The sequence below is a fragment of the Quercus suber genome, unplaced genomic scaffold, assembly GCF_002906115.3.
Source record: "Quercus suber isolate HL8 unplaced genomic scaffold, Cork oak 2.0 scaffold_588, whole genome shotgun sequence".
Classification (NCBI taxonomy): Eukaryota; Viridiplantae; Streptophyta; class Magnoliopsida; order Fagales; family Fagaceae; genus Quercus; species Quercus suber.
In genome coordinates, this window is record NW_027070033.1 from 294,339 (window position 1) to 366,427 (window position 72,089).

At 37.1% G+C, this 72,089-nt stretch overlaps 2 protein-coding genes across 7 annotated transcripts; one reads left to right on the forward strand and one right to left on the reverse strand.

Moving 5' to 3' along the window:
- The first annotated feature begins 13,287 nt into the window (after positions 1-13,287).
- Positions 13,288-20,985, forward strand: LOC112003135 (GATA transcription factor 24). Of its 5 annotated transcripts, XM_065764863.1 has the most exons (12): positions 13,288-13,437; positions 13,801-14,146; positions 15,621-15,707; positions 15,792-15,925; positions 16,958-17,068; positions 17,185-17,299; positions 18,284-18,343; positions 18,815-18,880; positions 18,971-19,042; positions 19,770-19,862; positions 20,349-20,432; positions 20,565-20,985. In XM_065764863.1, exons 2-11 carry the CDS (start codon positions 13,811-13,813, stop codon positions 20,427-20,429), a joined length of 1,155 nt encoding a protein of 384 aa, XP_065620935.1. In that variant the 5' UTR covers positions 13,288-13,437; positions 13,801-13,810; the 3' UTR covers positions 20,430-20,432; positions 20,565-20,985. The 5 variants fall into 5 exon arrangements, with proteins under 5 accessions (XP_065620935.1, XP_023891081.1, XP_023891083.1 ...); XM_024035313.2 differs by lacking the exon at positions 13,288-13,437 and having other exon boundaries at positions 13,633-14,146; XM_024035315.2 differs by lacking the exon at positions 13,288-13,437 and having other exon boundaries at positions 13,636-14,146; positions 20,364-20,432.
- Positions 20,986-21,707: 722 nt separating this feature from the next.
- LOC112003144 (protein SABRE) lies at positions 21,708-45,986 on the reverse strand. 2 transcript variants are annotated; one of them, XM_024035326.2, is made up of 24 exons: positions 45,787-45,986; positions 45,445-45,618; positions 42,705-42,816; positions 41,142-41,393; positions 40,529-40,794; positions 40,049-40,268; positions 38,445-38,615; positions 38,268-38,345; positions 37,532-37,783; positions 32,838-34,937; positions 30,548-32,408; positions 30,212-30,315; positions 29,463-29,819; positions 28,937-29,055; positions 28,574-28,823; positions 27,558-27,782; positions 26,164-26,303; positions 25,750-25,822; positions 24,953-25,054; positions 24,651-24,824; positions 23,632-23,961; positions 23,373-23,540; positions 22,639-23,017; positions 21,708-22,339 (listed from the first exon to the last, which is right to left on the reverse strand). In XM_024035326.2, the coding sequence occupies exons 2-24, from the start codon at positions 45,513-45,515 to the stop codon at positions 22,230-22,232; spliced, it is 7,914 nt and encodes a 2,637-aa protein (XP_023891094.2). In that variant the 5' UTR covers positions 45,516-45,618; positions 45,787-45,986; the 3' UTR covers positions 21,708-22,229. The 2 variants fall into 2 exon arrangements, with proteins under 2 accessions (XP_023891094.2, XP_023891092.2); XM_024035324.2 differs by having other exon boundaries at positions 45,778-45,986.
- Positions 45,987-72,089: the final 26,103 nt, after the last annotated feature.

Below are 72,089 nucleotides of genomic sequence, written 5' to 3' on the forward strand. Positions count from 1 at the left end.
GATGAGTTTGTGCATTAATGATCGTGACCTAGAATGGTTCCCGCAGACTCCTTCATGGACTTCTCGCATTACATAGTCAGCCTCCTCAAGGATGAGACACCTTAGATATAGTCGAGAGAAGCTCCTTTTGTATAGAACACCTTTAATCAAACCGAAGCATGCTGTTGTGAGAGACCGTGCCCCAACCCATTTTTTTGGATGTTGGGCCAAACTCACGTGAATGGGTGTAGTCATGTTATTGCCTCTCAAAATGGAGGTTCGACTAGTTATATTTTCCCTTTTAGATTAAAAGTTTTACAATAAAGTCGCCATTTATTTAATTATTGGGATAAATAAGAAAACCAAAATTAGAAAAAAATTCCTCATTTTATTAATTTTCAATTGAATTTACATTGATCATAGGAAAATTATATAGCTTTGGTCCTAGATACAATCTAAGATAAAGTATATAGCTTTATTTCCTAGTTACAATCTAAAAATTGAAAATTATAAGGATAAACATTGGTTTATCAACCATTGATCTAAGTTCGGAGGCTATGTTACAAGGTGAGAAAGTGTTAGGCACCCACCTTACCCGGTGAAACCGATTTTCTAGACTATGGTGATCAACATTCATATCACATTATCCAATATGTTATCAATCAATTTGCATTTTGAATTTAAAGTGTGTGCATGTGATAAATCCTAATTCAATTTATTAAACATTTCATTTGGATTGAAAGATAAATTCTAATGAATGTGTGTGGATGGTGATATCCTAGATTCAAGGATTTGAAAGAATTATTAAACAAATATTTTTTTCATATTTTTGATGTGGATTTAAGATTAAAATTAGTGTCATGCATGAACATGTGATGAACAACCAAGAACATATGAAGAACATATAAGAACAATAAAGAACATTCAAACATATTCAAGGGAATTTAAATGATTACTATCATGCTTTAATCTTAAAGTCTCATCATTACAAGACAAAAAACAATTAGGGAAATGGATTATACCTTCATGAAAGATTCACATAGTGGAGGAGGAGACTCTTGAGGGGGTTCTAAGGGTAGAATAAAAGAAGAGTTAGGAGAGGAAGAGTGAGTCTCACTCAATACCTTGAGTCTCAAGAAGACCAAAATATGACAAAACTACTCAATTTCCTAGAACTCAAGAGAGGAGAAGAGATGGAGTTTTTGTCTTGGAATGAAGGAGATGAGGGGTTTATATAATAGTGGTAAATGAAATATGAATGGAAGGTAAGTTAATGAGGGTTGACAAAGAATCATGAACCTATACGTCATTTTAGCCTTTGGGGAAATCTGGTGCATTAAATGTAGAGATTGGTGGGAGTGAGAAGTAAGCAAAATTTGGTTTTCCCGTAGCTACTGTAACAACTTATAGAGCCAATTTCAAAAAATCATATCTTTCTCAATTCTGATCGGAATTGTCTCATTCTTATACTTAAATTGAAGCCCCGGATGTCTAGTTTCTAGGGAAATTAACCTCATTCATAAATTTAAAATACTCTGAGAGATATCAACGAAATGGTGAGTAGAGGTCATTTGCTAGAAAACAATTTTAGCACAATTAGCATTAATATGTCCCAAATTAGTTTCCAATTAACATTAATAGGCTCTAATCACTCCCATTTCAGACCTAATTAGTTCCAAATTTACCCTAATTAAAAGATAATTGTACAAATTATTCATTGAATGATTAATGTTTAACTATCTAGTTAATTAGGTGTGTGCAACCCTACCATAAAATGTAGTCCTAACCAATCAAATTATGACACATTATTGATCTCAAATTTATTATACTTATAACCAATTGAAATCAATTGTTCATAATCACATATAGTCAGACTCAGTTTGTGATAGTGCATCTCAGCCATTAAAATTTGATTTGATGATAACTTTCAATCTGGTGGTCCGATTAGGGCTTATGACCAGTTAATTTAATCATTACAATATTAAGATCATTTTGATAAAATGAGATTTAGGATCTAATGACCAGAATTAAGATATATATTTTCAAGGGAAAATTACCCTTTTACCCTTTAGGTGAGGTTAAATATAGGTTGCAAAATGAGGTGTCAACAGCCGCTTGAACCTTCAATTTCCTTACAGCTTCCTTGTCATCAGGCAACACGCTGTCCTTCAGGTAAGAAATTATTGGTGTCATCTATTAGTTCCTAGAACCTATCTCCTGCACACTGATGCCATCTATTAATAGTGAGTTTTAAATGAATGATAATACCTAACTGGGGATGAGCATGCGTTCCATTGAGGTAACTTTGGCTAGACGGTCAGCATGCTCGTTCTCCTCCCTTGGTATCTGAACAAACTTCACTTCGAGGTTGTTAACCCAATCCTTCACTTGCTCAAGGTACTTTTTCATCCGTTCGTTCTTGCATTCATAGTTGCCATTAACCTAGCTGGTTACTACTTAGGAATTGCAATAGACAACCATATTTTCAGCTCATGTTGCCTTGGCGAGATCCAGCCCTGCTATTAGAGCTTCGTACTCTACCTCGTTATTAGTCGTAGGAAAATCTAAACGGATCATGCATTCGACCATATCCCCTTCCAAGCTATGGAGTACCACATCGACTTTGCCTATATGCCTATTGGAAGATCTGTCCGCATGGATGCTCTATTGGGGGCTCTCTTCTGCCCCCTAGCCTTCCGCGAGAGTGAATTCTGCGATGAAGTCAACAATAACTTGTCCCTTTATAGCCATACATGGTTGGTATTGTATCTTGAATTTACTCTACTCAATTGCCTATAATGCCATCCGTCCAGTGTCCTTAGGGTTGCTCATTGCTCTTCGAAGGGGCTTGTCTATTAGGATGATCACAGTATGTGCTTGGAAGTATGGCTTGAGCTTCTGGGCCGCAGTTACTAATGCGAAAGTGAGCTTTTCCATTGGGGGGTACCTCTCTCTTACTCCTCAGAACGCTCGGCTTGTGAAATATATTGGTTTCTGCACTCCATTCTCTTTTTTAACCAAGGCTGCGTGACAACGGCGGAGGAGACGGTTAGGTATAGGAACAATGTTTCCCCTGGCTTTGACAGGCTTAGTAATGGCGGGGAAGAAAGATATGTCTTCAGGTCTTTGAAAGCTTGCTGACACTCGGTCGTCCATTCAAATGTCTTCTTCAGTGTACGGAAGAAAGGTAGGCACTTATCCGTTACTCTTGACATGAACCTGTTTAAGGCAGCTACCTTACCATTCAGGCTCTATTATTCTTTTACAGTCTTCAGCGAGCCTAACTCCATTATGACATGTATCTTATCCGGGTTAACCTCAATACCCCTTTAGGATACCATGAACCCAAGAAATTTTCTTGTCGTCACTCCAAGCGCACACTTGCTTGGATTCAATTTCATGTTATAAGATCGAAAATTTTCAAAGGTCTATTGGAGGTCGTTCAAGTGGTCGTCCTCCCTTATGCTCTTTACCAACATGTCATCCATGAAACTTAGCAATTGGTGTCTTGCTGTTGAGTCCACCAAGATGTCAATCCTTGGGAGAGGATAGCTGTCCTTGGGGCAGACCCAGTTTAGGTCCGTAAAGTCCATACACATCCTCTATTTTCCGTTGGCTTTCTTGACCATCACCACGTTGGCTAACTAGTCAAGGTAGTATACTTCTCAGATGAAGTCTGCTTCCTATAATTTGCGAACCTTTTCTACTATAGCCTTGTCACGCTCCTGCATGAACACACATTTTTTCTGGTGTACGAGAGAGAAAGAGGGCGACATATTTAACCTATGGACTATGACGAATGGATCAATTCTAGGCATGTCCTCATGGCTCTAAGTGAACACGTCTCAGTTTTCCCTTAGAAATGTCGTCATTGCTTGCCGGATTAGCGGGCTAGCCAAAGTACTGATTTTGGTAATCCAGTCAGGCTTGGTGTCATCAAGGAGAACTTCTTCCAATCCTTTCATTGGTTCTGCCACCGTCCGCTTCTCTTCCCTAGGTTCTATGTGTTTGTGTGGAGAACCCATCGTGAATTAGTTGGATTAAGTCCTTTTCCAGCCTTGACTCATTAGGTGTTTGCAATAACTCATGGATTACCGGAGATTATCCAATGATGATGCCGAAAATCGTCAATAAGTCACACAATCCTCACGTGCTCAAGACAATACCTGCACAACATAGAACAAGAAGACCTTAGGAGAGTACTGGTGTGGTACCGGCCAAAGACCCTCCGAAGGTTAAGTTAGAAAACTGCTTACAACTCTAGAGTGCTAGAGCTAGGTAAATTGTGCTTACCTTTGCTTTCTGAGGGCTCTTGGTTTTTATAGTAGTGTAAAACCAACCTTTGTTTCTTAGCCAAGAAGATTTTTCCTGTGGGGAAGATCCTCATAAATATACGTATTTTGTGAGATTCTTCCCATATAAAGATTTCATTGACTAGAGTTAATCGTAGGGCGCTAGACATTTCTACTTAGGGTTGCTTGGGGACTTCCTAGGCCATGTAGGCGACACATGGCTTTTGTATCCATCCCCTCTTGCTTGCTAAGGTGGAATCCATCTGTCGATTCTGGTTAATCTTAGGAGAACGGATCCGTTGGCTTTATTTTTGTCCTCTCCATCCAATAATATCTGGCCTTATACTATTTGCATGGTCACTCTTAAGATTTCTAGTAGCTCTTGTTCTTCATGCTCTTCACTGATTATTCTACCATCAAATTATACACCACTGATCTGTTCAACGCATCCTTTAGGTAAAGACTTCTTTGTGCATCTCCATCTTTATTGCATTCAGTATTTTCCAACTTTTTTGTGAAAGTGAATTCTGCAAGGTACATTCACTGGCGATTAGACCACCTTGGCCTGAAAAAAAAAAAATCATTATTATATATAAAATTTTAAAATTTTATGATTTTTTACCTTAAAAAAAATGTGTGGCCACCCTAATTTTCTTTTTAGGTCCAATATAATTAAATTTTGGACAAATTTTAGCAACAAACTTGGTTATAGATTAAGGCTATAACTCCACTCAATGTTTTTTTTTTTGGATATGAATTTTAACAATTCCACAATTAGATTACATTTTTTTTTCTTATATCCTCCATGCTTGCAAAACTTCAAAAGGATTAAAGATAAATAGCTTATGTCATCAATCAAATGTTTAATTTTTGAGTTTTTGTAGTCTAAAATTATACCCAAAAAATAAGTTTATAGATCAAATAGTAAAAAACATCCAATTGTCATGAAAATTTACATGTGTTTTAAGAACATAAAAAAAAAAACATACAATTTAACGGTTAGATTTTCAAAATATATAGTCATGTTAATTTGTGTAGTGAAAGTTATAGTTTTAGGCTACAATAAGTTTATAGTCAAATTTTGGTAATTTTAACAATATATTGGGCCTTTATAAACAAAAAGAAAAATCCCAAAAAAAAAAATTTATTTAACTAAAATTTTGAAAGAAATATAGCTTGTAGCATTGATAATGAGATATAGTTATCTTTTTTATTAAGTATGGTAAAATTTAAGTTTCTTAATCACCACCGGAAAAAAAATTTCGGGAGCCGTCATTGTACATTGAGGGATCTCTCCAAGACAACTCAGGATCATGCTTCTTGGTATTATTCTGTTTACATTCGTTTCATAGTCCCAGTAATTTTAATGTCCTTTGTTTTTGGCATTTTTATTCTTTGATTAGCAATTGCCTCTGGCATCATGCAAACAACAATCTCATTACTTACACTAATGGCGATAACTCAGCTTTAATGGCTGAGCAATGAATTGCGAGTTATCTTTACGGAGGAGGTCATAGCAATTGCCTCTGGCATCATTCAAGTAGGTCTTCTAGTAATTCCCTTTGTCTTGTCCATCCTATCCAATGTACAGATGTAATAGTGCCTTCATCAATACAAAGGGGTTATCTCCTTTTACATCTTTTGGTACTATGAACGGACTTTCTCTAAATGGATTCATCTTATACTGTCATGAAGCCATAATATTGGTAATTTGTATACATAACTCCACCCCGATAGTACAGTTCGGTGAAAATCTATGGCATTTTCTCTTCTTCTCCCCAAATCTTTTTGATGAAACATTTAATTGTCTGTGTGATTGGTTTAGTGTTAGCAGATCATAAATTACTCCAAATATGAGTTGATCATTGTCATTCCCTATGTTCAAAGCATAGTTTTCTTTGAGTTTGAATCAATGTTATTAAATCCGTTCTTTTCCAGCCGGAATGGCCAGAAAATCTCGTACCGGCATACAAACCGAAACCCTTGTTCCACCTCGGATCAAATTTCGGTTTGCTCCGATGTGTTACAAACATTCCGAGACATTTCAGTCAATTTCAGCCGAAATACAAGATTCTACCAGAATGAGTTATGGGTCTGAATAGAAAAGAGAGAGAGAGAGAGAGAGAGAGAGAGAGAGAGAGGTTTTGAGGTATAGGGGTGGTGTGAGAGAGTGCTTGTGTATGAGATGGAGAGAAAATGAAAGGGAAAACGAAAACAAGTTTAATACATACTTATCTTCTTTTGGAACCAAGAAAAAGAGGCAACGAGCTGAATGAATTGTTCTTTTTCAAAGACTTGAGAGACAGGATTTTGAACTGGAAAGAGTTAAGAGAGAGAAGCAAAAGTGTGTAGAATGGGCTGTGGGGTAGGTAGGGTAATAAATGGGGGAGATATTTAAACAAATTTATTACTTTTTTATTTTACCATACGATAGATCAAGAAATTTTATCTATTTGTTTAATTATATTATTGGGTTATGTATTGCATACGTGGCAGATAGCTAATGTTTCACACAAAATCAATAATTAATGCAGTGGATAATTAAGGGAAAAATAAATAAATAAATAAGAAAGAAGGGAGAAGAATAAAAATTTATGGGTTGAAGCAAGTTAGATTTTATTTGGTACGTAAGTTCAAACACATGTTTTTAGTTTTTAAATAATATTAAACGCGATTCTCAAAAAAAAAATAATAATATTAAACGTATTTTTATATACTTTTTTACACACACGTATTTTTAAAAAAGTTAAAAACTGCTATTTTAACACACGTATCAAACAGATCCTTAATATTTAGTTGTTTAACTTTATCATGATATTAAAAAAAAAAAAAACTAAACTCAATTAATTAAGCATTTTTAATATTTATTTCATTAACTTGTATTATTATTTAACTAAAAGAGAAGTAATACATATTTTTTGATGTTGTGGGGTCCGTGGGCCTGATAGCCTCGGTCCATCATATAGCAAGCTCAAGGCCCATGCCGAGGAGCGCAAGCTATTTCTGAGAAGAAGGGGGGAAGCCTATTCTCTTGAATCCACGCCGAGGATACCTTGTCCTCGGCCTGACAAGAGTGATTTCAGGGAGTGGCTAACCCCAAAGTAAGCTGTCACTCTCGCATTTAATGCACTCAACTAACCCTCCTGGCCACATTAATGGAGAGGTAACCCCTTGGCAGGATAACGTTGGTCAGAGTGAGCCACTTGAGTATCGATAAAGCCTCTGATGGGATGGACGACCAGAAAAAAGGCGAATAGACAATCAACAGATAGAAGCAAAAGATAGGAAGATAAAAACTATAAAAGAAGAGCTAGTAAAGCCAAAGAGAGGGGGGGGGGGAAAGAAAGGCCTCCTCGGCCACAGGCCGAGGAGCATTCCCTCATTTGTAAGAAAACACTTAGCCATTTTTAAAAATAAGTTTGGGCATGGTGATCAACGGCCAGCACCTAAGCCTGTCAGCCCACTCTCTATAAATGTATTGTTTGGGTTTGTTGGGCTGAAAACCCAACACTCAATTCAAATTGAGTCCTTACAATTGGCGCCGTCTGTGGGAAGGATTAGAGTGATGGCCGGTGCACCAGGTAAACGTTCCAAGTTCTAAGTATTTGTTTTACAGTAGATTGAATAAGATAAGGTTCTAAGTTCTAAGTGTTTGTTTTACAGTAGATTGAATAAGATAAGGTTCTAAGTTTTAAGTGTTTGTTTTACGGTAGATTGAAAAAGGTAACGTTCCAAGTTCTAAGTATTTGTTTTACAGCAGATTGAATAAGATAAGAGTTCTAAATTTTAAGTATTTATTGTATAAAAAAAAAAACAAAAAAAAAAAAAAAAACCAATTTCATCTATCCTACACAATTCCACTCATTAGCGAGAGCTGCTCTATTTGTCTCAAAAGATCAAATTATGCTGTCTATTTTCTTGGAAAATTAATGCAAACTATAGTTCCTATAAAATGGAACGTTTCTATCCAAATCCTTTTTTATCGTGGTAAGTGGATTAAAAAAAAAAAAAACGATGATGATTAGTTGAAAACTTTGATTTGTATGAATGCGACAACTTCTTCAACATTTCCATTTTCTCTTCAAATAAGTTGAACTAGGCAGTGTGGGAAAAGTGACACTTGTTGGAGTCTCAAACATGGGAAACTCATTAGTTTTTGTTTTCTATTTAACATATTAACTTTTCCTTTCTTTTTTTCTTTTTTTAGAATATTCTATTTCGCATATAAAATAAGCATTACCTATTCATAAAAAAATAAATAAATTAATTAAAAAAATAAAAATAAAAACTAAGTAACCTTTATCTTGTGGCTAGAATTTTATCATGAAACAGTTGAATTTATTTTATTAGGGCATCTAAATTTGATGCACACTTGTGATGTTGGTTCTCAATTTTATTGTTGTTATTAAACTCCTAATTAACCAGATGGATATCCATCATTGTTAATACTACAATTATATTGATTCTCAAACACAAAAAAATACAATTATATTATGTAGTGGCTTTCTAATTTTCAATGTGGATTATACTTAATAGTTTGTTATGCAAGTTGAATCGCAATATTAGCACAAACATCCGCCTATGTTTTTCTCAAAAAAAAATAAATAAATAAATAAAAATAAAAATCTGCCTATGTAGTGCCTACCGCCTAGTGCCTACGACCACTAGAGCTTTAGGCTACTATTTGTTCCTGTTCCTTCTTCCATTTTTCTCTTCCCACTTTGACTATAGTCTCCTGACAATTAAACTTGGAAAATCGAGGCACGAAACACCATAATATCATTATCTTTGACTCTGTTGTCTTCATATAATTACATTCCCTGACTTCATTCATTTTACTATTAATCTAGCACCTTTTGATTAAATAATAATTTCTCAAAAAAAAAATCTACAACCTTTTGATTAAATAATAATTTCTTTCTCTAAGCTAATGATTTTTTTTTTTAATTTTATATAAAATTCTTATCCAAACCTTCACAAAAAGCTGGTAACAGATTTGGTCGGCTGGCGTCCAAATCTGTCCAAACAAATCCGGAAAAACACTTGACCAATCCACCGATCAAAGTTCTGGCTGTCGCTTGAACAACCAAAAATAAATTTGTACAGTGTTAAAGAGCCAAAAATGTTTCATAATTTACTAAAATATTAAATTTTGAGTGGAGTAACATATCATTTTTATATGGTTTTGTTATTATCACTAATCTGTAGTGTTCATTAACATGTTACTTCAATAATCATGAGCGTGTTATAAATAATTTTATGTGGATTGTTGAATATTAGCTCTGATACCATGTTAAATGGAGAATATTATCAAACGCAATGTGTTATACCATGTTGTGTATGCTAGAGTGGATGCGGAAGATGAAGCATAGAATAGGAACACCAAGAATATGAGGGTTACGTGGTTCAGCCTTGACGGCCTACATCCACGGAGGAATCCCTTAAGGGCTACATCTTTATTGTGTAGGAGTGTAGTACAATAACCTGTGTTACAATGAACCCTAACATGAGTATATATAGGCGACTAAACCCTAGACTACTAGTACAAGTAGGAATGGGCTTGGGCCTATTATATTGGGCTAATATATGTTTAATATATATCTCTAACACCCTCCCTCAAACTCAAGGCGGAAGCTCGATGAAGGCTTGAGGTTGGATAAGCATGAGGAGATCACTTGGAGATGCCTTGAAGAATGCCTTTGAAGAAACCAAAATGAAGAATGTGCCAATTGACCAATTTCGGAGTTTCAAATGAAGAAACGGAGTCCAAAATTGGAATCTACGCGAAAAACTGAGCAAGATAGGCCCTTTCGGAAAGTTTGACTTTTGGTCAAAGGTCAACACAAAAAGTCAAAGTCAATTGGTCAAAGTCAACAGATCAGGGTCAAAGTCAACGGCTACATGGACCGGGTCGGTTCCGGGTTTTCCGGGTCGGGTCACGGATAGGGCTGCAGAGACGCTGACTCATCCTGATGACGTGGTGCTGACGCGGACTAGGGCTTACGTGTCATGATGACGTGGATTGATGACGTCATACAGTGACGTCAGATGACATCAGCAAAGACTGCTCGGCGCGTGGAAGGCGCGTGTCAGCATATACCGGCGCGTGGTGGCGAGACAGAAACCATGGCGGCGCGTGTAAGCGCGTGTGACTTCAGATGAGTACCGGAATTTCAGGTTTCGTAGATCGGCGGACGAGGAGGCCGTAGGGGCGGCGCGTGTACCAAGAAGACGATCTGAAATTCAGGAATCTGAGGCGGCGCGTGGGAGAGTTTCGGAGTTGTTGGCGGCGCGTGGCGGCGCGTGTAGCTTCTTTTAATGGCCGAATTCCTGGGTTTTGGTCGCGGGAAGTTGTGGATCACGTCTGTGATGTTGGTTTCATCAGGCGAGGCTTGGATTTGCACAGATCTGAGAAGTTGAGTCACGGCTTTGCTCGAGGTTGTGGATCTTGGACACAGTACTGAGCCACAGTGGCTGCAAGATGCCATAGAGTCTAGATTCAGCAGAGAAGCATATGTGACTTCTGATGGTGATGTACACATTAAAATCTTCTTTGCTTGCTAGAGATTTTGTTTGATGCCAAGAACGAAGTTTGGCTATGATACCATGTTGAATATTAGCTCTGATACCATGTTAAATGGAGAATATTATCAAACACAATGTGTTATACCATGTTGTGTATGCTAGAGTGGATGCGGAAGATGAAGCATAGAATAGGAACACCAAGAACACGAGGGTTACGTGGTTCAGCCTTGACGGCCTACATCCACGGAGGAATCCCTTAAGGGCTACATCTTTATTGTGTAGGAGTGTAGTACAATAACCTGTGTTACAATGAACCCTAGCATGAGTATATATAGGCGACTAAACCCTAGACTACTAGTACAAGCAGGAATGGACTTGGGCCTATTACATTGGGCTAATATATGTTTAATATACATCTCTAACATGGATTAATAACATTAACATTAAATTTTGATTTTTCATAACTTTATGTGAAAAGCTTGATAAATTTTTCTTCATGATGCTTTTGTACTTTTTCAGCAAGGTATACAATAAATTGGGTGTCAAGCATGGTAACATCCTCAATAGCCACCTAGGAACTAGGAAGAGTAATAAATTTATGTTTTAAAAAAACAACATAAAAAATCGAAGTGGCCTCATAATAATCAAGGTCGATAAGGAATAGATCGTCCAGGATCCTTGTCTATTGTTTGTGTATGGGCGAACATAAACAGATGATCTAGTCTCAATCACTAATCAAGGCGTGTAGATTATTAGAAAAAATGACCTAATGCTTGTGTTCAGTCTCAATCACTAATCAAGGCGTGCGAATTATAAGAAAAAATGACCTAATACTTGTGTTTAGCAGAAGGGTGGCCATTGAATATGGGTGTAGTCCTTAGATGACATGGTCAATATCCATAGGGAAAATAGTCTCATGGCCAAGATCTATGTCATCATTAAAGAAACTCCCATTGATTTTGCTCACAATGGCATCCCAAGAATTTCCAATCAACCACTAGGAGATAATTGGCTAGTCTACTCGAATTCTCACTACCAGCTGATGGCATCATAATAGATCAAATAGAATTGGAAGTAAGAGAAAAGACAACCAATTAATGCTCACCTCAGACATCACTAATATAACTACTAAAATGAATGAGTATACAATGTCATCTCAGTGTCTATAAATTTTCACAATCTCAAGCAGAGCAAGGTATGAAAAACCTATCACGTAACATCGTACCCATACTCCTAAAATACAGACACTAACTAGGCATCAAAATGTCTAAAGATAGAATTATGCTAGTACCACATAATTGGGCGCAACTTTGTATTACAACTCACCACATGGCAAGTTGTGATAGGCAAAGATGTATCCTCACATAGCCCACTGACACATTTTTGTCAATTACAACTCGTCATGTGGCAAATTGTAATACAAAGTTGTATCCAATTATGTGTTACTAGCACAACTCTCTAAGATAATGTCATATCGGCATCACTTTAGCTTTCTTGTTTGTTCAATGTATCCATAGTTCAACCAATAGAAAGTCTTCAACATTAGGACATTGTGCAAGCATTGATTCATCATCAAAGATCAACGTAACATTATTATAGTGGTTTTATTTTCTTCCAAGTACTTATAAAAAGTGCATGAAGCTAAGTTTCTATTTGAGAACATTTTATCTAGTTTTTTTTGTTGGCAATACTAGTACTATAGATATAAAATAAAAGTTGTATAAAATAAGTAAGTGACTAATGTGGAACCTACAAATAGTAATATAAATAAGCAATAAGCTAGCTTCTAAGTATATTCCAAACATGCACTAATAATTCAATCAAATAATTATAAGACATTTTTCCATATCAATAATTATTTTTCATAGTTTTAAAAACATATTAGACTTGCTGATTGAACCAGTTTAATCGAGAATTGAGCACTAATATGGTATGATAAAAACAAAACCCCTAAACCCAGTAAAAAAAAAAAACTTGCCAAAACGGGTAAAAATCAAGAACTAAGAGTAGAGTAAAAATGGTTCTTCTAACATATTGACTTTTAAAACTATACTTTTTTTTCTCCATCTCACTTTTTATTTATTTATAGCATGCCACCACTATAAATCATTGGATTACACTATTTATAGCAATCCTTATCCAAAAAAAAAAAAAAAAAAGAATTCCTCCAACCACAGTTGCAAGCACTAAAATTATCTTGGATGAAAACTCCAATCCATGATGTACATCTCATTCCTTAAATGGGCAAACCCTATCTTCTCTTTTTTTTTCCTTTCTTTTGTTCTGTCGGGAACATCAAACACACTCCAAAAATCCCAATCCCAATATCCCACACCCCCACCACCGTCAGATCACACTTCCAGACACCTTCCATTCCCAACTTCCAGTGGGCCCCACATCCACGTGAACCATCATTTGACCCCCATACACACGCGCAACACACAAATAATACCCAACCTATTTATATATAAATAGAAAGTTAAAAAAAAAAATCCTCGACAAGCCGTCACATAAATCACATTCTCTTTCATTTCCAAAAAGGAAAAAAAAAAGAAAAAGAAAAAAAAAAAATTTTATTTACCCAATTAAGCCTCTTCAAGGAAACACAGGGGCACACCCTGCAATTCTTAGCTATTTCAGGGTATTTATTTTTTGATCGTTATTCTTTCGAAGTTTCTTATTATTCTTCGAGCTCAGCTCACGAATTCTCAATTCTTAGGGTTAGGGTTTTTTTTTTTCTTTTTTTCTTTTTTTTTGGTTTTTTTTTTATTTTATTTTATTGAAGTGACGAAAAAAAAAAAGAAATCAGCTCACGAATTCTCAATTCTTAGGGTTAGGGTTTTTTTTTTTCTTTTTTTCTTTTTTTTTGGTTTTTTTTTTATTTTATTTTATTGAAGTGACGAAAAAAAAAAAGAAAACCATGTTTCTTCTTCGATGGAACAGGTTGAGAACTTAGGGTTTGGAATTTTTGGATTTGTATAGTAAAAATAAAGGTTTTGATTAGGTAGATAATTATGGCGGCAGCGAATCCACAGCCTTTGCAGGCGCGTCCGTATGGGGACCACGTGGCGGTGCGGGGACCGATACCGCTTGAGGACGATGACGAAGGTGAGTACGAAGATGGTGGTGGTAGTGGTGGCGGTGGTGGTGATGATGCTATGGATGACTTGGAAGATTCTCACGTGAATTCGGTTAGCGTTGCGGAGTATGGAGTTGGAGTTGGAGTTGGTAGTGGTGGTGGCGGCGGCGGAGGTGTTGGTGGAGGAGTGGTTATGGCGTCTCGGACGAGCGAGCTTACTCTTTCTTTCGAAGGTGAGGTCTACGTGTTCCCTGCTGTCACGCCTGAAAAGGTATATATGTCTATCTCTATCTCGTTCTCTATCTGAGAGTAATCTGATTATGGTTTTGTTTTAGTTTTGTTATGAATTTTGTTTTGCTTTTTAGGTGGAGATGATGTTGAGAACAATTTTTTTGAGTTCATTGAATTCTTTTTTTTTTTTTTTTTGACGTATTTTTTTGATAAGTAAAAAAAAGTACTTCAAATATTTTTTTTTGAAGTATGGGAATATTGGATTTGGTAATTTTATTTAATGTTTTTGGAATTTATTTGGGTTTTTAAGTTAAAGACTTTAGATTAATGGAAAGGGGTCCCGACAACAAAACGACAATGGGGGATTTTGGAAAGTATTAGATACTTCTGGATTGATCATGTGAATAGTAGAGCAATTAATGGACAAGTGAGAAAGAGAGATGATTAAGTTGAGGGAATGAAAGAGGTAGAGAAAGACAAAAAATAACATTAGTAGAAGTAGTTGAAAAGAACATGTCAATTAAGGAAGTAACAAAGGTTATAAACTCTGATATAATAGAATGAAGGACAAGATTACATGCGGCTAACCATAATTAGTTTTCTTGAGGATTTATAGCCGACTTCAAAAATTTGGGACTAAGGGTTTTATCTCATTTTTTCACATTATATGGTTTTTTTTTTTTTTTAGCATGTGTGTGTGTCTGTATATAAAATAAAATTGGAGTACCTGTCAATATGTTATTTGTACTCTAGGAGTACCTAATAGTTACTAGGGAATTTTTCGGATTATTATTAGGTACTCTTAAGAGTACTGTGGCACTCCAAAACAAAAAAAAAAGCTAGCTGCCTATTACAAAAATCTTTCTTATTCACATGACTTTTCTTATATTATTTTTTGTATTAGGTGGCCTGCTTTTATTGTCTTGGAGTATCACATCAAATGTAATCTGGGAGTACCTAATAATTCCTTGGAAATTTAGAGAATTTATTGGTAATTAATGACCACTGTTATATATTATTAGTTTGGATTTGATAGGGTGTCTATTTATTAATATTATTATTTTAGAAGTTATACGACTTTTTTGGTATATTCATACTGTTTTCTTTTCTCGCAAGTAGAATTCTGTGTTTGTTAATGTTATCTTGTTTTCAAGTCCCTAGTCAACTTGGTGATTTTGTGGATTTATGCATTGGAAAGTAGAAAACTGTAGAATGATTTTAATATTTTAAACCTGATCGTCCCTGATATGTTTTCATCTTATTTTTGTGGAAGTTGGACTTTTGAAACACACATAATTATTATGATTGGGTACTGTAGTATGTTATATTGTTGCCCTTAATCCAAATCTTAATGTATGTTGTATTTTTCATTTTTTTTTCCTTGTTATCAACTGGTCAAATCACTTTCTTATACACACACACACACTACAATCTCTTCGAATGACTTTGCTAGTTTTGGAGTGTGCCCGTTTTGAAGGATGCCTGGGTTTTTTGCGTTGTGTCATGTGCAACAGGTACAAGCAGTGCTCTTGCTTCTAGGTGGACGCGATGTACCAACTGGTGTGCCTACAATTGAAGTACCTTTTAATCAAAATAACAGGGTACCACAAAATTTGAAATTATAGAAAGCAAGAAGTTGCATTTTCTGTGCCTATTCTCATGAGTTGTCGGGCCACTATGTGTAGGGTGTAGGTGAAACCCCAAAGCGCTCAAATCTTTCACGAAGAATAGCATCCTTGGTTAGGTTTCGTGAAAAACGGAAAGAGAGATGTTTTGACAAAAAAATTCGGTACACTGTTCGAAAAGAAGTTGCACAGAGGTGAGATGAATTTGTATTTGGTTTTTCATTTTTATCTGTAATTAATGCTTTAATAGTTTGACCATTTGGAATTAAGGTATTTCTTCTTTGGTTATGTTGAGAAAATACCCATTTGGGTTTTCATGCATGGTAATAATACATTTGATATATTTAAAAGAAATAAATAAAGGAAAATGATGGTATGTGTTCTTTTATCATAAAAGAAAGTATTAAGCTTTAGGTTTTGTTCTTGGGCGATACAGAAGTTTTAGATGGATGGAAAGAAAAATTTTAGTTTTGAGGATGATTTTTTACTCTATTGGTGCCAACTGCTTGTTTAATCGCCTTCTGTGATTCAACAGAGATTTTTGGTTATTTGAAATCTAGTGGCTGAGGTTTGCCACTAATCACTTCAAGAATTTTTTCCATCTAGTTCCCCCATTGGTTTTAGAAATTTAAGGAATATAACTATGCAATTTTGCAATGCAGAAGTACCATTTTTTCTCCTCTGTTTAGTAATAACTTATCTGTGTTACTATATTGGATTAAGCAATATCCTGGGCACAACATTTAAACAAGTCATACAACCAAAATTTTTGTGCGTTATATTTCTCTGTGTGAGTGTACTTTAGCATTTTACAGAAGAAATGACATTGTCTATTAATTGGATGCTGGTTCATATCCACAAGGCTTGTCATCTTTAATGTTGATTCAAACACATCATGTCATCTGTATATGGTTAGATCTCTTAAAATCATCAAAATTTCTTCCTCTAGAAGTATATATAGATGGGATTTTGCATTGATATCCACATCTTCTAGTATTTCCCACACAGTTTTTGGCTTTTTGGCCTAGTATGGGTGCATGAATATGAGAAATGAAACTATAGGAAGAATGTGCTAAATTTTAGGTGTGGCAAAATTGAATTATTATTTCCCTCGTGGACTTTAACTTGTGATTTCAGATTTTTGGTGTATACTTATTTAAAGCAGTAAAAATGGTGTCGGTGTCAATGATGCATGATTCTTTCTCTCCTTGATATAATTCTGGTAGGATGCACCGCAAGAATGGACAGTTTGCATCTGTAAAAGAAAATTCAGGTGCTTCTAGTTGGGATTCTCCTCAGAGTTGCCTTCAAGATGGTACTCCTCGTCCAGAATCTGTGTGAGTTCCAGGTTTATATTGGTTGTTGCTTATTTCAGCTTTTGAATAATCCATGATTTGTTAGTGGTACTAACTTTTATGTTCACTGCACTTGTTTCGGGAATTTTTATTTCCAGTTTGCGCAGATGTCAACATTGTGGAGTTAGTGAAAATAATACTCCTGCAATGCGTCGTGGGCCAGCTGGACCAAGGACTTTATGTAATGCATGCGGTCTAATGTGGGCAAATAAGGTTTCTTTTATTTTGTTTTCTGAAGGAGTGTGTTGGCTGTGTTCTATCAATGTGCTTGCTGTGATTTAAAGTAGGTCTGTGTGATTGCATAGTGGGCCATTTTGTTTGTATTTGGACTTGGAATTGTTATGCTTTGGTTTGTAGGAGTTGATGTCATGTTTGATGGAACACTTGGTCCTGATTTCCTGTGTGCGTGTGCGTGTGTTTTATCAACTTCTTCACAATAGCTATTATAGGTGGTAGCTACAAAGAGTTGAAGAGTTGTGGGTTGTTATTTGAGGAAAGTGGTATATCCAACTTGAGATCTCTGTACCTTACTAATATGCCACATTGAAGTTGGGTGCACTACTTGTTTTTAAGAAATCTTATGAGGTTTTCTTGGTATAAATGATAATGTTGCTTTACTGATTTGAGATTATATAGTGAGCTAATAGGAATTTAGTGCCAAGGTCTGTTCTCTTCTGTATTTGATAGAAAATTAAACTTTAAACAGCTCATTTATTTACTTATGACATGTAGATAAAGATAGTTTCAATATTTTGATTCTATTACTTTTCTTTGTCATTGGGTGACTCTTCTACTTGATTCATTTGTTAATAAATGTTTTGTAGTTTGTCATCTATTCTTTTTTACTTTCCTGGTTGTGAGGAGTGCTTTTGTGCATTGCATTTTTTTTGAGTAAAATAGTTTTGTTAAAAATAAGAGGTAGCAGTTTGAATACATATGTGCCCAACTCCTCCTTAAGCTTTACAATCTCAAGTTCAAATAGGCTGTTGTGTCTTGTGTGAGTGTCAGGGTGTACCTCAGCTTTAGTAGATAATTGCATAAGATATATTTTGTATTGTTGTTATCCAAGTGTGGCTTCAGCTTGAGTTTTGCTGTTTTGCTATTGTTACAGAAATATATCGTTTTCTTTGGTATAATTTGTCTATTTCCCTCACAACTTTCTTGTCAATTTTCCTCACAACTTTCTTGAATGTACAGGGAACATTGAGGGATCTCAGTAAGGGAGGAAGGAATGTTTCCATGGACCATGTTGAACCTGTATGTACCACAAGAAAGAACCCCAATGTCTCCAGAATATGTATTTTCTTTAAGTTTGGAAGCATATACCATTTTTGCGTTTTATGATTTTCTTCTTCCTTGTGTATACATCCTGTGTATTAGAGTTGCACCCCATAGCATTTTCTTTTAATGAGTTTTTTACTTATGATTTTCCTCTTGTGCTTTTAATTTTTATTTTCCCTAGGGATGGGGGGTTGTACAATTCTAGGCTTTCGCATTGTCATAATCTGATATTTCTGTGTAGTATTACTCTGCCTCATCTAATGCATGGATTGTCCTATTATGTTCCTTATTATGCTTGGAATTGCTGACATCAAGATTGCTAAATGAGTCTACCTAGTATATCAGGATTTGTCTGTTGTACACAATGTTTAATTAATTTTCTGGTATTTGTTATGTTGCTATTGTTGCCAAGATCAATTTAACTAAAGGCTTTAATGGGATCTGCAGGAAACCCCAGTTGATGTCAAACCGTCAATTACAGATGGAGAATTCTGTGGCAACCAGGATGAGCAAGTATTAAATTTTCTTATCTGCTTCAAATACATTAAAAGTGAATTGGACAAGCTTGTTTCAAGCATCTAAACTAATTTCTGGTGCGTGCAGGAAGCTCCTGAAGACCCTTCTAAACCTGTTACTGAAGGAACCAATAAGTCTTCTGTTAACCCTGATGAGGAAGTATGTTTTTGATCCCTGAGAGCAAGCAATAGAGTAATGAAGTCATTTGTCCCTTTTTTATGTCTTTGACTAATTATGTTTTTAATAGCCTTGAAGAAACATTTTAATCAACTGCACTAGTTTGTTTTATATTTGGTAAAATGATATGAAATTTGCTCTTACACTGATTGCAGTTATGCTGTTTCTTTTGTGACTAAAAAACTTTGAGCTTACTGTGAGGATTTGAGTCGGTTTCAAATAGCCATAGCATTTAAAAAATACCTTTAAATCCATGTTTATGTTTTAGTACCCAGCTGTGTATATTTTGTAAGGAGCTTGTTAGGTGGCCCTAATGTCGGTCCTCAAAATCTTTAAATTAAAGCAAATTATAAAAATAGTAAAGACAAAAGACTTACACACACACTTGCACAAAACCTAATCATTTCCTTACAGTTTTTATGTTTATCAAAAAAGTAGAAGTCTTGGTGGATACTTGGTGGACAGAATTCTTCTTGCATGAGTCCTTCAGAATAAATGGTTTATCTTGTTAAAACAACAATGTCTTCCTCTCTCTCTCTCTCTCTCTCTCTCTCTCTCTCTCTCTCTCATGTGGAAACATTTTTTTTTGACGAAAGATCTTGTTCAGCATATTAAGACATCTAACCCCAGGCTAACTCCCTTCTCATCTCTCACTAATTATTATTTCAACCCTAAATTGTATTTTATTTGTTTCCATGGTGACTTTCAGTTCCATGTGGTGCAGGATTTGCATGACACTGCTGTAGATTTTTCGGATCTTCCCATGGGGCTTGTCCATTCTTCAGTTAATGATGAGGAGCAGGTATAATAGCTATATCTTGGCTTTTGAGTAAATACCATTGAGCTAGAAATTTACAAAATACTGTTCTCCACTTCTCACTGCCTCTAGTGTTGATAAATAAAAAGTGGGCTCAGTGCAAAGTTCTGCTGTTGCAGTTTTCTTCATTTCCACAGTGAAGTACTTCCCGTGTAATCACTTTCACCTATCTTCCATTTAATTCTCAACACTTCCCTAAATCCAAACACATAAGAAGTGAGGCACCATTTGTTCTGTCCGTTGGTCTTGTATTTGTACCAAAGATTTTAGATAAGAAACGGAAGGAAGATAATATATTTATTTAGCTATCATTGGTATGTTAATGTACATGTTTTTTTACATAAATGCATTTTAATTTGTAACTGCAGATATAAAATCTCAAAATTTTCAAATGTAATCTTCTGATAATCGTTACATCGTTCATGGGAGATTCTGATATGGCTTTTTGGATATACAATTTTCATGTTGAAGTTGTGGTATCTGCAGGAACCTTTGGTTGAGCTTCCTAATCCTTCAGATACAGATATAGATATCCCTGCTAACTTCGATTAGAAGGTAATGATTTTGTTAATTGATTGATGTTAGAGATATGGCTGCTAGTCAGGCTGTATCAGTTTAGTGCCCTCATGTCTTACTAGTTGGTATTATATCAATTTTATTTCTCTCATGTGATCATGCTACTTTCAGGCCTAAGATTGTGATCCTTGTAAAGGAGGGGCCTTTAGGGACTTCAGTTGTCATGACTAAAAACAACCATGATGTGAACTCCAAGTGCAACAAAATCATCTTGTGGCTGGAGGAATGCACTGTTGCTTTCAGCTGACATAGATTCCTGGCAATTATTGGTGTCGATACAGGTGCCGGGATCTTGCATGTGTTAGTTGTTTGGAGAAATGTTTCGAGTGCTTTTTACCTGTATGTGATTTATTTGTTAGGGCTGTTCTGATTGCGGTATATTTAATGTCACCTCTCACATTTCATTCATGTCAAAATTACCAAGTGCTTGTGATGTTCTGATCTCAACAAACCTCAGTGCAGCTACAAAATGAGAATGTCAATAATTGGTCTGGTCATGTCATTTTGACGCATTGATCCAGTAATTTCCATACTTTGACAGTTGCTATTGATGGGAGTTTAATTTTAACTAGGTTTAATGGGTATACATCCAATGGGTAGGCTTGTCTGTTGTTTAGAGTGCAGCTGAAATTTGCCCAACCACAGTCACCGCCTCCATCACTTTCTTTATTATGGAAGTTGGGAGTCTGGGCATGGAACCTGAATATGAATTAGAAAGGTGATACGGGACTCAGCCACTTGCCCTTGTTGAGTCTAAATTAGCCAAGGTTTGAAATCTTTTTATAAATATTCTGCAGTGGGTTACAAAGAAGTGACGGAAAGAAACTATGTTTACCGAAAGCGAGAGTCAGATATGGAATGACGTTTCTGTTACGTTCAAGTGTTTTTCTTTCTTTTCTTATGGGAATCTGGAAACAGAAAACAAATTATGTCAGCTTTTTGTCCATGACCCTATACTAGAACATAATAATAGGACCTTATGGATATAAGTCACAAGATGTAAGTCCAAGCCCACCTTAAAAAGAGTACTCTAAATCCCAAAGATAAGACTCCAAAGCTAAGCCTAATTTTGCACTGGACATATATGGTGATCCAAATTACCGCCAAAAAAAAAAAAAAAAACCCTGCCACAGTCTTAACAGAGCATGCAGGATCCCCGTTATTGGTCAAAGCTATTGTCGCAGTTAATGAACCAAAACTTTTGCCATACATAATTTTCACATCCTGTTGGATTTTATTAAACCCATACACGCAGAAGGAAATATAACTTTATTTCTATTGGGTAAAACATATTTTAATGTATGTACAAAATAACAAAATTGTGGTAACTCAAAAATTTTGGAGACTCTTTTCTCTCCCTTTACGTAAGCTACAAAAATATACAAATAGGCATCCCCTTGAGGCAAAGGGATTATTTCTTCCCTTGGGCCAAGAGAATTTTGGATCATGGACTAAGCTGCAGGGGTGTTCGACTTGGGTCCTTGCAGTGAATCACTGTTGAATGTAGGCTCCAGCCATTATGTTTCTAGTTGATAACTTTGATATCCCTAAAGGCACATATTCATCTCGTCCATTCTTGGTGTCGCCCATCTTGCATTATATTTGAAGATAATGTGGCAGGATGAATCTCTCAAGCCCCTTCATCCAGGGTGCTCACAAAGCCAAACAAACTACAATTGCTCAATTGCTAAACCCCCTCAATTGAGTAGGTACTGATGGACCCTGCGATGTGTACTCCTTAGAGGCCTTCAACAAATCCCGACTATAGAGATGCTTCTATTCATGAAAATCCTCATAAGGCGAGGATCCACTAGAAGAATCACTCTCATATGGAGTGGTCTCCCTTGGTGATGATGGAAGTGAGTCCTTCTGTTGAGAGGATGAACCTGATACATAAACAAGTCACATCTGAGATAAATCCATTTTGAGTTTAAATCCTCCAGTCAGTAGGCTAAGTATGAAAAATCCTCCAACCAAATCCACATAGGTTAAATTCACAAGATACAAAGATCCAGAATCTTGGGAAATAAATGACCAGATATTCCTGACAAGTGGTAACTGATTGCTCTAAGAGTGAAGGGGAATTGTTGTTTACATCCCTATAAATCATCACTATAGATGCAATGAAAACCAAAAGGTGATAATCATCAAAATGAAGTGAAAAGGCAATAACAGTTTAACGAACCTTTTTGTCTTGAGCGGAATTTCTTTGTATGCCGCCTAATAAGCCTCTTAGCTTTGGTTATGGTGAGCTGCCTAGCAAAGGGAGAAAACTCTGTATCACTCTCACTCCAATCATTTTGGAAATCATTCTCTGCATCACCCCTCATAGTCCGCAACACAAATGCCTTGGCCTTGCGACGTTGAGTATTGAAAAGTCCCCTGATGGAAGTGACAAATCCATCACCTGCTCCATCACTTGGACGCTTAATCCAGGAAATTGGATGCTGATCAGACTTCCCTGCCTGACCTCCTTCATTGTCACTGAAATTTAGGTCACTATCAGGAACACCAGTTCCACTGGATTCCCTTTGACTGTGTTCTTTGTCTTTGAACTTCTTACCCTACAAGATTAATGGAAAGACCATGACAATGATTTCTAAAGTGAAAAGGATAAAGATGTAGTTTTGCCATTGATTTGAAGATACTAGAACCATTATACTTGTAAGTTCACTTGCTAATGTCATATATAAAGACATTAGAGATCTGTATGATAATGCTGATGAGAGAAATAACTCCTTTCTTATGTTCTATATGAGAAGGTACAGCTTTAAGAATAATCCAGCTAATATTTGCAATATTTGGAAGACTTTGTATAACATTGTCATACTGGCCTAGTCATATATCCTAGATTATTAGAATTTGCAGATGTGATCCAGTGGGAACAAGTACTAAAAAGGATGTATGCAGAACCCTTACCTGCATTCCCGTGACAGACTTCAGGACTCCCCAGATAATATGCTTCTTAACTCGTGAGAACAGTCTCCGCCAAGTTCCGGTGAACTCAACACGATGAAATGTATCCATAAGCAACTTCAGATCATTTACAACAAACCTTGATCCCTCGTAGGTAACCAATAGCTCAACCTATGCCAGAAAATATAGAGAGTTTGATTTAAAAAACCAAATTTCAGCAAGACAAAATTATTGATTTTGACCACAGAAAAACTGAACCAACCTGACTTATCTTGATATTGTGGAACTCCATCATTTTTCGAGGTCTAGATCTTTTCTCTTCTTGAGACTTCACTACCTTTTTCTCCTCATGAGAGGATCGACCAGATTTGATAGCTTTGGACTCTTTCAACTTATTTTTAGAGGATTCATCTGGTAGGTCAACAGAACCAAGTGGCCCATTTTTTGAGGAAGAAATGCTCTGTAAGACAAGTTCATTAGCTACAGATTCTGCAACAGTCTCCTCCCATGATCTATCAAAGGATGATGTTCTTCTTAATTCTGAGGTTGAACCACTAGTAGAATTTTCTTTTATGTTTTGCAACTTTGATGCCTGCATGGTAACCACAAGTTTCATAAAACTTATAAGAAAATGGAGTGACAATATATAAATATATGAAAGAATAAACAAAAAAGTTATATTTAACCCCCTCATAAAATATAAAATTCCTGGGTATCCAGGCCTAGGAAGAGTGCTAACTAATGGCATGTTTGGATGTTTAAAAAAGGAGGGGGAGTAGAGTAGAGGGAGGGAGAGTAATCCAATTACCTTGTTTGGAAGTTTTTTAAGGAAGGAGAGGGAGGGGTTTGGAAGGGTTTGGAGGAGTTTCAACTCCCTCTAATCCCTCATTTTTAATTCCCCCAAATTGGAGAGATTTGGAGGAAGATTAGAGTAGATAAATTATTGTCCAAGTAAATTTCCTAATTTACCCTTTCTAACAAATTAATCATAGACCAATATTGCAAGTTCATTTTCAAATAGGGGTAAATTTGTCTATTTTAATCATTTCCTCTCCTTTTTATCCTAATTTTTAAAACATCCAAACAAGAGGAATGGCTAATTACTCCCTTCTCCCTTACTAATTTTAAAAACATCCAAATAAGGTGGAGTGGACCATTCTCCTCTACTCTCCTCTCCTCTACTCCCCTCTACTCTCCTCCCTCTCTAAACTTCCAAACAGGCCATAAGTTTGGTTATACAATGTCTTAATACCAAATGCCAGAAGATATTTGGAAACTTACTTGAGCAGAATCAGCATGGACAGAAGGTTGATTGGTAACAGGGGCAGAGGCACTTGATTTGGGTGCAATGTCAGACTCTTTTGCTGAATGACTACTTGATGCAGAGGCTTCAAGGATTGATGAGCCTTTCTTTACACGTTTTGAACCAGCAGTTGTTGAAACCTTCCATGCTTCCTGCATGCCACAATGTAAATCATCAATTTCCTTAGGTTCTACAACAAAGAAACTGTTCCTATTTTATTGGCTGGCATAACCCAAAACAAAAAACAACAAATTTCAAAGCCCGAATGTCTCCAACTAACCTGCCGCCGCTGTGAATCTTGCTCTTCTTCAGGGAAGAAATATTCCCACATCATTCTATACATCGTCTCCGTTAAATGGATCTTAAGGGGATAAATCTCTACCTACAATGTACAGAAATAGCTGGTGTCAAGCAATAAACTCTTAAAACATACAAATTACAACCTTATAAACAAAAGCTGCTTCTTCAACAGAAACTATTCATTGAGGTCGCTAAAATGTTGATCCTGAATGATTGTGATTCTTTTCATGCAGCAGATACATGATATAATAGAGGCATCAGTGCCCAAAAAATGGCATCCATGCTAAGCTATTGTACCACTTCTATCAACAGTAATCACTAAGCTTTATAAATCTTGCTTAGCAACAAAAAATCATAATGTCTTTACTATACAAATAATCATTTCAAACTTCCAACTATGGAACATCCTCAGCATAAGTTATTACAAAATATTCCATATTCAGCCTCTTCCTGCCCCAAGGAAAAAAAAAATTATTATAGTGCTAGTATTCATAGGGTTTGGCAATGCCAGAAAGGTGTGGCATGTAAAAAGAAAGCAGAATCCACAAATTACAATTTAAAACAATTTTATGTTATGAGTAATATACATGTGAGGGGAAAATTAGTCAGAATGTATTAGAAGCATTATATTAATAATATGTGCTGCGTTGGTGTAATTAATTTTTAACCCAACACACTTCCCAAAGATTAACAATTTAAAAATAACAGAAGTTCTTATTTATTGAAAACAGTGATGTTAAGAATAATACTCCAAAGGAAACCAAGAAAACTAGTCACCTGGAAAAGTTCAAGTGGAGAGTTCCCATCTCTTGGAGCTCCCTGCTTTGCATCTACACGAAGCATGACCTTTCTACAGCCAGAAAAGTTAGAGAAGTGTTAAGAGTCTTACGCCCAAAGGATAACAGGGGAAAAAATCATACAGTTAAAAATTTGGAGGGCTTAGGATGGTAGTTTCTGCTCCTCTTGAGGACCCAAGGAAGACCTTTAGAAAGAATTTCCTTTTTAAAAATAAAATTTTGTTGTATTTTTATACTTGTTGTGGACACTGAACAAAGTAGAACCACAAAACGTTTGTTCTTAGGAACCACAACAAAATGAAAATGGAAAAAAGGATTATAAAGTTTTACTATGAATGGAATAACTAATAGCCAATGGTACCACCAAATGCAACAGACAGGAAAAAGTTCATACCTTCCCCATTCAGGCGGAGGGTTCCATGCAGATAAAAGCATAGCAGACTTGGCATTAGTCAAGCAGTTCCTGACAACAAAAGATTTTGTTGTGAACTGAGCAACACCAACATCTTTGTAATCCCGGTCAAAGTCATAAATCTGTTGGGAGGAAAAATTATAAATATGAATCAGCTGAAAAACTAAATGCTACCAACACTATAAAGCATATCACTTCCTAAAACATTAATGAAGGATAAGCAGCATATGTCAGGAGGCTTAGATATCCAACAATACAAAAGAAATCCATCCAAACCAGGAATATCCACCAAGAACATCAAACTCATGCAAACAAAGATGGCCAATTAAACTGCCAAACGGTCATCATATGCTCCAACGATCATTGGAAAATTCCAAATCAAGTCCTTCCAGACTAGAATCTTGATCTTCATTAACCACTGAGATATAGTACTTTAAATGGCACAAATGAAACAAAACAAAACTCTTAAGTTGACATGGAAAAGGCTTTGAGTGGATGAAATTAGAAAAATCCAAAATCTGCTTTTCCATGTGCCTAATCTTTAAAAAACTCGTTTCTCTCCCACTCTCTAGTGTGGAAAAAAAGTACTGCCTCCCAACATTAGTCACCAATGCAGCCTGCTGTTGTCTTCTAAATCTTTATTGTGAGCTAATAGTGTGCACCTCCTCATTGCCATCAATCACCAACATTGATTTGAGTGCCTTTAAACTTCCTCTCCCCCTACCTCCCAGGAACCCTTTTATTTATATAAATTTTGCCTGAACTATTTTGCTAAAGGTAGCATGTTTGCATGTAGAACCTGTAAAACCCACCGCATGTGAAGATTGCCAGTGCTGTAGAACAACATCCACAAGGTTCTTAGAACTACAAATAATAAAGCTCTAAGTCCATTGACTCACTTCCAACCTCCCTAAACTCAACGATAATTGGTAAGTGGTTAAAAGTAGCTTTCAAAAGAAATACGAGAGGAGCAATAAATCCTAACCATTGTTTCCCACAATGAAGACATGCAAATTTTTTTTTTTTTTTCTCTCTCTCAAATTGTACAAGGTTTATCCTTAACACCTGACCTGATGAACAATCACCACTTGTCCAACAATCTGATCAAAACGAGAACAATACAATAATGGAAAAAGTTGACCACAGATCCTTATAAACATCTATATTTTTACTTGAATATTCAACATTAATAACATTTCCTCAGAATTATCAATCTATCACACACGTAGGTGTGTGTGCGCATAAAAAGAACACAATTCTTTTGTATAGAAAAAGATTTAGCCATGATACAACAGGAATCATACAAAATACTAACAGATCTTTCACTAGATTTAAAAAATAAATAAATTCAGTTCTGAACATCTTCAGAAACTCACCAGGTCATTAATCTCAGCTTCAGCAAAAGCTTTACCATCTACAAGCATGCTCCAAACAACTTTGTTAATTTGCAAAGAAATACGCATGGCATATGAGGGACTTTTGTTCTTATCCTTCTCCATCAATCGTAACTGAGCAGCTTTCTGCAGTGCCATTCTTAATGACGCAGATGCTGCCTTCCTTGATTTTTGTGCATTTACAAGATCTCTCTTTAGACCTTGCACCTGAATAGTGAAGCTCATACTGTTTATAATCTATAAAATATTTTGAAAAGTGATATTTAAACAAAAAAACAAACATATACACATGTAAACATGAACAACAACATGCGAGAGAGAGAGAGAGAGAGAGAGAGAGCTACTAAAAATTATATCTATTTTTTATAACAAGTAAAAATATTTATTGAAATGAGAAGATTTGAAAAGCTATGGCAAAGGGATCAAAAGTTAACATTTCTTATTTTTACAAAATTGAAAGGAAAAAAAGAGAAGAAAAATGTTTTATTCAGATTCATTTTGGATTGAAAATGGTTTATTAAGATTGGATTTAATAGATATATTTTCGCGATTTTTGGTAAAATGTATGCATCAAAAGGTGTGCCCATAGTTCCTAAGGATATAGTTGTTCCCATTTACAAGTCATGAATCCAAATGTAAGATTTCATTTTAGTTCCCAATAAATTTAAGATCAAGAAATTACATAATTCAGCTGAGAAAGGAGAGGAAACATGTACTTCAACCATATTATAATGCAAAAGTCCTGAAGGCTGAAGCACAATATGATTGCACCATATTAAATTTTGAGGAAATGTTTATTGGTGACCTAAGCAAATAAAGTTCTCTATAGACAAAAGAAAAATCGGAGAGCACAACAATCTCAAACCCTGGAAGAATTGATCATTATTTTGGTGCAAGAATGTAGATCATGAAATATGCAAAGAAACAGTACTAACATTAGAATCATAAACTGTCATAAACTAGCTATTTAAAGGTTATTTGGAAGGATTATTTCTCACCAAGGTAGATCTTCCTCCAGTTATCATCCACAAATCAGCTTCCTTTTCTGGATATAGGTCAATGGATGTACCACAGCTGATAGACAACTTCCTAATGTCATCAAGAAGCAACTTCTGCTCTTGCTCTGTCTTTTCAAGGTTGATTTTTGCAAGTTCTACTTCTTCAACACCATCTGGAACCATCTCATCTGCCTCCTCTTCAACATCATCATCATCTTCAGTAGGCAATGATAGACTACTTTTTCGAGGCCTGAATCACATGTTAATGAAATAACTTCAGACAATGCCACACAACTTGTTTATACCCAGAGCACATATTTAATTTGATGAGAAATTTAGAAAAAATATATATCATATACTCACTTTGGAAGCCGTGCAAAAAGTAGATTGGTCAACACATCCAGCATGACCTGAAACTGCCGAGACGTCATTGTTGCTGTTATATTATGAGAATTGAAAATGAGCTCCTTTAAAGGCTTCACCTGCAACAGCAAGAAGCAAAAGCTTTTGCAATTAAAGTGTTCAAATGAGAACCTAGTTTAGTGTTTGTTTGAACACACACAAAAATGCATGCGTGTTTGTGAATGCATTAAGTCTCACAAGTGAGAGTTTAAGATTTATTAAATAAGTGTGCACGTAAGTGCAAACACACACATGCATGTAATTGCACACATACCTATATGATGGGAAATTACGTCAAAATATATACTTGGGGTATGATATCCAAATAAAATCTTTTTTTAATAGGTAACTTACAGTTGAACCCACTGAGTGAACACACAATCTCATCCTCCATCTTGCTCTAACAAGGGGAGGAGGTGCCATATGAGCTAGAGCTTATTGGTATTAATATCAAAATAAACCATCAAATGGAAAGTAACTGTCTTACCTTTAGTTCAGGAGTCCCACCTTTGTGCCTTGTGTATCGAACGTACATATCACAGGGCATAAAAACCCTTTCAAGTAAAGCACCAGTACGTTTTACTTTTGGAGAGCTTCTAAGAATTTTTGGAAGCCACTGCAATCCAGCCCCCGGGTCAACATCAGTTGGTGCAACATGAGCCTGCACATGCTCCAACATTACAGAGAACTCCATGCGTTTCCATGTCATTTCAGGTTGACATTCAGGGATATGAACATTTCCAGTACCAAGGGCCTGCTCAATCATCTCATAACCAACATGGAGGACTGAATGAAATGATCGGGCCAAAACACGACCACTGACTGCAGCAAGCAGAAATCTACCCTGTTTGCAAAAACATAGTGAGTGTGCGTTTGGCATAAGCTTACTTAGCTTCTTGCTGATTGTTTTTGCTGAATTATACATAGTTTTTTGTTTTCATTGTATCACTTTTGCTGCTTCGTGTTTTTTGTTTCCGCTGTATTACTTTTGCTGCTTCGTGTCTTTTTGCAAGAAGTAGTATTATTTTTTTTAAATAAAATTTTTCTTATTTATCAAAAAAATAAAAAGTGAAATTAAACTTATAGAACATCGATCTAACAATAGCAAAAACAAAGGTCCAGAAAAACCAAAGTAAACAATAATCTTTTTGACTGAAAAATCTCATGCAAAAAAAAGAAAAAAAAAAAAGAAAAAGAAAAAGAAAATCTGAAGCTGAAGTATCCTTTACAACTTACATTGGCATCTTCCGAGTGAAGATTAAACTGTGGCTCAATAACATTCACCATGAAATGACGAGTACCATCCTCCTCAGAATCATCCATGCTTAATTTTTTCATTGCTAATCATGAAAAACAAATGGCTCTTAGCTGAATCTTGGTAGTAGAATATATGATTCTAATGAATAACTTGATGACAAAATATAGCTAGAAATGTGTTCATTGCTGCTGGCAATCATTTGCAACAGACCCTAGAGTAAATTACACTAATGAGATGTTACCAGTTCTATTAGCAATTATGTACCGCTAACTAATTTCTTCAAACCAAAACATCAAAGGTTGGTTGAAATTTACCAGCAGCAGCAACTGACAAATTCTCCATTTTAACTGAATGTGAAGGAGATGATGAAGTCTCAGCATTTTGAGTAGAGGGAACACTTGCACTGTGGCTACTAGAAGCGGGCTTAGGCACATCATCTTGATGCGTTCCAACTCCACTATGTAGCTGGTTCTCCTCAAGTAACTTCCTCTGTGCATACTGCCGAGAAGGAGATGGCTTTGGAGGTTCAAATGCCTTGGATATACCACCAACCCAGGACCAAACGGCATCTCTATTCTCAATAGTCCATAAAAGCTTGAGGCCATAAACAAAAATGCGCTGACAATTGTCAGCTATTACGACATTGTACCCATCGTCATCATCTGGGTCAGATCGTGTATGCTCATCACTCTCACTCCCATTTTCAAACTCAGATCTGACATAAGTCATCTCAAGATTTCTTCTTCCAGCCTCCTGCCAGGCTAATAACCTAGCAGGGTCAGCCTTTCGAGCCTGCCTTCTGATTGTGAAATAATCAGATGATAACAGAAATCCATCATCACGATGCTTCTCGGTGCATCCAGTCACAGAGTTACTTTTATCACTGGGAACTCTATCCATGGATGCAGATTGGGTGCTTTTCCTTGTCATTTGAACTACTTTTGCAACGCTGGTGCTATCTTCTTTATTTAAGAATGCCTTAGGCATATGAAGGTCAAGACCCTGGTAAACGAGATCAAGAGGGTCACGCTTGCATTCGAAAGTATATTTTTGCTTACCTCGACTGTAACAGAGTTCATACTTCAGCTTTGTCATATTAAATGTCAGTCCTTTGGCTGGGTCATCATCATCTAATGGCATATGTTTCATACAAGTAGGCGCAGCATCTACGCGGAGCATAAACTCTGTCATCACTTTGTCCAATGACAAATTCCCTGATCTGGTAGCTCTTGGAATTCCAAAACGAGGCCAGCGAGAGAAGGAACGCAATTTGTGAGGAGGAATATAATTCAAGCTCCAGAATTTTAGTATCCATGCTAGATCATGGGCACCAATATTCACTGTTGGTGAAACATTTGAAACATTCTCAAGCTTATGAGGAGGACCATAGACAGTTCCATCTACGCCTGCACTATCTTCCAAAGTGGAGGGTGGGGATTGTTTCTCAGATGATGAAAGAAGGGGTCTAAGAGAGAAATTCCACCGGAGGGACAGAGAAGTTGATCTGAAGGGGTCAAAAACTTTTTCACGAGCTTCCCGTTCAATGGGAAGTGCATATAAATAATGATTAAGTGGATTTCCAGATTCACATTCCCAGTCCATAGTAACTTCAAGAGTGAAGGCTGGGGCTTCCAGTAACGGACCAGACACGCCACTAGGAAGTTTTAAACCACGACGGCTTGCCAAACTCTCCAAACTGCTCAACAACATCTTAAAATCCTTTGCTGAAACATAAACACGACCGTCTGACTGTTGGATCTCCATCGAACTAGAGATAATTTGAAGTTTGTCAAGTTTTTCATAAGGATCAGTAGTAGCAAGAACATTCCATCTGGTTTCAGAAAAGATTAAGGTGATATTTCCATGAATGTAATTTCTTACATCATCCCACCATGGTAAGCTCCGTTCCTTTTTTGGCGGCTGAGTTGGAATAGAATTAACATTCCTAGTGCTTAGATTAGCCCTGCGAAGAGCCACAGTAAAAGCATAGCTCACATCAGCAAAAGCTGGCTCATATCCCACTCCGAAGGACACTTCTGCTTTCTGAAAATGTATAGGCAAATCTGAGTATGTTTTCACTGGTGGAGTTGTACCACTAGCTGAACGAAGCATATTCACCTTTCTCCATCTCCCAACAAAGACATCTTGGTAAATTTGAGGCTGAAAACATGTTGCCTAATTCAAAGAGAGAACAGTCACAACCATAGAGCATAACTTAGATGTTAAGACATTATATGATTATAAGAACACAATCAATGAAGCGAGAGATACGAAAATGAAATAATTCGTCTACATTTTAATGGATGAACCCCCCCCCCCCCAACCTCTCTCTCTCTCCTTTTTATTTAAGAGAACAATCTAGCAATATATAGGTTGATTATTCTGAAAAGGACACATACAGAAGTAAAACTCTTAAGCTTATAGATAGATTATCTTTTTGCAAGTGTCAGCGTAAAAAATAATGTGCTTATTGGATTTATAAATTTCCACATTTCCAGTGATGACAGATTTCCCCCTAAACAAAACACATCTAAATGATGCAGTATATACTAAAAGTGAAAAATCATAGAAGTGGTAGAAAAGAGAGGCAGCTGTGAACCTTACCTGCTGTGCTAGCACAACACGACCTTCACATTTACCAGAAGTTGCAGAAAAGAGAGGAAATGTGTAATTTCGTAGCTGAACAACAAGAGAACCTGTTTGCAAGAGAATATTACTCCCATACAGTCGAGAAAATGGTATATTTTTTTCAAGACAGACAGGATCAAGCTTCTTAAGAACTTCTATCATCCCAGTATCTCCACCATCAATTCTAGTCAAGGTTACATCTAAATCTGTCGCAGAAATAGAAAGAAGAGAAGTTCTGGAGGTGCTAGGCTTAAAACCAGCCTGAAACCCTTCCCTACAGGCACCTGAACCTTCTGATTGTTCTAGACTCTGACAGGTCTTGTAATATGATCGGAATGACTGTTTATAAATTTCTTCTTCCATTTGGCGAAAATCTAATGGCTTTTGTGCATCAACCTCTACTCCATCAAAGGTCTTTTTTTCTTGAGCAGAATCATTTCTTTCAGCTGTTTTAGGACATTGGTTGGCTTTGGAGATATATTCATCAAGAAATTTCAACCTTACAGCTAATTCACAAGCCTCATTCTTCAATAGCCGATAGTGTTCATCAAGCCAACCCTGCAAAGGTTCTTCCTCAATATCGGCAGTTAGCTTGCGTATGCAAAACTTTACACTTCCAAATCTCATTGAACTGGGCTTTTTAGCTTTTGAGCTTTCTTTCTTCATAGGAAATATAAGATTAGTTTTAGCAGCAGTTATAAGCTTCAAACCACGCAACATATCCTCAATGGCATCATCAATGGCACGCAATTGCAACCTGTATGGCATGCAAATATGAACATCGAGGCCTTGGATTACCCAATCCCATGTGGTGGCTACTGGTGCTTTTGCATCGATAGAGGCACTAGGAATACGTGAAATTTGCATCCGGCTACTTCTGAATACTCTTGTCCCATTGAAACTAAGCATAAGCCCTTCCAGTAGTACTCCTATGTGGGCATTCTCAGAGAAGATAGACTGAACCTGAACCATTGCATCGACCCCATCTCCAGCCTCCGCAGATATACGCAACATTTCTACATCAACAGCAAATATTGATTCCCTTTTAGAGCGCTTATCTAAATGTCCGGATTCCGTCGAGGCTTCTTTCTTATGCACAGTATCCCCCATGCTAGAGACATCTTCCACAGATTCATTAGCATTTCTGTGAAGCTTCTGATTATGTACCAGCAACTTCAATTGCAAAACAAGTTCAATTAGTGATAGATGTACATCAGGCTCCCACCTGACCATAATATCGGTAGCACTGAAAAGAGAGCAGACAGCAATGTCTTTCAGACCACCAGTACGACGTACAAATTTAGCATTCTGCATGTCAAACAATGTCACTTTTGTTGCAGGCTTATGTTCCACCAAATATTCCTGATAAACAGATCTGGCCCTTTCAAGTTCCAATTGTGTGGATTGTTTCTCCTTGTTCACAGACAAACTGAAATGGAAAATGTCAAGAGAGAGAGAATATTTCAACTTTTTGCATTCTTCAGAAATTGTGGACATTACTTTTGCACAGCGTGGCGTTCCATCAGCTGAGACACTGATGACAACTCGACCACCCTGTGATCCATAATTGACACGCTTGGGATCTGCAACAGCTATGTTCTCCAAACCTACATCACCACAGAAGTTTACAGAGCACCGCTCAAGATTAAATTTCAAGAGTCGTGTCCCTTTCCCTGATGATTTGGATGAACGCCCTCCCCGACTCTGTGTTGTTCTTTTTCCAGATGCAGACAGCTTTTTCAAGAGATTTTGAAAGGACATAGCAATTGATATAAGCGACTCAAGACGCTTAAAAGTAAAGTAAACACCCATACCAGTTACATCAACAGATAGAACCAATTTACACCTAGGACCATCTTCTTCAGATGACTCCATGTCCTTCTTGCCCCAATCCAAACTAACTTTTGCAATGTTCATTAAAGAACCAGAATTTGATTCCACGCCAAAAGGGCTTTCTTTTAAGCATTCTTGATATTCATCAGCCATGTGCAAATTTATTTCACCAAGTTCCATCTGTACCGCAGTTCCCGTATTTGATATGTTATTTGCGAACACATGTGACGATTGTGAGCAACCCTAAATTAGGAATGAGAAGTTAATATACTGTGCAGTCATAACTTCGGAGGTTAGGGAAAATTATAGAAAGAATGAGTACAAAATACTGAGATAAAACAACTACTTCACAGGTGGAAATCTACAAAAACAAAGTCAAGTCATCTACTATTTCCATTCCAACATAAAAAAAAATTACAAATGAAATTTACAGCTCCTCCATTAATGCAGTCGAGCAATTTAATTTTTTTTTTTTGATAAGTAAGAAGAGAATATTATTAATAAAAGAATAGCAAGAAAAGCACACAAAGTTCACGGCAGTGAACAAAAGAAAAAAGAAACAAAAAGACATAAGTAGCCCCTAATCTATACTAATAGAAGAAAGAAAATCCAACAGGGTAGAGCAATCCGAATAGCCCCAACAACGAGACCAATCGAAGAGGGTCCGCTGGCAATACTCTAATAACTGAACCACAGTTTTCTCCTCATCCTTAAAAGACCGTCGATTCCGTTCAGTCCAAATAGTCCACATTAAATATCCTGGAACCAAATCCCAAATATTTGAGCTATGCTTCCCAAGCCAATGATACCAGCAAAATAATAAGTCCATAACTGAGCCTGGCATGACCCATTCCATCCCAAACAACCGAAGCATATGCATCCACAAAGAATGGGCTATCGGACAAAAAAGTAATAGGTGATCCACAGATTCCGCATTACAACAGCACAAACAACAACGATTCACCAAAGGGCAACCACGAAGCATAAGGTTATCCAAAGTTAGAATCTGACCATGAGCTACTGTCCACATAAAAAAAGCCACCTTTTTAGGAACCTTAACTTTCCAAATTCCTTTCCAAGGAAAAGTGGAAGGAGTTGCATTTCGAATCTTATCATAAAAGGACCGAGTATCAAACTTCCCACTGCCATTAAGATCTCAACAAAGTCTGTCATACCCTCCTTCCCTAGGAATTCGGGTTTGGATGAAATGAAGAAAGGAGTAGGAAGCCACCAACTCCCAATCATTGAAGTACTTGTGAAAACTTAAACTCCATACTCTGTCATTATCACCCACATGAGGGCTTAACACCTCAGAAATACAAGCCTCCATATTAACTTAACACAAAAATAACTGAGGATAAAGAATTTTGAGAGGAACATCACCAGTCCACTTATCATGCCAAAAAAGAATACGAGAACCATCCCCCACCACAAAAGAGAAATACTTAGCGAAAGTTTCCCACCCTTCACTAATACTCCGCCATAACCCACAACCATGAGCCCTACTACAAGCTCTAGTGCACCAACCCCCTTTTCTTTCCCCATATTTCATGGCAATGACCCTTCGCCATAGATGCGAGGTTTCATGGCCATACCTCCAAAGCCATTTCCCTAATAGAGCCTGATTAAAAGGCACCAACTTCCGAATTCCTAACCCACCCAACTCACGAGGTAAGCAAACCTTTTTCCAAGCCACCAAAGAATATTTGAAACACTCAACTGATGAACCCCACAAAAAGTTCCTTGGGATGCATTCCAATCTATTCGCCACAGCTTTAGGGATGGTAAAAAGGGAAAGGTAATACATCGGAAGCAGTGGCAGAGACCAAAGTGAATCGGAGACCAAAATGCTGCCTTCAGTATCAAGTTTCTGTCATGGCCCAACAACTTTCATCCCTTTTAACAGTGGCAGAGAACTTCAAGCAGTCAGCCCCTTCACTGTATTTGCTAATAGCCATAAATAGTGACTAACTTAAAATTTTTAAACCCTAATATTGTTTATGTTAAGGGTTCATGCAAAGCAAAATTATCATGATTCCGCTATCATGCTGACAAAGTAGTCAGTAAATTGTCAGCTTATGGCTATTGGGTTTTATGTGCTAACTGGTGCATCTCTTTTAAAGTCTTCAAGAATTGAGGAAGTTTTTCTGTGCTGTCACTAGGTTTGCCAATTTGTTAAAATGATGTAGTCTTGCTGAATTTTTTTTTTAATTTATATAAATTTATTTAATTATTGCTGTGCTGTTATAGTGCTGCTGTGTTTTTGTCTAGTTTTGGCATGTGGTTGTGTGTAGCATATTGGTTTGGTGCTGGGATGTACATAATATAGTGTATTCCTTTTTCTTTGGTAATGAATTTATCTCTTGTTAAATTACCAATTGTCCCAAAAGTTTAATCTATTGAAAAATGGTAAATTTAATCATTTAACCACATACTTCTAATACTCCCCCTCATGTATGGGCTCAAACTTTATTTTAATAGGTGAGGCTCAACATGTGAGATTTTAAATGAGAGGGAGAGTGGAGGAGACAATGTTCGAACTCAGGACCTCCTGCTCTGATACCATGTTAAATTACCAATTGTCCCAAAACTTAAGCTGTTGAAAAATAGTAAATTAAGTCATTTAACCATGTACTTCTGACATCTCTTATTCATCAAAAAAGAGTTGGTTTTCTAAATTTGACAAAAGATAGGTCTAGGGTAATGATACTCCAGGAGCATAAACTGTCCTATAGCTAACAAGCAATAACACAATACCATCTCAAAACATCAAGTTCAAACACTTTCCCTAATAGAATAAACTGTGATAATGATAAATTAGTAAACAGATCACTTACATGATATACTGGTACACCACTGATGCTATAAAGCACAACAGTCATCTCAGGGGCTGAGACTGCACATGTCCACATGATGGCCTTGGATTCAGTAGATCGAGGCTTTTCAGGAGCCGACAATTCCTCCCGAAGCACCATTCTTTTCTTTTTTGAGTAGTGGAGGCGTAACCACGGCTTTAATCTACTCATTATAATGTTACACTGAGTGCCCCCCAGTTTAATATCAATTTCAGCTCTAACAGGCGACGTCGGCTGAACAGTGAACAAAACCAAAGAATATACAGTGAATTAAAAAAACACACCATGCACTGCCTATACAAGATTTAACAACTTCAGATACCTCACAAAAATGAGACACCAAAATTATTTCAAAGTAAAACCCAAATAAACTATTATTATTCATAAATTATACATACAACAGCATTCATATTAACACTGGGTCAATATAGTGATTTGTGCACATTAAAAGCATAATAATTGCTAAAAACCAATGGCTGCCTTAGCCTGATGATAAAAGGCAATCATCATGGACCAGACACCATAAGTCAAAATTCTATTGTATCTTAAAATAAAAAATAAAAAGAAAATTGATAGGTAATAAGACTTTTATTAAAAGAAATGAACATCGTGTTCACAATGATGAACACTCTGAACATGAAACAAATACATATAGAAATAATAAATAAATAAAAAAACAGAAATTCTAGGCTGCCATAGTTCAACTGAAAGTACTGACCTGTATTGGTATGTATAGAAAAGAAACAACATCAACTTTCAGTATCTCCAAAACTGAAGTATTAGCTTCTCTGAGCAGCTGAAATATAATGAAAAAATCACCATTGATAAATGATGCTGTAACATGGTTGTAAAAACTACAATACCAATAGAGCTTAAAAAACATCAATATCCATACATGAATCTCACTGAAATCCATTAGTACATCAAGGCGTGTACTGTCCCCCACATCTTCACTGGATCGAGATTTGATTATTTTTAGTTGAATGCCCATGATGTTGTTCTCGACAACAAGATCATGCTCCTGATGCACGAATCTCACATCCAATTTTGGCAAAACGAAGCAAACCTATAAATTAAAAACATTATTTTCTGTTAATTAACATTTAGACCAGTCAGCATATTTTTCTAAGCTTTTCATGCATTCCAATTAAACACAACCAGGAAAAATTCTATATAAATTTTTATTATTATGGGTAAGTTACACACCAAATGGTTCTAGAACATATGGCCTCACCTTCCACTCCATTCTTTTGGGAGAGGAAGTGCTATTTGGCTAGAGCTCATTAGCAATATTCTATATATCTTGAGAGTTACAAAAAACACATAAGGATATTATCACTACCATAAGGAACCAAAGAAGATGCTCAATTATATCTACATGCATAGAATGAATAACGGCTAATACAACTATGTAATAAGACATGGTAAAACAATTTGCATCATAAATAACTATAATGACAGTGTTACATCATATAAATATGTTTTGAGTTAAACATAGCAAAAGAGATGCCCGAGGAACTGTAATACAAGGATCCTTCAAAGACAGAAAAGATGGCTCTGCTAGTAGCCAGTGGTGAAGAAAAGATGGCTCTTACACCTAGGACTTATCCAATTTTAACAACTATAGAATCTTTCTTTTCTTTTTTGACAACAAAAATTCATTGATGAAAAAGACAGCCCACGTACACAGGAGTGTACAACTATAGATCTTATCACCAATAAGATCAACTCCTGTTAATTTGAAATATTTTAAGTAAAATAAAATTCTTCTATTTTTTTGGATTCATTAACTTTTGCATATTGAAATTGCCCATAACTCCTTTTCTTTCAAAGAATTTTTTCATGAACCAAAAAAGACACAAAGTACTACAAAATTCTCTCAGGTTGGTTCTAGGTTTTACTACAATAGTGCTGGATTTCCATCATGAAAGAACTATAACTCCGTCTAAGAAGTTAGAAATTATGGCTACAGAGTGGAGAATCACTTAATGAAAATTTCTCCCAATTAGGCCTCATATTTTGAGCAAGAAAAGAAAGAAAAAAAGCATTTGATAAATTGAAGTAAATAAATCCATAGTTACCTATTAGCTTAAGCTTTTGGGGCAAGGGCAACCAAAGAATTGTTTTTTCCCACAGGCTCATCCAATCAACCCCGAAGATTAAACTTATTTTTGCAGCTTTCTTTTTTTTCTTTTTTTTTTCTTTTTTGATAAGTAACTATTTGTGCAGCCTATCAAGTTCAGGCTAGAAACTTCTGGTGCAAATGTTTATTACTTATTAGGTTTTAATGCCTTGCCATAGTCAACCAGCAGAAGTACAAAGAAAACCATTATTTTATATATCTATATAAAAATGTCTGTTAAGAAGGGAAAAACATTAAATGCTAGTCCAACTGATAAAGCTTCTGAATTCTAATGGAAGACAATGATGCTGAAATGGTTTTTCTTTCAATCCCAATCAACTAGGATTCAACAATAAAATTTAAATATATTGACAAACCTTTTCTGGAAACATAGACGTGTACTTCGAAAGGCCTACAAGAGCTTGTTTCTTCTGTGGACTTTTAGCACCCACAGAATCAACAGATGAGTCCATAACTTTATCAGAATGAGAAAAAGTGTCTGATGACCTCTTGCTTTTTGAAAGCAACTTCTCATTAAGATTCACAGTGACCTCCCCACTGGTAATATCCAGATTCTTGGTAATTACACCTACTTCCCTACGCCCGAAAGAAAGATTTGTAAGATCTTTAGTTGATAAACCAGAATATTCAAGATCAAAGTTTGAACCAAAAAAAAAGTTAATAAGTGGAGACTATCCATATTTAAGATGTTTAATCCCAGAAAAGAACTGCAAAGTTAACCAAAAAAAGCAACATCAAGTTTCCCATTAATCAAAAGATTACACTTTTTGCCAGAATAGATTTTACATTTACATCTAAATAAAGACTAATGATAGGAACATATGTATAAAAGATACCTATCATGACCAAATTCACAAGATAGAGAGAATTCTTCACAGCTAAATGGAGCAGAAGATCTATCAATCATGGCAAGGGATGACTGTCCTGTGGAAATGCATCCTCCACTGTTAAAACTGGATGCTTGGTCACAACCACCCTGTGGTTCACCAATGTGAACAAAAATAGGTAATATATGTAGCTTAACGAATAGATTTGGCTTGGATCCACCATCTTTAGAAATATCCACTGTCAGTTCCTTAACTTCAACAGTAACTTTGGGTGTCTGCAACATTTGAAGAGACAACAACCATGAGCAAATGAATTCCTTTCCACAAATAGAGACAGTAACAAAAAGGAATCCAGGGACTGTTTTAGCGGATGAAAGAGAAACCACATTGTTCTAAATTCAGAACTTTTCAACCTTAATTTCAGCAATACACATCTTAACAATTTTGTTGTTAATAAACCCAATTACATTAAAGTTTTGCACTAGCACCCCCCCCCCCCAAAAAAAAAAAAAAAAAAAAAACACACTCCAAAGAAAAAAGAAACTATGGCATATCAAGTATCATGAAAGAATAGTCAGGAAAACAATCATCCAAAAAGAATGCTAAGACAAACACCACATACCTTCACAACCAAATCTGTCACAGAAACCGACAAATATCTTGCAATGTTAGCAACAACCATCCACTTCCCCCTTCCTGAGGTGCGTGGTCTTCGAATTTTAGCCTTCGATGTGCTTTTAGTCGAAGGCCTCACTACAACTTCTAAGTCACATATTAACACTTGCAGCTTTGGATCCTTAGAAACACCAAGTTTGACCAAGGACTGACGTAAGCTGAGTCTAATTTCACCAACAGATACAGATTCAACAGCACCCTGTCAATATAAAAGTCAGAACATCATGAATGTCATAATCCCTAAGAGGCTAAGAGACAGAAATCTGCTAACATAACAAACACACCATATTTCTACATAGGATGTTGAAAAGTTTCCAGAGACAGATTTTCTTCTTTGCCAAGAAGGAAGAGCAGCAGGAGGGGAAGGACAAGGGGAAAGCAACAACACAGTATTATTTACTGGTAGTAGTCCAGTTCAAACAAGATATCTTTCAAGTCTCTTGAAGGTAACTTCTATTATATGTTATTTTATTTCTTTAAAAGAGAGGAAGAAGAACATAGATAGGCACTCTAGTCCATTTTGAGAATTATCTACACTCAAATCTACATGGCCACCTAAAGATTTACCTTGCAGTTAGTACACTAAGAGATATTCTAAGAAACCATCCAAATGCATGTTTGTTTCAGTCTAAAATTATTTCCCAAAAAGTATTTTCTACATTTCCATTGCTTGGTATAATTGAAAACCCAATCAATGAAAACCTTTTCCTTAATCAACCAAAATTTTTAAAATATATATATATATATATATCCATCATCACCTTAACGCCAAAAATTGCTAACATTTCCCCTAAGTGTGCCCTCCATGGGCACCATCACAGGTTACAACACCATTTCATGCTCCCTATGTCTCCAAATCCTCCTCCACTCACTCTCTAGGATTTTTCCCTCTCTTTCTTAATGTTGATCAATGGTTCTCTTCGGTCATTGTCATCTATCATTTTCTTTTACTCTCAAAATCATTTTTGTACCAGCAAACAGCCAAAGACCAGTTCCTTACTTCTATCCAAACAACAAACAATAAGTTATTTTCCTTGAAAACATTTCACCCTGAAAAATATATTACAACAAAACAAACAGAACCATAAGATTGAAATAAATGAAGTAGGCCCACATTTATTGGAAGAACAACAAAAAACGAGAGCCAATTAATGAGCACCACCCATGGGTAAAGCGATTGTGACCCACATTTTGCACAGATTGAAATACCACAGGAAGGATCTGTCAGTCAACATCATCATTAAAACCATCCCATTTCCAACAATTTGGCCCACTGTATCTTGTTAACCAAATACAATTTAGGTTGCAAACTTGAAAAAATTTAGCAAACAAAAGTATTTGGTTAATCATAAAATCATTACCCCAAAAGTGATTTGAGAGAATTCTAACCAGTAAAGCATTAGATGTTATTATGAGCCATTAACTTAATGCAATAAGGAGAAAAATAAGCAACATTGCTGACCCAAGCATATAGTAACAAATTAACTAAGTTACTAAGTAAAAGAAAAACCTTGTTGAACTTCACCACAACGTCCCGTAAACATTTCCATCCACCAACCCGAAATCTAACAGATGCTCCCACAATCCGGCTTAGAACCCATGCCAGCAACCTGGAAGCAAAGCTAGAGAAAAGGAGGGAGAAGGGGGGGTGGGGGAGTTCAATGAAGAATGAATCCAAATCACATCATCCTAAAAGATGTGCTCATCACAATGACAAAATGATAATATTTTAAAATGGTATTAATGGCAAAAAGTTATCCTTAAATCATATATCAGCAATGATACAAACAAAAGCACATCAGGGTAATGATGACAATGATGGCAAACCAGTACAAAGAGATGAAGATTTTATGCAGCCTTTGAAGATTAATTTGTTGGTACTTTGCAAATTCATCTATACAACACATATTATTGGTGCCACGTGTGAAGTCTAATTAAAGTAAAGTTGAGTGGTTTTAAAGTTCTAGTTATATATCTCTTAGGATTAAACAAGTTTCTAATTTGGGTTTCTATTTAACAAGTTAAGGTCAATTTTGAATTCAGGAATAGAATGGTAATTTATGCAATCCCTGCAAATTAAGGATAATTTGGTAGTTTGTTGAGTCTAGAATTTTCTCAGAGTAGGTTTTATTTTCCTTGAGTCCAGCATAGTCTTTTATTATCTTTTGTTAAGTTTTTAGTTTACCAGTCAAACCAGGAGTCCTAATACTACTAGTACAAGAAAGAGTCCTATATATTTGTGCTCAATGACTCAAAGAGTCCTATATATTTGAGCATTTAGGCATGTTGGACTCTGTGTGTTCTTGCTCCCTTTCTATTTTCTATTTCCTCCATCTCCTCCTTGTTTCTTGTGTCAGCGTTCATGAGTACTATTCATACAACCCTTGAACACTATAAATTTCTCCCTTTTTCTTCTTCCCTACAACTTCAATTCAAGCCCATCCGCTTACTTATCAAGCCCTAAAACCCCACATAATTTCTTTATTAAATAACCATTAAAAAACTCATCAAACCCTAACCCTTTCTTTTACAATTCTAAACCCTAGATCCAAAAATCCTCCTAAACCTTAACCCACCACAAGCACACATACACAGATTCACCAATGTGTCCTACATCAATTTGGTATCATGGTCAAAGTCTTACCACAAGTTCTTCGCTGAAATTTTCTCCAACAACTGCTTGATGAAATTTCTCATTCAAGATGATGGTCACCAATGTGGAACTAAATTCAAGGTTTCAGGCTTTTTCTCAAGATTTTGTAGAATAGAAGTTGCAATGATCGAGTAACATGATGTGTTCCATGGAAGCAAAACCAAAATAGTTATATACTATGAGACAAACTTTGGATAAGCTGGCAGATTCTATTTTAGCCAAATATTCTGCAAGAATGATAGCTGATGGATTCCCTCATGCAAATTTGCTGCCTCAAGGTCTATTGAAGAGAGAAACTCAAACATATGACTCACCACGAGAAGAACTTCAATTTTTTTTTTTTTTTTTTTTTTTTGATAGGTGAAAAATAATAATAAGTGCAACACTTGAACCTCCAACCTTGTGGCTAACGGCCACAAGCTCTAGCCAGCAGAGCTATTCCAGCTGTTCGTGTATTTCAAGAACAACCAAATGAATGCATTACAAGGACAATGAGCTAAAACGTGTCCTAGAGTTGTTGGCATGTTGGCAATGACATTTTCAACGACATCATAATATAAAAATATGGAGGGCAGTTGTGGTGTCTTTGGCAAGAAAAGAATGTTAGTAGCTTTGAGGGATGTGAATGGACTATTTTGGATCTGAAACTACTGTTTTTCAAATATTTGTATAATTGGATGCTAGCTTTAGGCTTATTTTCCTTTTCCACCCTCTTAGATTTGCCTAATCATTGTACTTACAAGTTTGATTTTGATGTACCTATAGTATACTTCCAATGTACTTGGGCTATACTTAATCTTACTAATAAATATTGTCAATTATAATAATAATAATAAAACGATGACTGCGAAGGAGCAAGGTGGGCATAACATTGATCATGGAAAAGTCAAAACCAATGAAGATATTAACGTTACAGCTATGGATCAATTAAGAAAGGATTTTAAGCTGAAAAACCTTCCAAGCATTGATTTTACTATATGGTGGATTTAGTGAGTAGTGTTTACATATTAAGAGGTAAATGTGCAACAATGTACTAACATTTGTAGGTTTTCAACATAAGGAGTCCCTGTAATAACATTTGTAGGGTTTAGAGAGAACGAACAAAATTACTTCATGTTGCTTCCGTTCTTTATTGGTAAGTTAAGCATGAACTCACTGTCCATCAAATTATTATGGGATGACTAAGTGCCATTTGACCTAGGGCTCGTTGCAAAAAATTCTTACAATGCTTCTACTATAAAATTTCAATAAATTCAGTTTCTTAACATGTGTTTGAACTCGCCTCTAGCCAGTAAAACCTATGGGCAACCGGCCCCTCCTACCAGAACCAGGTAATCCACCGGCATTCACCCCTAACAAACTAAGAGCATATTCTAATATAAACATGGCCAATCCTAAAGTGTTATTAGCGTTGAGTTCGCATGCAATGGTGTCTCAAATTCAGATGTCATAAATGATCAGCGACCGGAATTTACACAAGCTCTACAGACTCAATTCGATTATGCAAGTAAAAAACAATTTGCATCACCAGAAAAAAAATAAATAAATAAAAATAAATAAAAAATTCCAATAGAATCGGCTAAATTGAGGGACTTACATGAAGAGCAACCACAATGTGATGGAAACGAACAAGAATCCGAAGAGGAATTTGACCGGCGAGGCAGCCATTTTCCGAGAGAATGCGCGGGAAAAAAGTTGATCAGAGAATCGAATTTCGGCAGAGACTGGTGAAATGCGAAACGTTGTTCTGTGCACATAACTTCATATGCCCCTGAGAGAGAGAGAGTGAGAGAAAATTGGAATAAATAAAAAAAAAGATAAAACCCTAAAAAGATATTTGTTGTTGTTGTTGTTGTTGTTGTTGTTGTTGTTAAAAGATTTCTTTGGACGAAAAAAAAAAAACGGTGGTGAGGTTTGAGAGAGAGAGGACCAATCAGACCGAGTCTTCGAAGCGTAGTGATCGGAGTCTCTGTGTGTATTTATAGAAAAAATTGAGATCCGATCCGCGAGGTTGTGATCAGAGGCATTGAGAGAGAGAGACTGTTATTTTGATGGAAATGACTAGTGAGGGAAGGGGGGGGTTGTGTGGGGGGCTTGGATCTGGTGCGGTGAGAGTAGGGGAAGTCGTGTTTTGTTTGTGTACTTGGGAAAACGTGCGCGGTGGCATGAGAATTGAGAAGGGAAAATGGCGAACGTGTCCTCGGGACCGGAGTGGATTTTGTCAACGGTGCGTTTGTCAGTTTGTTTGTTTTTTTTTTTTTTTCGGTTCTTTCTTTCGGTACCGCGATTGTTTTGCTTACCCGCGCCAGGCACCAGTTGAGTTTGCAATGAGTTATTTTCAAAAAGTATTTTTAGAAAAATTATCTTATTATTTTCTGTGTTTAGTAGTGACATTTTAAAACGAACTTGCAAATGTTCTTTGGTGATTAGTATGCATAATAGTTTTTTACATTTTTGTCTAATTAATTTAACATGTATAATTCTCCCTCCAAAAAAAAAAAAACATTTAACATGTATAACATATATATTGTGTAAACTACCTAATGGAAACAATATAAATTGAAATACCATTTTTTTTTTTTTAGAATACTAAGTATTTTTACAAACACGGAAAAATTGGAGAATATCTTAAAGAAACTGACAGTAGTGTATAACTAAAATAACCTAATTCTTCTTCAATGCTATTTGATGGGTTCTAAATTAAGTCCAGATTGTCCATGGTAGTCGTCTATTACCATACCACATCCACAACCGTTTAAAAAAGAAGAAAAGCTTCGTAAGCATGGGTAAAGCCCGTCAAGCGAAAGCATGATCGTCCAAGAAAGAATAATCGTCCATGTCACAAGGGCATGGACGACCAAATAACACTTAGCTAATTTTAAAGAAAAAATTCTAATAGTTCAATATAATCAGACCACGATTCGCCATTCCAAGAACGTGGGAAGGATTTCCCGTAATCCGCTCCACTTTCTCCATTAACTCCACACATCCCCCATGATGATAGAGGATTCGAACAAGTAGACCCACTCCTAACTCTCTATAAAAGAATCAAGTCACATTCAACCAAGGTAAGTACTACTATTCATAAAATCACCATCTTTGTGTTCTAGAGATAAAACTAACTTAACCGTCGGAGGGTCCTTAACTGGTTCACACCGATCACCCTTGATAATCTTTCTTTTTCTCTTCAGGTTATCAAACCATCACCATAGCCCGAAAGATTCAACCTACTGATTTTCGTGCATCATTACTATTAAACTAAAATAACATGATAGCATCTCATCAAATTAATTATCAATAATCTTCATCAATGCTGGTAAAGAAAATTCCTGTAAAAAAATTAATTAGAAGAGAAAAAGCTTGTGCTAATTTTATTATTTTACTTTTTTCTAAGAAGCAAAACCTAATAATCAAAAGAGAAAAATATTTCAAAACTAAAATCAAATATGTGTGACAAATTAACAATTAATACACAGAAGATCATCTTAACTATACCAAAATAATTACATAGTTATGAAAAAATTTAAAGCACTCCTTATTGCAAAACAGAACAAAAATTTAAAGTTTTCCCACTAAATACAAAGCAAATAAAAATAAGAAAATAGATGAATAAACAAATGTAAAATAAAGCCAGTGGTACTTGCTAGTTGGTAAAAATGCGTTTAAGATGATCACATGCTCGCTCAAATGCAGAACAAAAGTAAGGCAAAATAAAAATTAATCAAGAGTTAAATGTGATGACTAATAGACATATAGTAACAAAAGTAGCAATGGTTAAAGTAGATAATTATTGTATATGAAAAAAATAATATGAAGAGTGGATATTTTATTTACAATATGAAAAAAAAAATACTTGAAAAAATTATTGTATGGTATAGATCTTGCTCTTCAAAATTTCCCATAGAGAAATTGAGAGAGGAAGAAATGTGAAGATATGCATTTGTGCCTTAACCTTGATTTTTTGAATCTGAAATCTGTATTAGAAACAACTGAAAATTGAAGACGAGTGGTGATTATTCTTTTAAATTATAACTAAAACAGATGATTTGGTTTTTTTTTTTTTATAAATACGCTTAAGTCTTAACTCAACGTGACAAATTAGGTTTATTTTTTTATAGAATTAAAAATACATAAAAAAATGTGAGAAAGAGAAATAAAAAAGAAAGATTTTATAAGTGACCTAAAATTTAGGATTTTAAAATTTAATAGGTTTACTCGATAAGTGAACAAAATAGTAGTGGATAACTCGATATTCTTTTAACTACAGGAGATAATCTCATAAAAATAAATAAATAAATAAAAACTAAATGGGATGAGGATACAAGTTTTTTTTTTTGGTTACCTTCTTTTTTTTTTAAATAGTAGTGTAGAAAAATGTGGGGGATTAAGGTTTGAACACGAAATATTGCCAAGTGGGTCCGACCCGAGGAGAAGGAAGGCCTAGCTCCTTGTCAGTTCAAGCCCAGCTCATTGATAAAAGTCCAAGTCTTGAAACTGAAGAGGCCGACCACCCAAGGAGCCAAAGGAGCAAACAATCCTCGAAAGGATTTAGACAAGCCACTTGAACCAAAAGACAAAAAATATTGAGAAATGAAGTAGAGACGTGCAAATAAGGAAGAGTGAAAGTTTCCAGGCAAAGTACTTATCACCTCCGCATTCAATACACTGCACCAACTCAATTGACCGCATTAATGGCAGAATGACTCCTAAACAGTACTCTCATAAATTGCAGCACGTTTTACCACCTCTAATAAAGCCCTGATGGGACAAGCATCCAACTAAATATCAGTGGTTGTACAAGTAGAGGGTTAGGATACACTCCAAATAGCTATATAGGGAAAAGGGACTCCTAAAGAGAAGGGGACGAAAAAATTTAGAGAATAATCCATATCTTGTAAGAGCAAACTTTGTAACCGAAACTCAAGGAATATATGAACCATTGATCCTCGAACTAACCTAAGGAATAACTAATTCAGAAACTTTCTTCTTTCTTTTTGTAAACTATTCGTACTCTTATTAATTTTAATCAAACCAGTGAGGCTTGAATAGGTAGACTTCAATAACCCATCTCTATAAATTAATTGTATTGGTCAATCATATGTTAACCTTCCATCCAACGTGGACTGGGTTAGTTGATTATCTCTCGCCCATAAAAAACTTAAGGCAATTTTTTTTTTTTTTTTGGAAATTAGGGGAAAAAAAATAGAAGACTACATTAGTATTGGAAAAGAAGCGGTTTTTTTTTTTTATTAAAAAAAATTGAATTATACTTGACAACTAATGTGAGTAACGTGAGAAAGAAATGTGAAGGTGGGAGAAGAAAAAACTAATTTTTTAAATTTAGCTAAAGTTTAGGAGTTTTTAAATTAGTAATTTTATATATCTAACCCTATTGTTTAAACTTTACAAACTGGTAAATTTGAGGATATTTTAAGTATTAAAATTGAGGATCTCAAACAGGGGAAGCCCCTTAAATAATAATATAGATATAGTTACCTTTCCTAAAGCAACATTGTACCCATATTAATATCTACAGCTATGAACTGATGTCTTCAAAAATAGTTAAATAGGTCACACAATTCACATGTATACCAGAGAGAAATGTTACCAATTACTATTATGTTCTCTATAATAGATCTTAGATTCATTCACCACATATGATTACGTGAATATCCATGGATTCACAATCAATTAGTTATGTGAACAATCGGTCAATCACACACATATGTGTGTGTGTGTGTGTGTGTGTGTGTGTGTGTCACATGTATTGGTACAACAATTATTGATAAGGATAATATGTTCACCCCTTAAGCGAACTTCTTGCCACTCTACAATAAACTTGTCCAACATGTCTACCAAGTCGGCTTTCCATCACCACCACCCGAAGTAAGTCGTCCAATTGCATGGATGACCATGGTACCTTCCATTTGAAAATGGAAACTTTCCCAAACAACCTTATCTAACAAATGTTAGTTCTTCCATATGAGACTCTTCCAGAGGGGACTCTTCATTTGCTCATCTGTATAGGGAATGACCTATCGATGATCATACTTATTCTTATTCGTCCAACAAGCGATGACTCGACACTAGAGATAAATGCCTTACTCGTTTAGGGAGACTGTTCGTCTAAGAAGACCGTCCATCCAGATGTATTCGTCCATCTCATATTGGTTCAGTCAGAATAGGAAAATGTTGCCTATTTCCACCATAAGACCGTAATCAACCATCCATGGCATTGTGGTCATCCATACATAGGACTCATCCACATAGATGGTCATTCTAAAGAATAAAGTAATAGTCTCGTCTAAGATGTTTTCCAACACATTTATGATCATCCATACAAAGGACCACCTAATTACACAAGTGGATTATAAACAATTGTTCATAACATAAGGTTCGTCCACATCATGATCGTCTAAGGTAACAGTCATTCTACACTTAGACAACTTCAACTACACTTAGATGCTACCAACGAAATTTACTCCATAAGTCCACTACTTCCAAACGTGGGAGCAATCTCACCGAAATTCACTCCCACTAACTCCACTTAGCCAACACATCTCCCATAAAGAGAGTGGCATAAAACAAGGAGACCCACTTAAGGTCCCCTATATAAAGGTCAAACCTCACTCAAATCAAGGCACGTGAGAAAAATCCCTACTCTTATACTTTAAGAGTCCTTGGAAATCTTTTGTGAGGTTCAAACTTAGGCATTAGAGCAGCTTAGGCCGGCACCCCACCTGTGCCCTCTGGTAGTGTTCTTCCTTCTTCCAGGTCTTCCAGCGCCTCCAAATGGAGAGTGGCTCACTGATTTTTCATGCATCATCAATTACCATGTCTAGTAATTCATCCAATCCATGCTTTGAACCAACACTAATCAAACAAGTATGAAAATTGGTGTATATATTACACTAATTGATTATGGCTGACATGTTCAAGAATAACAAGGTCAAAACCAAGAGAGAGAGAGAGAGAGAGAGAGAGAGAGAGAGAGAGAGAGAGAGGTGTGAGATAAGAGAGGCAGAGACGTAGAGTGGGAGAAGAGGCATAAACAACACTAATGAGCCACAGGGCGACAAATAGAGATATATTGACAAAGGGAGAGCCAAGGCAACATATAGAGGGAGAGAGGAAAAGAGCAAAAAGCGAAAGTGATGGAGGGAGAGCAAGTGAAGATAAAGATACAAGAGAGACCTTATTATGAGTGCGAGAGTTGTTTTTCAAAAAAAGAAACTTAACGAAAAATAATCTCTAAAAAAAAGTTATATTTTAAATAGAGTTTTCCTTTGACTTGGCTTTTTTTATACTACCAAACATAAAAAAAAAAACCCTGAAAACTATATTCACATAAAATTTTCTAACGAAACAAATAAAGTAATAAGTGATTTATTTATTTATTTTTTATAATGAGATTTTTGAGTGTGTAAGTGATTTTGTTTATGTAGCAGTATCGGGCCTGGAGGTCCATTACACATGTTGTATAATGGACCTAAGGCCCATGCCGAGGATGAAATGTGTCTGAGAAAGGGTAAACGTTATCAGAAGGGACCATGTTAACAAACAAAGAAGTCAATTTAGATCATGATGACTTAAGGGGTTGTGCCAAGAATAAGAGTCACCCCGGCTGACCGACGCTGTGGCTCGTAGAAATGATCTGCTATCCGAACAAATGTCACAGAAGTACTTAATTGATGCAGATAAGCACTATGGAAGCCTAAGACATAGAAGGATCCTAAAATATCCAAGGAAAAAGCTGTTATCTTTGCATTAAATGCTCTGTAACTAACTTTCTGACCGCATTAATGTGGAAGTGATGTCTGAACAGTGGGTTTCAGCCTTACAACTACTACATAAAGATTTATGAGAGGTGCTGATGGGACAAGTATCAAAATCCATCATTTGGCATACACGTGGAAGATAGGGATGGAAAGGAGAAAGAGTATAAAAGGAAGGAGAGGGAGAAAAGAGAAGGGGACAGAAAAAAGGAGGGAAAAAACATTGTAGTATTCAAGAACCAAACTTGTAACCCAATTTGAAGATAATATAAAAGAACAGTGCATCTCGGACCTTGCCGAGGATAATTTTTCTTCAATATAATTCTATTCCGTTTCATTCTCTTATCGTCTGATTGATTCCAAAGTTTATTTGATCAACTACAGTCTAGTTCTCCAACACATACTCTATAAATTCATTGTTTATGGGCTTTTTGGGTTTAAGCCATTCCATATAGTGGGCTACAAGTTCTAAACAGGTCTTTACAGTTTACTATTGGAATTTTTCATTGTTATTGATACCGTTCCGTTCCGGCCGAAACGGCCGGAATTTTTCGTACCGGTGTGCAAACCGATACCAGAATACCCCACATTCCACCTTGAGTCAGATTTCAGGCCATTTCGGGTCATTTCGGCCATTCTGGACAATTTCGGCCAATTCCGGCCGAGATGTAAATTCCAGCCGGTACAGGATTTAGCCTTTAAAAAAAAAAAAAAAAAAAAAAAAAAAAAAAAACAGAGTAAAGGTCCAAACGACGCCGACCTGCCATCTCCTGAATGAACCCAGCGTCCCAACCCACTTCTTCATCTTCTTCTTCTTCTCCGTTTTGTATCCACTGGTTAGTGCGACTAGTCTTTCACTCTTTTGTTCTTTTATTTTCTGTTGTCTTGAGTGTCCTGTGTCTTCTACTAGAGTCTTTTATTGATTTCAAATTTCATTTTTCTGAGCCCATCACGTGTGTGACTTTGGAAATGACAAAAAAAATTAAAAATTCAAAAGCAAATGTCAGAGGTATTATTTTTATTTCCCTATGTACAATCGCTTCTAACTTTATATTAATATTAATTTATTTTTTTAAAATATTATTATTAGAAAATATTATATTGATAACATTTTCATAATATTTACACAATAAATTGTAAATAATAGGTTGTATATATGTGTGTTCATATATATATATATATATATTTTTTTTTTTTTTCGGAACCCCGAAACGCTTTGAAACGGTACACCGAAATAGGCCGGTACCGAAATATTTCGTTTCACTAGACAAACCGAAACGGAGTCCAAAACGAAATTAATAACAATGGAATTTTTTGATAGAATTATCATTGATAATTTTCTTAACAAAAGAAAATATATATATATATATATATATATATATTGATAATTATATGCACTTCTACTCACGTCTTTATCCTTCTATCTTTGCTCTTAGAGCATTTCCATCAAGAAATGCCAGGAAAATGCATTTTACATTTTTTTAAAGCCATTTTATCTATTTCACATTACTACTTTAACAATACAACATACATCTTCTACTATATTCTATTACCACTATATTATATATTTTTCTATCTAAAGAAGAGAGAGAAGAGAGAGAGAGAGAGAATGTCACCTAAGACTAATAGAAGTGGAACAAAAACAATGGTATTTTAAGGAGTGAAGCTTACTAAAGATCTATTTTTAGATCTTATTGTAGCAAAATGTAAAGATATGAATAGAAATAAAGATTTGGATGTGGGCTATTTAAAGCTTTTGGTGATACGGTAGGAAGCAAAATAGATAAAAATTCAAAGTAAAACACCATGTGGGGATGCTATTATAGGAGAAAGAATGAAAGATATGTTTTTTTTTTTTTTTTTTTTTTTTTGAGAAACCAAAAATTGCTGCCATTTATTCAAATAACTGGTAAATCAGCGGACACAATAGAAATATGTCATTTGAGTTATCGTTAGTAAAATAGGAAAATGTTTTTCTTAATCTTGTTATAAAAATATCTATACAATATGAGGCAAAAATTATTCAATTTCTCCTTGTTGTCACCTTATGCTAGGATTTTTTTGTGTGTATGTAATGTAGTTATTATTAAAATTAATTTAAAGTATACTAAAAGTGTCTATTTGCTATAACTCAACTTTATTGGCTTGCTTAAATATTACTGTTTACTCAAAAAAAAAAAAAAAAAAAAAGAATGTTTATCCCACATTAGTTTTGTATGTCTAGTGTCCGCTGTTTATAACCCCAGTCTACAACTACAAAGATTAGGCCCTTTTGTAGTTGTACTCTGGTTATGTAATGTATTATAAACCCGATTTAAAACACTATTATTATTTTCGTGTGTATTCTAATAAGTATTACTGTTTACTAAAAAAAAAAACTTTATTGGCTTGCTAAATAAGCTAGACCAAAAAAAAAAAAAAAGTTATATTCATAAGATGGGATAAAAAGCAACCAAGAGTCTTATAGTTCAATTGATTATTTTTAATATTTCTAACGAAAACATTTAAGGTTCAAATCTCTCATCCCCTTATTATTGGATTATCAAAAAAAAAAAAAAAAAGTGATAGGCTTAAAAGTAAAACAAGCTTTTACAATTAAACATATTTCACATGACTAACAGTTTTCTATTTTGTTAATCACATGAAATTTAACCATGGATTACAAAAGAAGAGTAATTTAACCATAGATATTAACCATATAAACTTGGTTTAAAACACTAATATTACTATTTTCGTGTGTCTTCTAATAAATATTATTATTTACTAAAAAAAAAGGGATATTTATTCTACATTGGTTGTGTGTGTCTAGTATCTGTTGTTTATAACCCCAGTTTACAACTACAAATGTTAGGCCATATTGTAATTGTATTCTGATTATATAATGTATTATAAACCCGATTTAAAACACTAGTATTACTATTTTCGTGTATGTTCTAATACATATTACTGTTTACTAAAAAAAGAAATGTTTATTCCATATTGATTGTGTGTGTTTAGTGTCTGCTGTTTATAACTTCAGTTTACAACTACAAAAGTTAGGTCCTTTTGTAGTTATATTCTAGTTATATAATGTATTATAAATTCGGTTTAAAATACTAATATTACTATTTTCGTGTGTGTTTTAATAAGTGTTTCCGTTTACTTAAAAAAAAAAAAAATTAACATATATTTCGTGGGCCAATCATAAGTAGCTACAACGCTTCAAACATAGGACCTTTCATGCGTGGGCTTTGAACATCAATATCCTAGCCCCTTTTTAAGGCCCAATATGTGATTTTGGTAATTACCTTTATTAGTATATAACTATATACGAATAAATATGAAATATGTACTGGTTTTGGTATATATACATATTTTTTGAGAGGAGGCTTCCGACGAATAAATTAGTTACAATTTTTTGTTACAATAACTAAAAATAAAAATTTCGTAAAAGTCAAAAAAGGGAGTACAAGTTGGGTTAGGCCAGGCCCGTTCCATAGCTTTTTATGGCTCGATGTGGGCTGCAAAAATCAGTCCCAGACTTGGCTGGGCTAGCACTTTGTAATCACATAGTCCTGACCTAGATAAGTTATTTATTTATTTATTTTAATAATTTTAAAAAAAAAATTTAAGAAGAAAGACAGAAAAATTTTACTAAGACAAGATGGCTAAATCAACCTGAAAAAAAAAAATCAACTATGATGGAGCTATCTTTAAAGAGGTAAACAAATCTAGTATTAGTATTTTTATCCGAAACAAGCATGGCCTAATCTTTGTCCCAACAATTGCCCCATGCCCACCTAGATATGTATTCATGACAAAAACGTTGCTTAGAAAATGATTATCACCATTATTATATGGTTTTAGATTAAATATTACAAATTAAAAAATTTAAATGATGTAACACTCAATATACTACTACATATTAGAATTCAATCTTAACCATAAAATACTCTCACTCTTTCTCTCTAGAGTACACACTTTTGCATTGTTGTTGTTGTTGTTGTTGTTGTTTTTATTTTTTTATTTTATTTTTTTTTTAAAATTTTTCTGTACCATACTACATAATCTTATTAGTTTGTATAACCAAGGCTAACCTAAGCTATTAATAGGACATCTTGCTCATTTCACCAAAAGTTAATTAGAGTTCATCTTGGCCATCCACGTGCCCATGAAGATCGATAAATCATAGCCGCACATTTGTATAAGGAATATTTCGAGTCCTCGAGGGTAGTTTTGAAAATCCATGGCAAAAATGTTCCTAAGGCATTTGCAGGGGTTGAAGACATGCCAAAGATCAAAACAAGCCCCCAAAGACTTGTTGCACTGTGCTAACAGGAAGAGCATCAATGTCATGTACACTAGCAATTTGAAAGGTTGGATACAATCATACAACCACATATGAAAGGATGGCAGTGGCGGAGCCCCAATTTTGTCAATGGGAGGGCCAAATAGAAAAGGATATGAATAATTTTCTTCTCTAAATATAAACTATATTTTTTGTATACATAGTAATAAAAAAATAGTACTGTTAATGTAATTTAAGCACTTTATAAATCTTTTTTTCAATGGAAAGTACTTTATAAATCAACGTGTAATATATTTATATGATATATTTTATTCATTAAATTAGAATGCATGAAAAAAATTATAATAAGCTTAATACTTTTTTGTGTTATTTATAAGTGAGATTTAGATTTAAAAGTACCAAGATTTAAACCTTGGATTTGAACCCTTTTAGTAAATTGAGCTACAACACTTAAACTATACAAATACTATATTTTACAATATTCGTATACAAATGCTATATTTTGTAAAATTACTAGTGTGGGGTCTGAGAACTTGGTAACCTTAGTCCACTTTACATCCGGCCCAAGGCCCATGCCGAGGAGGAAGGAGCGTTCGAAGACGAAGTATGAAGGTCTGAGTTGCTAGGAGCCCCATCGAGGATGACCCTGTCCTCGAAAGACCGATACCAACACTAAGTGGGGGAGCAAGCCCAGGATAAGTTGTCATCTCCACAATAAATGCGCTCACCTAACCCTCTGGCTGCACTAATAGAGATGTGACTTCTAGACAGAGCAGCCTTGGTTGCTGCAACTCACATGAGTACCGGTAAAACGGCTGATGGGACGGACGATCAGAAAAGAGGGGCGCAGATGATCAACAAGTGGAAGAGAGAGATTGTGAGAAAAGGGGCTATATAAGAGGAAGAAACAGATGAACGCAAAAGAGGACGATGGGCAGGGAGAAGGAGGGAGGCCAATGTCAAGCTCCTCGGATTAGTGCCGAGGAACGACCTTGGAGGGTAACCCCGACGCGCCAGCCTTCAACGGAGGGAAATTCTACATTGGGCGTTGTCCATTTGCTAAGGCCTAGTTCTTGAACCCGCTCTCTACAAATTCATTGTAATGGGTTAACTGGGCTTGAGTCTACTCTCTCAACAGTAGAAGTGCTCAAATCTGGTCCCTACAATTGGCGCCGTCTGTGGGAAGAACTAGTGCGTTAGCAAGCGCAACGGTTAATGATTCCCCAGTTGGGGGCTTGCGCGAGGATAGGCAATTTTTCGTCACCACCGGCAACATCGATCCCGAACCCCATAAAAAAAAAAAAAAAAAAAAAGAAAAAAAAAAAAAAAGAGAAAGAAGGAACAACCGACAATGACGCATTTGCACAAGAAATAATCATTGCAGAAAAGTAAAAGATTCAGAGAATAGGAAAAGGAAACAAAAATCGCAGCATTTTATTAATCAAAAAATAAGTACAAGATACAAACAGAGGCTTAGACAGGCTTGTTTTAAAGCTAATTCTACAAATGGAGGCCCAGACGGGCCTGTTCTAAAGCTAACCCTAGAAGGGAGGGCTGAGGCAAACTTGTTTCAAGGCTACCAACAACCCCCAGGCCGGTGTGGATGGTGCCAGTGCGAAGAGAGGAGCAGATGCAAGAGCGCCTGATGGCCCCTCCCCATGACGTTCCCTTGATTCTCTCTCAGCCCCATGGTGGTTAACCATTGGAGGTGGCAACACTCGAGCACTGGACATGATGTAATCTTACGAGCCTCCACCGGCGGGTAGGCCAGGTGTGAGTCACTGCCAGTTTGAAGGGCAGGCATGGACGCGCCCTGAAGAAAAGTGTTATGTACCTCATGGGCCTCCCTCCTGATTGTTATGCATGACACCATCAGGATGATGCCTAAACCTTGCCGCGCCGGAAGTCTGATGCGAACCACAGCTGCAACGGCTCTCAATCGAGGAAGGAGGACCTTTGGCCTGCGTGCCCTCACTCCCATCCAAAGCCCTTCCATTCCTCCAAACTCTTATCACAATCATGGCGAGGTTATTGAAGGGGCTCAGAGAGTTGAAGGGCCATGTTTCCTGTTTAGCTAGAGGGTTCGTGGAGTGTGGAAGGACGTTCCCCCCCAAAGAGCCTTATATAGAAGATAGAGGTTGGTGGGAATTGGTCCCCACAGAATTCAAAAGAAGGATTATCAGCGACATTAATCCTGACGGAATTCCAAGGAGGCCATCGACTGCTGGATTTGCATTAATCCATGAGGATATTAATGAGAGCGCGCCTCGTGCATCGAAGCGTCAAGTATGGAACGCGAACAGTTGTGGGACGCCTCATGATTGAGGAGGGTGGAAACTTGGAGCGAAGGCGAGGCTACTGCCACGCGCAAGGATAGAAGTCCGAACCACCCCCGCCCAGGGCACCGCGGGGTCAAGGGTTCAGCCCGAGGAATAGCCCACTTCCGGTGAAGTAGGGCCGAGGCCGTCATCACGCCCAAGACCTCGGACCCAAACCTTCGATGAAACTAGTTACTTACAGAAGAACACCTGGGTGCTAGACTAAACCAAGGTCTTCTGCGGTCCTCAAATCTTCGGTGAAACTAGTTACTTACAGAAGAACACTTGGGTGCTAGACTGAACCAAGGTCTTCCACGGTCCTCGGACCCAAACCTTCTGTGAAACTAGTTACTTATAGAAGAACATCTGGGTGCTAGACTGAGCCAAGGTCTTCTGCGGTCCTCGGACCCAAACCTTCGGTGAAACTAGTTACTTACAGAAGAACACCTGAGTGCTAGACTGAGCCAAGGTCTTTTGCGGTCCTCGGACCTAAACCTTCGGTGAAACTAACTACTTACAAAAGAACACCTGGGTGCTAGACTGAACCAAGGTCTTGCATGGTCCTCGGATTCAAGCCTATGGGAAAACTAAGCACCCAAATATACCTGGGTACTAGACTGAACCAAAGTCTTGCATGGTCCAAGGACTCAAGCCTATGGGGAAACTAGCTACTTACAGAAGAACAAAAGCGTTAAACTGAACCAAGGTTTTGCATGGTCCTCGAACTCAAGCCTATGGGAAAACTAACCACCCAAATATACCTAGGTACTAGACTGAACTAAGGTCTTGCATGGTCCAAAGACTCAAGCTTATGGGGAAACTAGCTACTTACAGAAGAACAAAAGCGTTAAAATGAACCAAGGTTTTGCATGGTCCTCGGACTCAAACTTATGGGAAAACTAACCACCCAAATATACCTGGGTACTAGACTGAACCAAAGTCTTACATAGTCCAAGGACTCAAGCTTATGGGAAAACTAGCTACTTACAGAAGAACAAAAGCGTTAGACTGAACCAAGGTCTTGCACGATCATCGGACTCAAGCCTATGGGAAAACTAACCACCCAAATATATCTGGGTATTAGACTGAACCAAAGTCTTGCATGGTCCAAAGACTCAAGCCTATGGGGAAACTAGTTACTTACAGAAGAACGAAAGCGTTAGATAGAACCAAGTTGTGGCGTGGTCCTCGGACTCAAACTTGAGGGAAAGCCAATTGCCTCACGAGACTAAGTCCTAGACGAAACCAAGGTATTGAGCAAAACATTAAAGTATAACAAGTAAAAAGAAGCATCAATCGAAGAACTAAAAGTGAACAACTGAATATATTTCAAAAAAGTATGTAGTTTCGTTATAATGTCGCCAAGACAAAAAGTGAAATAAAATGAAAAAGAAAACAAATCAGAGTGGCCCAGGCCATCAGAACGGGGTAGCCCAAAGAGATGGCCTACTTCCCCAACTCGGTGGACAGCTTGTCTTGAGGAGCCTGTCGGGAGGCTTCGACTGACACCTCGGGACCCTGGCTCGGAGGGGCTACTTCGGAGGACCCTTCTTCGGCAGAAGGGATTTGAGGGACAACGAGTGTGGCTTGGGAGTCAGCAGGTGGCTTCACCCCATCCTAGGGCACTTCTTGACTATCAGTTCCTACCCCTTCCAACGCTCTATGGCTCTCAGCCTCCTCAACGGGCTTATCAGCTGAATTTGTGTCCTCGGCATCGTTAGTCTGACCTTCATCTGTCCCTTGTAAAGTGGAGCTCACCTCGGGAGCGACGGAGACAACTTTGCAAATTGCGGGAGGATAATACACTTTCTCCGCCCTCCTAAGGTCAAACGAGGCCTCGACCCCTGCCTGGTTGAGGGCCTCATTCCAAGTCTGGGAGCAGAAGCACCTATATACTTTAAGGACTTGGGCCTTAAAGGTAGCCTCAGTCTTAGCCACCCCCTCAGCAAAGGCCTCTTCCTCTGCTTGCTCTATGGAGCGTTCGGCATCTATTCTCACAAACACAACTTCTTCTTTAGCCCTCACGGCCTCTTCCCTAAAGTACTCGGTAACGCCTTTCGCCCCTACTGCCTCAGCCAACGTCTGCTTCAGGTCGACAATGTCCTCTTTGGCATCCTGTAGTTGGCCCTCGACATCCCGCAAGTGCTTTGTCTGGTCCTCGGCCTGTTTCGTAGCATCGGCTAGGTCAGAGGCCGCGCTATTTCTAGCCCTCATCATCTCCTCCAGATTTTCGATTGCCTTCTTGAGATCCACCTCAGATCTCTTAAGGGTACTCGCGGCCTTCAAGTACTTGTCGCGCTCCTGCGTTAGAGTTTTACTTTGGCTGTCGGCCTCCTCGTCCAGCCTAAAAGCAACCTGGATAGCCTGCCAACCAAAATAAATACACCATAAAGGAAAGAAGGGGGGGAGGTGCTAAGCAATAAAACCCAGACGAAATAACAAGTACTAGAGGTCCTACTATGCCCAGGTATCTCTTGAGGTTGCCCGCAACCTCTTGCCTCCTCATGCCCCCCAGCTCAGCCATGTCGACGGGGAGGAGGAGGGACCTCTCCAAGGCATGGGCTACGAGAGCCCCCTCGCATCCTCGAAAATCCCTGAGAGTGGCGTCGTCCATCAGAGGTTTTCTGTGGAGCATGGCAGCGGGTAGCCAGGCCTGGAGCTCGGACTGCTAGACGACTTCTTTCCCTTTTCCCTTTACTCTAACCACCAAGTCTCAGTTTCTTGGAAGGTTGGCGGGCTTCATTTTCCTCTTGAGAAGAATGGGATCTACCCCCATCCACTAGGTCTTTGCCCTTGGAAGGCCTCTTCCTCTTTGGGTCGGAGGACTTAAGCTGAGAGTTCGAGATTGGCAGAATGGAGGACGACCTGGTCTGCGTAGGCAAAGGCATGGGTAGAGGAGGAGGAAGCTTAGGTCCGGATGAAGGAGGCTTGGGCTGTGACTCCCTCGGCATGCCCTTCCTGGGCCTGCCCTCAAGCAAGTCAAGCAGGCTGGTTTGGGGCTGTCTTTTGGAACCCATTTCAGCCTGAGTACCAACCTTTGGGGACTGAAGACCAGCTTCGGACAAGTGGGGGTCCCCTAAGTCACCAGAGGGATCCTCAGGCTGATGGGCTTGGTCAAATGCACCAAATTCATCCTCGGACGAGCCCAGATCGACCACTTTTCCCTCCTTTTCCAAACTCCCTTCCTTGGCCTCTGCTGCTTGATGGGACGAGGAAGAACCTGCTAACGGGACGCCCTTTGGAATAGAGGATCCTTCAGAAAATGAAAACCCGTCCTCCACCACAGTGATTTGCCTAAGCCGAGGATCACGAGCCCTGATCACGTGCTTCGGGACCAGGAACGATTTCTGGGTCGGATCGTATCTGAGGATCTTGTGGGCGGCTCTAACTTGGTTATTGGCCTCGTTCAGAAAAATCTCCGCCCTGAGAACTGCTTCCAAGTCCTCCTTGTTGACCAAGTTAAAATGACGCGCGAAGGCGTGCGGATCTGCAGAAAGAGAAACAAACTCCTATCATCAACCGAACCAAGAAGGTTTACAACAAAGAAAAAGAAAAGAAGCTAGACTCTCTCTTATTCCAAGAACCCTACCTGGCTCTCCCTCTACTGTCAGGCAATGGAGACCGTTGTGCTATTCTCCTGACACAATGAGAAAATCATGAGTCAACCCCTTACTAGAATCGGGGAGGCACTGGATAAGTCGAACCCTATCGTCCCTCGTCTTCATATAGTACGTCTTACCCTTAAGGTGTTGAAGATTATAGCACTAGTTTACATCATGGTGGGTTAACCTCAACCCCATCTTCTCATTCAAGGCGTCTACGCACCTTAGTATCCTAAACATATTGACGGCGCACTGGGTGGGAGTTAGCCAAAAATGCATGAGGTAGCCGCTCGTCATCAGCCCTATAGGGATTCTCATGCCTCCCTCTACGAAGGCGACTATGGGAATCACAACTTCACCCTCGTTCCTACTAATATGCCAATCCCCTTCCTCACAATACCTCAAGCCCACATTTCGGGTATCCCGTAATTAGCGATGAACTTCTCCATCATCTCTTCAGACTCAACTAACTTCTTAAATTTACCCATCCCTAGCAACGACTAAAAGACCCGAGAGAGAGCGAAGGAGAAAAAGGAATCAGAGAAAAATTTATGCTACAGAGAGAAGATGACTTACAGAAATGAGGAAATTCTCCTCGGACGGGCTTTTTATGCTGGAAAGGAGCGCGGGTTGGTGTGGAGATTTGACTGGATTCAGAGTATGTGCACTGGAGTTCTTGAATGCACAAATAAGGAGACAAAGCGGTCCAAACAAGTATTTATATCCCCAATTAAAAATAATCGCGCGAAATTTCCCGTCCATAAAGGCAGGAAATCCCCACTGGCTGATTGCCATCACACCGTTGGACGTGGGGAGCATGGAGCTGCCAAAATTTAATATGGGCACGCACTGTATATCGAGGCACCAGAAACGTGCATTGGGCTGGCGAAAAGACTCCAACGCTAATGTAGGCTGAGGTTGGGCGAATCATGACGAAGGCCTGAGGATATCAAAGCCCTCCTCCTCGTCCGAGGATACGGACAGCAGGATTTTGAGGGGCTATTGTGGGGCCTGAGAACTTGGTAACCTCAGCCTACTTTACATCCGGCCCAAGGCCCATGCCGAGGAGGAAGGAGCGTCCGAGGACGAAGTATGAAGGTCTGAGTTGCTAGGAGCCCTGCCAAGGATGACCCTGTCCTCGGAGGACCGAGACCAACACTAAGTGGGGGAGCAAGCCCAGGATAGATTGTCACCTCCACACTAAATGCGCTTACCTAACCCTCTGGCTGCACTAATGGAGATGTGACTTCTGGATAGGGCAGTCTTGGTTGCTGCAACTTACATGAGTACTAGTAAAGCGGCTGATGGGATGAACGGTCAGAAGAGAGGGGCGCGGATGATCAACAAGTGGAAGAGAGAGATTGTGAGAAAAGGGGCTATATAAGGGGAAGAAACAGATGCATCAAAAGAGGACGATGGGCAGGGAGAAGGAGGGAGACCACTGTCAAGCTCCTTGGATCGGTGCCGATGAGCGACCTTGGAGGGTAACCCCGGCGCGCCAGCCTTCAACGGAGAGGAATTCTACATTGGGCGTTGTCCGTTTGGTAGGGCCTAGTTCTTGAATCCGCTCTCTACAAATTCATTGTATTGGGTTAACTGGGCTTGAGTCCACTCTCTCAATAGTAGAAGTGCTCAAATCCGGTCTCTACAACTACTTGATAAATAAATGTTTGAATTATATTTTGTGATTGATTATTCATCCATTTGTAAACTCTACATGTAATATTCCTAGTATCATCCTTTTATTAACTAGTCAAAAAGAAAAGAGAAATGTTATGTTTATAATATTTTCACAACAAAACCTAAGTGACAAGGTATTACAAGTTGTTATTGGTGAGGTAAAAAAGTAATCTCACTAGTAAATTCAAATTAGAACCAATAATAATTAATCATTTATGATTTATTGTGAAAGAATTATAAAAAAGTTGTGGACGTAGCATTTTTCAAAAGAAAATCTAAGAACGCAATAAATATTACAATAATTTCATAATTGGTTTATTTTTAGTTAGGGTGGATTCGGATATAATATTTTATTTTGATGTTCCATTGTTGTAAAAATATTGCAAGATTGTGTATTTGCACAATTCCTAGTGAGATAACAAATTAAATTTGATCTCTATCTCTAAAAGTAGTTTTATAGTTCCAAGAACTGTTACATTTCATATCTCATAAAATTATTAACAAAATATCAAAACCACACATCTGTGGTGAGTAAACCATATTTAACAGTACGGGTCAAAACCTGTACCAAACAACATAACATAAAAATCAAGAGAATTAGGAAACAAATAATATAGAGATAGAAGAATGGGAGAAGAAGAACTCAGCTCCTTTGTGCTGATCTATCCAAAATCAAATGCCGATTTATCTGCTAGTAGAGTTGCTGTTGTGTAATTTTTTTAAGAAGAGGAGCTGCCTCCACTGCTTGCTAGCCATCAACCTCTAGGACGTAAGGGAAGTTTTTTTACTCGCTTAATTTTTTTTTCCTTAAAATGAGGAACAAGCAAAAACTAAGAAGAACCCTTTCTAGCTATTAAGTCAATTTCTTTTTTAGGGATTCAGTTAATCCAATTTTTATAGACATATCAAAATTTAATGGGATTGGGAGGGCCAATCAACCTACATACTCAAGAGAATGTACCCTAAAACAAACAAGAAGTGTAAGAAACTTATGGCATTGCATGGTGCAACACTACTTGGCAGAGAACGGTGTGGCAGTAAATGCCAAGAAGTTTGTAACAACTATTGTATTGTACTAGTTGGCTCGCATGATAAGCGAAAAAATTATTTTATTTTTTTTGTTAAATGAAAAATGAAAATAGTAGATGAGATTTATAAGTGTTAGTCTCAAACATTTCTTAAAGTGATGTGATTATTTTATAAAAAAGTATAGTTGAATAATATATAAAATTTTCTAAATTAAGCTATCCATATTTTTTATTTAAAAGTGTTTTAAAATTTTCAAGTATTTTTTTTTTCTTTCTAGGAAACATAATGATTGCTCGAAAATGGATTGACTGGACCAATCTGGACCGGCAGAACTGAAGTGGATCAAATGAATTGAAGTTAACCAAGCTTAAGGGCGGCGCTACACTTTGTTCAAGGGGTTCAAACAAACCCCCTGACTTCAAATTTATTTATATATAAAATATTTATTTTGTTATTTAATACTTTAATTAATTCTTAAAAATATTTTGCACATCTTGACTTAAATCTTATATACCATTATTACAAGTATTACCAACTCTAAGTAAGAGTAAGTGTTTGTAAATTGTAAGTATCACTCTTTATTATAAATTTATATTATATGGGTGTGGGTGTATCTAATATTGATTGTGTGCATTCTTTTTGTTATATTGTTATTTGTGTGAGTAATAATGTGTGTGGATGTTTGTGTGTACAGTATAAATATAATATAATTTTATATAATTTAATAATTAGGAAATAGTGAGGGTTTGTTATATGTGTATGTATCGTTATCATGTTATAATAACTTTTTGTTATAAAGTCAAAAAAATTCATGAAAAAAAAAATTGTAAAGTTTGTGATTGTTCAAGCATTTGACTGGTTAAGTAAACATGCAGTGTATTATTTTATGTATGAATGAGTGTGGTTGTGTACTTCAATAATTAATATAGAGCCAATAAGTTTAGTTTATTCATTTAGTTTAAAATATTTTTATAAAAACAATGCAAATAGATAATAACAACTGTATAAAAATAAAAATGTTAGACATACTTAATATAATAAAATGGTTATAGCTACCCACATTGGCAATAAATACTCATAATAAATTATCATATAACAATTCAAAATCTGAAAACTTGTAGAAGAAAATTGTAAAACTTCATTTTTTTTTTTTTGGTGATAACTCGATATATTCAAGTTCTCTTTTTATTAAAAAATTTTTAATCTAAGTTTCTTAATGACTCCCTTAAACAAAATTTCTAGAACTGCCACTTATTGAACCGGATAGAATGAACCAAGGTAGACCGAATTAGACTGAAATGTTACGCTAAAATGGCTCAACAAGAGCGTAATAATAATAAACACTATGTTTTAGCTTTTAGATATTATATAGATTTACATCCCATAAGAGTCTTACACTTACCTCTCCCCTTGGCCTGTATAAGAGGAAAGGTTGATCCCCACAAACACGACTCAGAATCAGAAAACACAACACACTCACCTTCACAGCTCAATGCTCAATGCGCATATTATACTGTCCACTATTTTTCCTCGTTTTCTGTGAGTAATATAGTGGCAAAAATTAGAGAGTTCTCTCTACTTTTCAAACAGTGTTTTTGCACCTCTCTTGCTCAGGCAAAGGAGTTTTCCATGTAAAAGTTGTGTGCTCTCCGCATCATTGTATTTCAGTAGCCTTTTATCACGCCAACAGCTACTTACCAACCTGCCATTGATGCATCAACCAAATGCATGGACAGTCCATCAACTTAAATCTAGTGCCTTTTAAACCCTGCTTAAAACCTACAATCACGTATATCGTTCATCTATATTATTATAAAATATATATTAAGGTCGGTATGATGATACACACCCCCAAAGAAAAAAAAAAGTGTCATAATGCTCTCATATAAACAGTAAGTCCTTTAGTGCAAAAATTTCAAGAGCAAAATGCAAAGCAGTTGTGGGCACAGAACAATCGTTTGTTTTCAAAGACAATGCTGTCTTTTACACTAGTTTATCTAGTGTGGTTCGAAAATGTTTCTTTGCAAATCAACTACCACTTCTTACTCCATGCCCCTAGGCTATCTAGGGCACATTTTAATTGAACGTTTCTCTATAATATGTTGGTGCCTTATTGCTTGTTGAAATTTAGCACATTTTTTAATCTCACCTTTTAAAAAAGATAGATGATGGAGTGGGTAAGATGAGTCATTCTTGTTTCATATGCATTGTAGTTCATTTTTATATCTCAAATGATCTTTTAGTTATATGTTTAATCACAATATTATGATGTTTGTTATACTTTTAAAGGAAAACCATTATTATTCTTTTTATTTTATGTCAATCTTGTCTTTTCTTACTTTGGTTGAATATAAAATTTATTAGATGAGTTTATGGCTGGAAAGAACGGTGCGTCTAGTCACCGCAACCATGTCGGCCGCTTGGGGATGCCGAGTGCAACACAGTTGCACGCATGTCCCCAACAATATATAATTTTTTTTTCAACCGGCACTTTTTCCCTTTTTCTCTCATTCTTCTTAATCGTCTCTCTTTAGTGTGTTACAGATATGCCTAAGGCGCCTACGCATATGGCTAATAAACCATACACTTTATATACCACGATTTGATAAAATTTGTGGCAAACTAGTACTATTTTGGAAATATTTAACAATTTATCACTTTTTTAGTACTCGAGTTTCACAAAATCGAGTTTACGAAACTTGAGTTCCTAGGTGAGTCGCCAGCGTGACACTGACCTGGAATTTGTGTAATTAAAAAAGTAATATGATGCTCGATATTATGAAAATCAAGTAGTTTTTTATAGTACTTGAGTTTCACAAAGTCGAGTACCTTGTTTTTCTTTTTCTTTTCTTTTTTCCCTACTTTTTGTATCTTACTGACTTCCTAACAAGGTTTAAGGCTGGCACTGCTGCAGAATTTCTTGAAAATCCATCCTAGACCCACCTTCTACTTTTTTTTTTTTTCCTGCCACCTACTACCATTAATTTTCTTTTGAGATGAGGACAACACCACATGTGATATTTGAGAACTTGTCAAGCCTCAAGCCTAGTTTTTTTGACCTTTCTTATTCACCCAAATCCACACTTTGGTAACTTATGCAGAACCAAACCCAAAAGCCTAAAAATCTGCAGCTTCTTTTTACACTTCACCCATTGGATTAACTTATTTGTTTAAGTTTCATGTTAATGTTAATTGTAGGGGTGATAGGCCCAGGAGTACATATCTATGTATATATTGGGCCAAGGGCCTAATTCGAGGACATTAAGTAGTTCGAGGACGGGTAAAAACCTTCCTAAGAATCCGTGTTGGTAAGTAAAGAGGTGAAGTCTGATCATGATCATCCAAGAAGGCGGTCCGAGGAGGAATGCTTCCTCAGCTGAGTAAAGCCGAGGTCAAAGGGTGCGGTCTAACATCGAAAGCAACGTTTCAGATGATTCCATTGATGAGGATAAGTATTAAGAAAGAACAGGACAGAGGGAGACTATGAAATATCTAAAGGGAAAGCTGCTACCACCACATTGAATGCTCTGCAGCTAACTCTCTGGCCGCATTAATGAAGAAGTGATACCTGAACAGTATCTTTCAACCTTACAGCTACTCCCCAAAGATTTCAAGAAGGTGCTGATGGGACAAAGATCAAGACCATCAATCTAATCAACACATGGAGGGCAGAGATGAAGAAGGAGGATGGTATAAAATAGAAAGAAGACCTTAAGAGAAAGGGATCGAGAAATTAAGAGAAAAACATTGTAGTAATCAAGAACTGAATTTGTAATCAAATTTGAGAGAAATATATAAGAACTGATCTCCTTGGATTGTGTCGAGGACGATTTTCTTTAGATTAAACTAGTCCATCTTCATTTTCTTGTCATCTGAATCCACTTTACTTGTTGTCCAACTCATTAAAACCCAGTGTTTTAACCCACTATCTACAAATTTATTGTATTGGGTTTTTTGGGCCTAAGTTCATCCATCTTTTGGGCTAGGGACTCAAATCTGGTCCTTACAATTGGCGCCGTCTGTGGGGAATTCTGGAGTTGTAGTAAGTCTAACATTCAACTATGGTAGGTTCAGGTCCGAATCAAACAAAATCTATGGGGTCTCAACGTTAAGATCTCTTTCCTAATCTTGAACAAAGAAGGGATTGGGAGGGGAGTGTGCATACTATCTATACCAGTAGGAGCCAGTCTCGGGGTGGGAGCCACATCTCTCATGAAGAAAATGCTAGAAACATGCAGCAGGAGATTGATAACTTGTGAAGGAAGTTGCGCTGCGAACGACGGAGGAGAACTCCTTTAAATTTTGTTTCTTCTTTTGGTGGGGAAGAAGATGGCAGCTACAGGCCCAGATCAAGGACTCTATCTAGTGAGTCTTTCTTGTGTGATGAGGATCACCACCATAGGCGTTGGGGTAAAAGCCCATCTCATAAAGGTCTGGAAAATGACACTATGAGTAGGGCGTTGAACCAAATTTCCAGATTACCTTTTACACACAGGATTGAAGCAGGAAAACTTCCTCGGCGCTTCACTCAACCAAAGTTTACCATGTATAACGGTCATATAGACCTTGTGAAGCACATAAGTCACTTCAACCAGAGAATGGTTGTACACTCCAAGAATGAGGCCTTGATGTGCAAGGTATTCCTATCCGGCTTAGGGCCTGTGGCGATGAGGTGGTTTGATGGTTTGGGTTCAGGTTCTATTGATTCCTTTAAGGATCTCACCCGAGCATTTGGGTCTCGTTTTATTACGTGTAGTAGGGTTTCTCAGCCCTTAGATTTCTTGTTGTCCATGTCCATGTGAGAAGGTGAGACCCTGAAAACGTACTCGAATAGATACTGAGAGATGTTTAATAAGATCGATGGAGATTTTGATGATGTGGCCATCAGGACCTTCAAGGTTGGCCTACCTGCTGAGCATGATTTGTGAAAGTCCTTGACTAATAAGCTGGTAAAGAGTGTGTGTCGATTGATGGATTGTGTTGACAAATACAAGGGGGTTGAGGAAGACCAGCAGCAGGGGAAGGGAAAGGCTAAGGTTATCCCTCAGGGCAGAAGGGATTTCAGGTCGAACAGATACAATAGTAACAGGCCCCGAAGGGATTTTGCTAGACAATCTAGGTCTATGGCTCCTCAGGTGGTTAACACGGTATTCCAAGAGCCAGTACATCAGGTCTTGGAGAAGATAAAAAATGAGCCATACTTCAAATGACGAAACAAGATGGGAGGAGACACCTCTTGAGGTGTAACCAAAGTCTTCATTGCCAATACCACCAGGAGTGAGGGCATACCATCGAGGACTGCAGAACTCTGTGGAACCATCTGGAGCAACTGGTCAGAGAGGGAAGGTTATAACAGTTTTTGTATCGACCCAATGGTCAAGGAGACCATGTAAGGTCAAAGGCTCAGGAGAATGCTCTTTCAAGGCCCTCTTTGGGCACAATTAATGTCATCTTTGTTGCTCTTAGGAGAATTGGTTTTCAGCCATCCAGGGTGATGTCTGTAGCTTGGCTACCTGCCAACGACTCTAATTCCGAGTTGAAAAGGGCTAGAGTAGAGGTCTGACTGGCGTTGAGTTTTTCAGACGAGGACAAGATTGGAACCATATAGCCACATAATGATACTTTAGTGGTCACCCTCAAGATAGGAGGGTATGATGTGAAGAAAGTGTTAGTAGACTAGGGTAGTGGTATGGAGGTTATATACGCTGACTTGTACAAGGTGCTAAACTTAAAGCCCGATGATTTGACAGCTTATGATTCACTTTTGGTAAACTTTGATGAGAAAATTGTCATTCCAAGGGGTTAGATTAGACTGCCCGTGCAAGCAGGTTCAGAAGTGGTAAAGGTGGACTTCATTGTGGTGGATGCATATTCTGCCTACACGGCCATTGTGGTCAAACCTTGGCTTCGTGTCCTGGAGGCTGTTTCTTTAACTTTGCATTTGAAGGTAAAATATTAGTCCGAAGACCAGATTGAGGAGCTTTTTAGGAATCAATTCATGGCTAGGCAGTGTCTGTAGCTGCAAATATGCACCAGCCTGAAGCTGAGTTTTTGGTCTTTGCTAAGGAGGGCCCATAGCAATTAAGGATTCCGATCCTATCTGCAGATACAGTGTCGAAAGAGGCAAAGTGTAAGAAGTTGGAGGAAATCATTATAGATGGTGATTCGAAGAAGTTTTTTCAGATCGGAGCTCAACTGCCTCCTTAAGAGAAGGAAGAACTGTTAGCATTTTTAAGGAAGAATATTGATGTGTTCACGTGGAATGCTTGTGAGGACCCTGTGGTGGATCCAGACTTCATTTGCCATCATCTGAATGTCAACCCAGCTGTCCTCCCTAGGAAGCAACCACCTCGGCGCTCATCTAAAGAGCATTTTGATACTGTCAAGGAGGATGTGAACAAGCTTAAGCAAGTTGGAGCTATTAAAGAAATGTTTTACCCTGAATGGTTGGCTAATATAGTGTTAGTGAAGAAGAAGAATGGGAAGTGGTAGGTATGTGTAGACTTCACAGACTTGAATAAAGCCTGTCCAAATGACCCTTTCCCCATGCCTCGGATTGATCAGCTAATGGACGCAACTATAAGCCATCCTCGGATGAGCTATTTGGATGTCTTTCAAGGGTATCATCAGATACCTTTAGCTTTAGATGATTAGGAGAAAATAGCTTTTGTCACTCCTATTGGGAATTACCACTACAAGGTGATGCTCTTTGGTCTAAAGAATACGGGGTCTACTTATCAAAGGATGATGACCAGGATGTTTGAGCCACAGCTAAGAAAAAATTATTGAGATTTATATAGATGACATGGTGGTCAAGAGTAAGTTGGAGTTTGAGCATGTTAATGACTTCGGGAATATCTTTAGGATCTTGAAGAGACACAAGCTGCGGTTTAATGCTTTTAATTGCTCTTTTGGTGTCGGATCAGGGAAGTTCTTAGGGTACATGGTTACTCACCATGGAATTGAAGCCAATTCTAACCAAATTAGAGCAATTAACAATTTACAACCACCTCAAAATCTCAAAAAGATCCAGAAGTTAACAGGAATGACTGCTGCCTTAAACCAATTCATCTCTCGGTTAGTAGATAGGTGTAGGCATTTCTTTCAGTTGTTAAATAAGTGGAAGGGATTTGAATGAACTGAGGAGTGCGTCCTGGCCTTCTAGCAGTTAAAGGAATACCTTTCTCGGCCACTCATTATGTCCAGACCTGAGGTGGATGAGGTTATGTTTGCTTATATTGCAGTGGCCTCCCATGTGGTGAGCCTGGTACTTGTGCGAGTTAATAGTGATGTGCAGAGGCCTGTTTATTATGTGAGCAAGTCACTATACGAAACCGAGGTACGTTACCTACCACTGGAGAATGCCATTTTGGCAGTGGTGCATGCTAAATGTAAGCTCCCACACTATTTCTAATCCCACACAGTTGTTGCCCTAATCCAACTTCCACTTAGATCTCTACTTTGGAATGCTGATTACACAGGGAGGATTGCCAAGTAGGGTACGATCCTATGGGCTTTTGATATCAAGTACATGCCTCGCACCTCTGTCA

What these genes read in the sequence shown, in the direction of transcription:
- LOC112003135 (XM_065764863.1), top strand. Translation starts at nt 13,811, where the DNA reads ATGGCGGCAGCGAATCCACAGCCTTTGCAGGCGCGTCCGTATGGGGAC. An exon ending in ACTCCTCGTCCAGAATCTGT is followed by an intron (nt 17,069 to 17,184) that starts GTGAGTTCCAGG and finishes TTTTATTTCCAG; the next exon opens with TTTGCGCAGATGTCAACATT. An exon ending in GTCTAATGTGGGCAAATAAG is followed by an intron (nt 17,300 to 18,283) that starts GTTTCTTTTATT and finishes TTGAATGTACAG; the next exon opens with GGAACATTGAGGGATCTCAG.
- LOC112003144 (XM_024035326.2), bottom strand. Translation starts at nt 45,515, where the DNA reads ATGGCTGCCTCGCCGGTCAAATTCCTCTTCGGATTCTTGTTCGTTTCC. An exon ending in CTTTTTGCACGGCTTCCAAA is followed by an intron (nt 28,824 to 28,936) that starts GTGAGTATATGA and finishes CATGTGATTCAG; the next exon opens with GCCTCGAAAAAGTAGTCTAT. An exon ending in AAGCTGAGATTAATGACCTG is followed by an intron (nt 26,304 to 27,557) that starts GTGAGTTTCTGA and finishes TCCTCCCAACAG; the next exon opens with ATTTATGACTTTGACCGGGA.